The sequence below is a fragment of the Neopsephotus bourkii genome, unplaced genomic scaffold (assembly GCF_033783945.1).
Source record: "Neopsephotus bourkii isolate Nb327-2 ecotype Australia unplaced genomic scaffold, CSIRO-AGI_Nbou_v1 NB_1707, whole genome shotgun sequence".
In the NCBI taxonomy this organism is placed as follows: Eukaryota; Metazoa; Chordata; class Aves; order Psittaciformes; family Psittacidae; genus Neopsephotus; species Neopsephotus bourkii.
The window spans coordinates 4,180,252-4,246,234 of NW_026902181.1; the positions used below are offsets into that span (position 1 = coordinate 4,180,252).

At 41.4% G+C, this 65,983-nt stretch overlaps 3 protein-coding genes and 1 long non-coding RNA gene across 11 annotated transcripts in view; 3 read left to right on the forward strand and 1 right to left on the reverse strand.

Annotated features, from left to right (window-relative positions):
- Nucleotides 1-5,956, forward strand: part of CDCA4 (cell division cycle associated 4) — an 8,943-nt gene extending 2,987 nt beyond the window's left edge. Inside the window, exons 2-4 of one of the 3 annotated variants that reach the window (XM_061376480.1) lie at nucleotides 1,578-1,658; nucleotides 3,547-3,816; nucleotides 3,962-5,956. In XM_061376480.1, coding sequence (XP_061232464.1) covers nucleotides 1,620-1,658; nucleotides 3,547-3,816; nucleotides 3,962-4,717 — 1,065 coding nt within the window. In that variant the 5' untranslated portion in view covers nucleotides 1,578-1,619 and the 3' untranslated portion in view covers nucleotides 4,718-5,956. The remainder of the gene's footprint in view (nucleotides 1-1,577; nucleotides 1,659-3,546; nucleotides 3,817-3,961) is intronic. The other 2 variants (XM_061376481.1, XM_061376479.1) reach the window with 2 other exon arrangements.
- A 9,176-nt stretch (nucleotides 5,957-15,132) lies between these two features.
- Nucleotides 15,133-29,622, forward strand: LOC133224696 (SERTA domain-containing protein 2-like). Of its 6 annotated transcripts, XM_061376465.1 has the most exons (5): nucleotides 15,139-15,280; nucleotides 17,138-17,236; nucleotides 17,850-18,004; nucleotides 18,217-18,335; nucleotides 25,954-29,622. In XM_061376465.1, the coding sequence occupies exon 5, from the start codon at nucleotides 25,958-25,960 to the stop codon at nucleotides 26,807-26,809; it is 852 nt and encodes a 283-aa protein (XP_061232449.1). In that variant the 5' UTR covers nucleotides 15,139-15,280; nucleotides 17,138-17,236; nucleotides 17,850-18,004; nucleotides 18,217-18,335; nucleotides 25,954-25,957; the 3' UTR covers nucleotides 26,810-29,622. The 6 variants fall into 6 exon arrangements, with proteins under 6 accessions (XP_061232448.1, XP_061232446.1, XP_061232449.1 ...); XM_061376464.1 differs by lacking the exon at nucleotides 17,138-17,236 and having other exon boundaries at nucleotides 15,133-15,280; XM_061376467.1 differs by lacking the exons at nucleotides 15,139-15,280; nucleotides 17,138-17,236 and adding an exon at nucleotides 15,749-16,297.
- A 5,532-nt stretch (nucleotides 29,623-35,154) lies between these two features.
- CLBA1 (clathrin binding box of aftiphilin containing 1) lies at nucleotides 35,155-45,202 on the reverse strand. Its single transcript, XM_061376496.1, has 5 exons — nucleotides 43,748-45,202; nucleotides 40,124-40,272; nucleotides 38,160-38,289; nucleotides 36,793-36,903; nucleotides 35,155-35,359 (listed from the first exon to the last, which is right to left on the reverse strand). The coding sequence occupies exons 1-5, from the start codon at nucleotides 44,204-44,206 to the stop codon at nucleotides 35,204-35,206; spliced, it is 1,005 nt and encodes a 334-aa protein (XP_061232480.1). The 5' UTR covers nucleotides 44,207-45,202; the 3' UTR covers nucleotides 35,155-35,203.
- A 1,365-nt stretch (nucleotides 45,203-46,567) lies between these two features.
- On the forward strand, nucleotides 46,568-47,861 carry LOC133224595 (uncharacterized). The gene is made up of 2 exons (XR_009728896.1): nucleotides 46,568-46,929; nucleotides 47,045-47,861. It is a non-coding gene; the product is annotated as an uncharacterized LOC133224595 (long non-coding RNA).
- Nucleotides 47,862-65,983: the final 18,122 nt, after the last annotated feature.

Here is a 65,983-nt window from a genome sequence, read left to right on the forward strand (position 1 = left end):
GCCTTACCTACACCTGGGTTGGGGCAATCCCAGGCACAGCTACAGTTGGGCACAGAAAAGACTCAAAGCAGCCCTGCAGAGAAGGACTTGGTCGATGAGAAACTTAACATGAGTCAGCAGTATATGCTCGCAGCCCAGAAAGCCAACCGTATCCTGGGCTGCATCAAAAGGAGTGTAACCAGCAGGTCAAAGGAGGTGATCCTGCCCCTCTACTCTGCTCTTGTGAGACCTCACTTGGAGTATTGTGTGCAGTTCTGGTGTCCTCAACATAAAAAGGACATGGAACTGTTGGAACAAGTCCAGAGGAGGGCCACGAGGATGATCAGGGGACTGGAGCACCTCCTGTATGAAGATAGGCTGAGAAAGTTGGGGCTGTTCAGCCTGGAGAAGAGAAGGCTGCGTGGAGACCTCATAGCAGCCTTTCAGTATCTGAAGGGGGGCTATAGGGATGCTGGGGAGGGACTCTTCATTAGGGACTGTAGTGATAGGACACGGGTAATGGGTTCAAACTTGAACAGGCTAAGTTTAGATTGTATATAAGGAAGAAGTTCTTTACTGTAAGGGTAGTGAGGCACTGGAGTGGGTTGCCCAAGGAAGTTGTGAATGCTCCATCCCTGGCAGTGTTCAAGGCAGGCTGGACAGAGCCTTGGGTGACATGGTTTAGTGTGAGGTGTCCCTGCCCATGGCAGCAGGGTTGGAACTTGATGATCTTAAGGTCGTTTCCAACCCTAAGTGTTCTATGATTCCATGTGTATATGCATCCTCTTGTTTCTTTTCTAGGTAGGTATTTCAGTTGCAGACGCTGAACTGTCTTGTACTGTACAGACACATCTAGAAAAGTATCTCAGTTGTTGTCATATTTTATCGTATAAGCTTTTGTAGCCTGTTGAAACAGCTTTTTGTTTCAGTATTTAAAGGAATTGTTGCATGTGTTTGGTAGTTGTAGTTGGTATATCAAATCTTATTTCATCTTAAATGTATTTTAAAAACTCAGCCTTCATAGCTACAGTATTTTAATTACTGTCATTACTTTCATTATTGTCATCTTTCAAAGTAAATCTTAGTCATAAAGTGTCTGTGCTGGTAAAGGAAAATTCTCCCTGGTTTTATTATGTTTCGACTTTGTGTGTGCTTGCTCTTTTTCTGTAGATGCTACAGAGAGACATGTTTTTGTACAACAGAGGTGAATCCTGCATAGTTTTGTGACGAAAGTAATGAGGACTTGCTTTCAGTATGCTTTTGAGCATGTTTAAATTTTTCAGATGATCTCTAAAGATTTTGTTTGCTCTTTAAATAGCAAAGGTGTAGGGGCAAGGGAGAGGCTAGTCGGAAGGTCAGGGTAATAACCTGGGACTAGACAAGCAGTTTCCTTCTCCTATTGCAAATTTTTGGGATATTGTTGGGCGAACCACCTCTGTGCTCTAGCTGTAAATTTGGTTTAATATACTATTCAAGTTTGTAGGAGTGTTGTGAAAATAGAGCAGTTGAAGGGAAGTGTGTAAGATCTGGAAATGGGAAACTATTTTGTCTTGCATCTCCTGTACTTGCCTGACTTCTTTCTTCCCGGTACTTGGTAGGTGGTGCTCTAACTTTTACTGTATGGACTCTTGCTCAGTAGCATGGGAGAAGAGGAAGGACTACATCAAACGCAATTACTGGTATGTAATACTATGCTTCTTAAATGAAGCTGTAATATTTTGTGTGGTCTCAGGAACAGGGTGACAACTGTTTTTATGATGCAAGTTACTGATTGCAAGTGTTACAGCAAAAAAATCCAGTGAGTCCTGTGGCAGGAGTATCTTTAAGTATCCATAAACATTTTTTCCCCTGCTTGTACACACCCAAGTGTGTGTGATGTATTAGGTTTTCATCTTTTCTGCTGTGTTCTGTTCTTCTGTTGGTGTGTCTTAGAAGGCATTTAAATGCCGAATAGTAGATGTATCAGAACCAGCTTAACATTCAAAATGCTAATTATTCTTCACAAAAATATAAGTTATAATAAAAGAAGATTCAAACTCTGCACAAAGTGTTTAATTTTTGATTATATAATCATACACAGTCAATTAGTAGTGCCAAAAGATGTCTCTAGAGGTAAAGTTTTACATGGTGGGAGGTCTGTGTGTTTAGAAATTACTGTATGTAGGACTTTAGGAAAATTAAATGGGATGTCCTCCAGTAGGAGATTAGCTGGAAAAGGCATTATCAAGTAAAAATTTGGGTTGTATTTAATGGGAGTAATGCAAATATGTTAGATTACAGAATTAAAAATGAAAAGAAACTTCCAAAGCATTTAATATATTGGTAAATCAGGGATAGGTTTTGAAAAGTTTATGAAAAATGACCATAAGACCAAGTCTATATTGTAGTCTCTGCATATTACAGTGTCTACATATTATGATTTCTAAGGAGTTTTGTACCTTTAGTAGAAAGAATCTTCAAGAGTCAGGAAATCAAAAAAAGGTTTATCCATGGATATATACAGCAATGTAAGAAGCATTGTACAGAGTCAAACCAAATGTTTATATAGCTGCTGTGCTGTCACCAGGTTTTCAGAGTAGATAAGTATGTAATGTATTTTGAAAGGAACGATGTTGCACTTTGGATTTTTAGTGACTGAAAAAGCTGAAAGAGCTCTCTGAAAATATGTGGAACATACCATAGCAACCAGAAAAGCAAGGCAGAGATTAGGGCTTACCGAGGGAAATGGAAAACTATACCGAAAGACACTGCAATAGTATTTTGGGTTTATCAGCTTTTAGTTGAAAAACGTTGTTTTGTTTGGGTCACTGCATTTAAAAAAAAATAAAAAATAAAAAATCCCCAAATACTGGCCAAAGAGGAATTCTAAGCAGGGAACGCTTAGAAGGGACATAACAAAAGTGAAGAAATGTAAAAATCAACTCCTAGCTTCATTTTCCACCTAGGTTTTAGAAGACTAAAAGAAATGAGGTCTACTACATTAAAAAAAAAAAAAAGAAAAAAGAGAAAAGAGAGAGAGAGCTTACTCTTATTTCAAGAGATCATCTGCTGTATGTGCATGGGGCAGTGTTCTCAAAATGAGTGCAAATCAGAACAAGACCTGGAGGCTAGTGCTTCACAGTCATACCTTGGGCAATTCAGCAAGTGATTTTTAGATGAGGTGTAAATAACGAGAAGCCTGCATGCATCCCACTTTCTAGCTGGGGAACTTAAAACCAGGAATACAGGATTTTTGCTTTATTATAGTCGACTGTGAAAGTACAGAAGCCCATAGAGAGGGTGGCTGTGCCTATCCCTACGCACTTGCACAATTCATGTTGGAATTACACAGTTAATTTACTCACCTGAGTAAGGGAACCAGAAGGACTGCTTTAGGCACCTCAGTTGAATGTCTCAAGTTCTAAGGAACAAATCTAGATCTTACTCTCTCTGTAGAGAAAATAACCTTTTCAAGTATACTGCACATGCTGTTTTTTTCATGTTCCTCTGTTAGGCATGTTGATGTTCTGGAGAGGTCAAATCTTTTGAAGATGGTGTGCCAGGCTGTATTTTTATTTCCAAAATTAGAGGTTAAGCATGCCAGTAGAAACTCAGGAGGAGGAAGGAGAAGCTGCCTCTCCAGTAAGTGAAATACAGCCGTTGAGATGTTTGCTTCTGTGCGAAGCAGTGGCTCCTGACTTCCATCAAGTGTGGAGCTTAATGGGAGCCAGGAGCCTGGGAGCCCTTGCCACTCTCCGATGCCATGACTTGTGGACCTGCTCACCCCTGGTTCCCGAGTGCCGTCTTTGGGACCCAGTCTTGACCCCTGTTGTACCACACTGGCCATTCTGTAACCTGGTATGACAATTCTGACGTTTCTATCTTAAAAAAATTTGCTGTTTAAGATAAGATTGTTATGTTTTGGTTTTCAGTCCTTCCTTACCCCCTCTTGAGCTGTTGGCTTTGTACAATAATTTTTTATTTTTTATTTTTTTTTTAACAGGACACAATGTTTGTGCGAGGATTAAAGAGAAAATGTTTTGATGGTGAAGAAGACATTGAAGGAACTCTGGCTGGTATTAAGGCTATTCCTTCATATAATCTTCAACGGCAGTCACTTTTAGATATGTCCTTGGTTAAACTTCAGCTGTGTCACATGCTGGTTGAACCTAACCTTTGCCGTTCGGTACTTATAGCCAACACGGTACGGCAGATCCAAGAGGAAATGACCCAAGATGGGACTTGGCAGATGATAAACACACAGAGTACAGGGCAGGCATCCCTGGATCGTCTTGTTTCAACAGATATCCTTTGTCGTTCATCTAGGGAACAAGCTGAGGGAAAGCATGTTCCAGGCTATAGTACTTTCAATAAGGACTTTGGGGGTGATCAGGCACAAGATAATTCAGAAACTATGTCAACAGTCTCTTCAGTTCAAGCTCCGAGAAACCTGCAGAGCAATGTGTGGGAAATGGAGAACCCACAAGAAAATAAAGGAAACTTTCAAAAATCATTAGATCAAATATTTGAGACACTGGAAAATAAAAGTCCTAATTCTGTTGAAGATCTGTTTTCAGAAGTTGACAACTCTTACTATGATCTTGATACTATGTTAACAGGCATGATGAGCAACACAAAAATGGGACACTGTGATGGGCTGGAAACATTTTCTTCTCCAACAACTACGGCTTCTAACACTAATTGTAAATCTGATCTTAATGAGCTTGATCATATTGTGGAAATCCTTGTTGAATCCTGAAACTCCTTACCTAGGAGATAAAGGTCTGTTAATGGGAAAAAAAGACTGGAAAGCTGTTTCCACAGTTCTATCAAATCTGCACGTGTATTTTACAAATATCTATATATTATATAGATACATATATTAAAAAGCACTTCATATTGCAAAGTAGTGTTAACTCTTAAAGTTAACTTGCAACTTGTAGTGTAATAAGCCAATCTGTTGTCCATTGAACTGTAAGTACATACAGTAAATGTGGTTTTAAGTTTTTGGTCCGAGGCTCTTGAAATTGGGATCCTTCTACCTATTTGTTTTAGCCTTTGATGGAGGATATGCTCAGTGAGAGGGATTCTCTCATCTTTTTCTTACACTTCGTCCAGTAAAAATGGTAATAAATGGAGACAAGTTGGATAACTGGTTTCCTATTTTCTGCCAGTTTCCACTTTGTTATATCACAGAACTCCTGCCATATCTGCTGCTTCTGTTCTAAGTCGCTACATGGCTCTTAAAGAGCAGTATGCAATAGTTCCTGTTATCCTAGCTAGCTTATTCTGGTTTTTTTGCTACAATTTTTACTTCAAAAATAGTTTTAAAGTGTTTATTGGTGTTTAGATTTTTTCAGGTATTTTCCTAAAATATATTTTTACTACAGATGTTATGTCAGCTGCTAACTTAGTAACTTTTGATCATACCTGCAGTTGATGTATTTTTTGAAAGGTTTTCAAAAAGGGATGTTTTTTTTTACTGTGAGCTACCCAATGTAGTTCAGTAAAGTGTATATAACTGTAAATACATGATTTTATACTTTACATTAAAATGTAAGAGCTGTTTTCATTATTCTGTTTTATAGAGTAGTACTTTACTAATTTGAGAATTGTACAATTATGCTTTTCAAGCCCCATATACGTCAGTATCATTAGAAGAGCTTTGATCCAGCTAGATAGTTAATTCACTTCAGACCATACTTTTTGTTAACTATAAACCTAAATTACATAGGTTTTTATTTATGTATATTTATATGTAAATGTCATCAAGTGAGTTGTTTTATCACTGAGGTATACCATCAAATATTTGCTCATATGGGTTAGCTCTCTTGCACTACTTACTATAAAAAGTATTACTAATGGCCTTTAGATCTCAACTGATATGTCATGATGTCTCGTCATAATTAATATGCTTCACTCTTACCAAGGGTTTCCTCTTGCCTTATTTTAATAACAAAGATAATACAACATGGGCCGGTGTTCTTCTCTTCAAGTACGTACATTCATTGTAAAGTGTATATAATTAAGCTAAAGTTTATGGGACATTTTCAGGGGAAAGGGATAGGTGTACGGTTTTGTTCTAGAATGACAAATGTTTACCTTTGCAAATTGGTACTGGGGAAGAGCCCCAAAATAAAGTGGGGTAGACAAGAAGGGGGGGAAAGATTCTTTTTTTCTGGAATGCGTTAGCGTTCACTGTGCTAACACAGGGGAAGACAACTGCTAGTAATTTAGTTGTTTTCTGTAGTCTTGAACCAAGCAAGTTGCAGAACATGGAGGGTACCTTTCTGCATCTGACAGGCCTTTCCTTCTCACAAGTGATCTTACCTCCTACACATGATCCTCTTCCGATTCTCAAACCCCTAAAAAGGGGAGGGTGGGGACAAGGGGGCATTAAGGTCATTTGGAGCCCCCAGCATAAGAAGGATGTAGGCCTGTTGGAGCATCTCCAAAGGATGGTCATAAAAATGTGATATATATATATACAGTATACTGGGCTGCATCAAAGTGTGACTCACCAGTCCGAGGAGGTGATCCTGCCCCTCTACTCTGCTCTTGTGAGACCCCCACTTGGAGTACTGTGTACAGGTCTACACAGTACTCGACCTAAGAGGGACATGGAGCTGTTGGAGCAAGTCCAGAGGAGGGCCACAAGCATGATCGGGGACTGGAGCACCTCCCATATGAAGACAGGCTGAGAAAGTTGGGGCTGATCAGCCTGGAGAAGATAAGGCCACGTGGAGACCTCATAGCAGCCTTCAAGTATCTGAAGGGGGGCTTTAGAGATGCTGGGGAGGGACTCATCATTAGGGACTGTAGTGACAGGACAAGGGGTAACGGATTCAAACTTAAACGGGAAGATTAGCTTGGATATAAGGAAAAATATTGTGAGGGTGATGACGTACTGGGATGTGTTGCTCAAAGAAGTAAATGCTCCATCCCTGGCAGTGTTCAAGGCCAAGGCTGAACAGGGCTTTGAGCAGCCTGGTGGGTTGGAACTAATGATCTAAAGGTCCCTTCCAACTCAGACCATTCTATGATTCTGACATTTCACTGTCGCCTCCACAAAAGGAGACTGCTGAACTTAAAAGAGTTTCAACAAGAACTTTAGAAGCATCTGGTTTGGGAAAAAACGGTATCTGCTAAATGTTTCAAACTTGCTAGTTGAATGCATATTGACTCAGTCGAATGACACCACGCAATTGGTGTGTCTTCAGTGAATTTGAACATGTTTCTTGCAATACATCAGATTATCCATAGTTGCTGTAGTAGTTGAATGTTGCTTCCTCAATTAAAGCTTGATTAATAACTTCATATTAACAGATGAAATACCATATAGACACTTGCCAGTTCAGTCCATATGATGTGGCTGGGACCAAAGAAACAAGACTGTATTACATGTTTTAATTAATAGAGATACCACATAACTGAAAGGTGCTGCAATCGTGCATCCTGTTTCAGTAGGACACAAATATTAATATGAACTGTCATATCTCACAGGGAAATAACAGTCTTTTATTTGGCAGTGTTTGTGGCAGCAACAGATATTCCTTCAAAATATTTTTTCTTGATGCTTCTCTGTGTGTGAATAGGTCCTTTGAATTGGGCAGCAGATGCTTTAAGGTAAAGCAGAAAGCCAGGCAATTTCAAGATTTATAAAGGGAACGTAAGTGTTGAGTTGAATAACTGAATATCTCGTCCCTCTGGGAAAGTTCCCCAAATCTGCTCTGAAATGTGGTTGAAAACGCACAGGTCTGAACAGCTGTGGGTGTTGCTCTCTGCCCCTCCTCACCCTCCATTCATTCAATGAGCAATTGCATGTTAAGGTATTTAAAAAGATGCTCTCCCCTGCTCTCTTAGCATGCATTAATCTCATGTTACAGGTAGGAATTTGTTTAATTTACTTATAACTTTTAAATTATGTGGGAAATGCATGTGGGGGTGTGTGTATAAGTACATATCTTGTATCTTGCATCTTGCTGTATGAAGCATCTAGCCAGATGCATTTCTTTGCTGAGGAAGCTGTGCCTAGTTAGGGCAATTTGTAGAGACTACTTGGCTTAACGGGAAAAGGATTAAGTAAGTATGCATTTATGTAGTTAAGCATTTAAACAGAAATATATATCCTGTTTTATTATGTTCTTAAAACTTATGCCAAACCTTATGTGCTTTCACATGCCTGGTATCTTGGCTCAGGCCTTCAGCAGGTATAATAATTTGTATTGCTGAAACTTGCACTGTCACTGTTCAGAACTGATGTGTGCCTGGAACTGATCTGACTTTGCAAGGACTGGTCAGGGTAAAATCGGCTAGTCTCCCTGCAGCTTTCTTGGCATGCTTCAGTCTAATTCAGCTGCTCATGCTGGGTAACTGCAATTCTGTGTTGGTTTGGGGTTTTGTGTGTGCTTTGTGTGGGTTGTTTTTGTTGGGTTGTTTTTTTTTTTCGGGGAGGGGGAAGAGGGAGTAGGATGTTTATTTAAAAAAACCCACCAACCTTTATTTTTCTGCCTTGCATTGTCATTTTTTTGCTAGTCCAAAGAGGTTTTAGTTACACATGCATCACTTAAAGGTTAATATAGTACACCTCCCATCTATGTATTCTTCTAAGATGCTGAGAGCCATCAGAAATAATAGGATGTCTCTGAGATGGTGAATTTTAAATTACTTGTTTTGTGAACTGTTACTACAAATGGTGAGAGAAGATACTTGCTGGTGGTGATATAATTAATTTCTACATATAAATGGGCAATAATCTAACCTCTGCTAAATTAGGAAAGGCTTCTGTCAGATTTTCCTACCACTTCTAGTATCCTTTTTTCTTTTATGTGCTCCTAGAGAAAAGAATCATGAAACTTGCGGTGTACTTGGCACTGTGTCTGAAACAAGGCTGTTGGTCTGAATGACGTAACTCAGCTGCAGACTTGCACAAAAGAAAGTACTTTCAAGCAAATAGCTAACATCAACTCTGCTTCCTTTTCAGGTAACCTTGAATATTTGTCCCTTCTGCCTCTGTGCCTGTAGGTTTATTTCTCCTTCTCCTTTTCCAGAATATGCAGAAGATATCAAGCTTCTAAAGCTTGGGCTTTCTGCAAATGCAAAAACCGTGAGAACCAGGCTGCATTAACGCTTGTGCACATGAAGGCTTGTCTGCTTATTGCTTCCCTGTTTCTTTGGTGTTTACTGGTTGGCTTTTTTTAATCCCCACTCTCTTCCATAGCTCTGTGAGTTGATCTAGCAGATGTTGCCTGTGTCTGTGAATGTAGCCTTATTTGCTTAAAGGACAGATTTGGTAAACAAGAAGAGGGAGTTTTTTCTCTGATGAAAAGCTCCATTCCAGACTGCCTCAGAGGTACAGCAGTGAGGGGGTTCAGCCTTGAGCATGTTAGGGATTCATGTGTGAGCCTTTACCCAAGCCAGGAATTACCTGTTCTCGAAGCTGTACTTAGACTGTTTCTGAAGTCTCAGGTATGTCTGGACTTCTTTAGTAAGCATTTTCAAAAACACTATTCCAAATTGACTGATAGTATAGTTTTATATTGTAATTATCCAACTACTGTAGTTGTCTTTTGCGTCAGATTATTGATTTGAGTGTATGACTGCTTTACAGTTATGCAACTTATTACATGTTCCCATCTAACTAACTAAACTTGTGTAAAAAGCTAGGATGAAAAAAAGAATCTATTTATTTACTGACATATAGGACAAGACAAATAAAAATGCTTTCAAAAGTGACTTCTGTTCAAAGTCAAAGTATGATTATGTCTCAGGCCTACAGTGTATAGTCCCTAATGCAAAAATCATGACTGATCATGACAAAGTTTGATTGCTCATCAACTCAAATGAGTGTGATTTCACACTATGTGACTAATACTAAAAGTACAAAAACACCGAGTTCCAAAGAAATGAAATACACATTTTAGGAACATATGTATTTTTGTTAATTTGGCTTATTCAGCTATAAGCTTTCACAAGGACTGTCTAAACTCCTTTGGTTTCTCTTGCAAAGTTGACAGTTAAGATAAATTTTCTTGTTTTTTCAAGGAACTTAACACAAAGAGATGAAATCTCGCTGAATTATTTAAATTGTCAGAAAAGAGATTTACTTCAGATGCAGTGATTTGAGGGTATTTTTAAGCCAGTGAAAAGTACTAAAAAATTCATTATCTGACATGGTTTTCATAATTTTGTATGGTAGATTTAAAAAAAAAACAAAACAATTACTCCTTTGCTTAACCAAGATTCCCCCAAAATTAGTGGTTTATGACCTGAAGAGTTACTGTGTTGATGCACAACCAGTGTTGTTGGCAGGAAAATCTAAAGGTAGAGGCAACTTTGCATTGCAGGGAGAACATTCAGTAATTTCAGTGGTTATCTTTTTAGGGAAGAACAATTAAAGATCCAGGTAATTACATGACTTCTTGCAAAAATAGAAATAAAAAGAAATGGTATCCACATGCATGCTGTGTTTCGAAGTCCCGTAAGAGTATGTGGGAAGTGGCAAGTACATACTGCAACAGTAAAATCCTACAACAAAGCAGCAGTATATTGTATTTTTCTTGTGCCAACTACAGATAAGTTTTGGAGATCAAGACAGTGTAATGTAACTCTAAGCTTAGGTTGTGAAAGTTTCCAAAGCAGGACTACTGAAGGGAAAAGCAGGTATGTTGAAAAAAAAAAAAAACAAAACAAAACCCCACTAAAACAAAACCCCAAAAGAGTTTTAATACTCAGAGGAGAAAAACAGTACTAACAACAAAGTTGCTTTTCAGTGTCAGAGATCATCACCGAGAGATGTGCTGCATATAAAAAGTACTGGATGTTGGGATTTTTTTTGTTGACCTGTGAGCTCACTGAAGTTTAAGATAAAATGGCTGAATGGTTATTTGTTTTAATTGAAGCCTAGTAACATCTGGTTTGCTTGAAGGGTATAGGGAGAAAGTTCTTTTTCTTGTAAATTGTGATTCTTTTGACAAAATAGAATAATGGCTTGTTTAGTCTCCTGACAAATATCCAGTAACATGGGCTTGGTTTTTTTCAAATTACCATCTTGAGTTATAGCTTTTTTTAAACTTGAGTAAATGTAGGATTAGTTAGTAGTTCACAAAAGCTTCACCACCAGAAAGAGGTGGAAAAGCTAACTGGCTTTAGTGCAGCAGGTGCTACCCTTTCTGACTCTGCTGTTAAGAGTATGACACACATGATCGTTCTGTAATCCAGCTTCAGAGTAGCTAATTTCAACCAAATTTGGCAGATCTCACAGCAACTACATTTTTAGATTTATTTTTTTTGTTTAAGTGCGGAGACAGAAGAAAACTGCATTCTGTACTGATATCCAGTAATCCAGATAAGAGAGAGACATCTCTTTAAGTTTCCAGGCATGAGACCAGCTTCAATTAGAGCTCGTACCTTAGACACAGAGGCAATTAATCACAGGCATAAATCCATAGGAAAGCAGTCTTCATTAGTTCCTGGAACTGTGTTTTTGAATAGATGCCTGCTATGAAGGTAAGTGGGAGACCTCCAGTAACCCTTTCGATGAGTTATATAGAGACCCTGATTGGTTTGGGGGTTCATTTTTTTCTGGTTCATGTGAAATTTGCTGCAAAAGCAAAAAATGCTGCTCATGAGAATGGTATGCTGGCCTGCTGTGGCAAGTATTGTCATACTGAAAGACCATGTTTAAATTATAAAAATCATATTGTCAAGTCTGCTGTTTGCCTCCAGGTTAGTTTCAGACAAAATGAGAAAGCATGAAAGACTCCTGGAACATGACTGCATTTGAGAAAGTAAGGGCCTTTTAAAGCAAGTTTTTTGTCAGGGAAGATCTTATATGCGAGCTCAAACCTCTGAATTAAGCCTGTGAGACAAAATGTGGCTCCTCTAGCTTAAGATGCAAGTTGCATGGGACTTAAACATTGCTAAACAGAACTAGATTCCAGTTCTCTTCACAGAGGGTGATCAGGCATTGGAACAGCTTTCCAAAGGAAGTGGTAGAATCTGGAAGTCTTCAGAAACCATGTAGAATCATAGAATCACAGAATAGTTAGGGTTGGAAACGACCTTAAGATCATCAAGTTCCAACCCCCCTGCCATGGGCAGGGACACCTCACACTAAACCATATCACCCAAGGCCTCGTCCAACCTGGCCTTGAACACTGCCAGGGATGGAGCATTCACAACCTCCCTGGGCAACCTATTCCAGTGCCTCACCACCCTAACAGGAAAGAATTTCCTCCTTATATCCAATCTAAACTTCCCCTGTTTAAGTTTTAACCCATTACCCCTTGTCCTATCACTACAGTCCCTAATGAAGAGTCCATCCCCAGCACTCCTATACGCCCCCTTCAGATACTGGAAGGCTGCTATGAGATCTCCACGCAGCCTTCTCTTCTCCAGGCTGAACAGCCCCAACTTTCTCAGCCTATCTTCATACGGGAGGTGCTCCAGTTCCCTGATCATCCTCGTGGCCCTCCTCCGGACATGTTCCAACAGTTTCATGTCGTTCTTATGTTGACACCAGAACTGCACACAATACTCCAAGTGAGGTCTCACAAGAGCAGAGTAGAGGGGCAGGATCACCTCCTTTGACCTGCTGGTCATGCTCCTTTTGATGCTGCCCAGGATACAGTTGGCTTTCTGGGCTGCGAGCATATACTGCTGACTCATGTTCATTTTCTCAACGACCAACACCCCCAAGTCCTCCTCCACAAGGCTGCTCAGAATCTCTTCTCTGCCCAACCTGTAGCTGTGCCTGAGATTGCTCCAACCCAGGTGTAGGACCTTGCACTTAGCGTGGTTTAACTTCATAAGGTTGGCATCAGCCCACCTCACATGCATGTCAAGGTCCCTCTGGGTGGCATTCCTTCCCTCCAGCATGTAGATGAGGACCTCAGCAATATGGTTTAGTGGTGGTCTTGGCAGTGCTGGGGTAATAGTTGGACTTGATCATCTTTAAGTTCTTTTCCAACTTAGTCAATTATGTAATTGTATTCTATGATTCTATGAATCCCACCATTGACACGAGCAAAAAAAGTGACAAAAACCATTCCAAATAACCTTCTATTAACTTCTCAAAATGTTAGGCCATAAATCAAAAGTTCTGATGCATGTATTTTTTCCATACATCTTATCAGAGCATCTATGAAATAGAACCAACATTTCTAGAAGTGCCTGCTGTAGAAGGCAAAAGCCCGATTTCTACTACACAAACAAAATATTGGTTACAGAACAGCTGACCACATTAGGCTAATAACTTAAGGAAGAGCAGGGAAAGCAGGGTGATTGGTGTTGGTGTCTTTCTGTGAGGTCAGCTGAACAGGGGGAGAACTGCACAGTGGCTCTGGTACTGGATTAACCCACTGAGTCTGTACAGAGGAACTAACTGTCCCCTGTACCAGCACTATGGGGTTGATTGGAAATAGTGTGCTTTTGTCCAGTGGGGATCAACTCTAGAAAACCTAATTTTTGCTCAAGTTATTGAAATACTTTATTGGTGCTGCTGGTTGAATTACCCCTTTATATACTGCATTAGACATAACCATTCCAGGTCTCTCCCTTCAACACCAGCTCCCTTTGTATGCCTCTCTTGTCTATTCCTTGGAGATAATCCCTAGCATATGGCAGGGGTCGGTCCTATTGCATTCCTCCTGTTTGGCCCTGCTTGGCTTGAGCAGAGAGAATCCTGAACGTCTTGGAGTTACTCTTCCACTTGCACCACAGTACATGGTGGGAAGGGAAGGGGTACAAGGGCAGGGATATTCGATTCACGCTTCCCCCACAGTACTGCCACCGGTCCCCTGCTCACATTTGCTGAGCAGAGGGACCCTGGGGATAGGGGTGTCACCCTTCAGCCGTGCCGGGAGGCAACCTTCCCGCCGGCACAGCCGCGGCAGCGCATCAAAAAGGATTCATTAAGGTTTTTCATGGCAGTACTCACTCCCCTCCTGCGCCTTGTGACCCCTGCAGCGCGGTCGGAGCACAGCTGTAGCCAGGAACCGGCGACGGGCGGCACACAGCAGCAGAAAGGAGGCCGCACAGGGACGGTCCCTCTCCTCCAGCTAAGGATCCTGTGGGCTCGGTTGCGGGTTTCTGCGGCTCTGCATTTCGCCCCTTCCCGTGGGCCGAGCACGCTCCTACCCCTTCACAAGCCTCTCCTACCAGTACACAACGGTTAAAATCCGTTGAACCTGAAGAGTTTCAAAGTGGTATTTCATCGAAGTCGCAGTTTCTCTCCAGCAGACAACTGAAGTGCTCCTGTGGTACTTACAAGAACAGCGTGCAATCTGTGTGTGGGTTTGGCCTGTGCTCACATCAGGAGTAGTAAGGACGTGCCCGCACAAATGTGCCCCCGTTTTGTTTTCACTATTTTACCGGTTAATCTAAGCTCGTCACAGGGAGCCACGCAGGGTTCTGAGGACCCACCAGGCTGCCCGCGGCAGGCTCTGGCAAAGGCTCTGAATCGATCTTTACAAACGGTTCGTGTCAGATTTTGAAATCCGTTTGCACAAGCACTTGTGCCGATGTAACTCGCTTACGCAAATAACCGTGGAAAACAAACACAGGAGGTTTGAACGTGGCCCAAACTGCCTCATCTTTAAAGGAAAAGGCGCTCTGGTGAGCGTGGAGAATTGTGCAATGTTTGAGGTGGGCCAGCGCCGGCTGACAGGCGTGTACGTGCGCCGTTTCCCGAACGCCCTGCACACGGCAGCAGCACGGATGGCTCTTCACGGGCCACCCTGTTTGAAATCCGGCAGTTTCGGTCAGAAACCGACCCTGAGTTTAACCCAAAACGAGGAAACGGGGTGGCCGGGAACGACCACCTCAGTTCACAGCAGCCCCATCCCGGTTAACACCGTCTCCCATCCCCCGCCGCACAGGCGGGGCCCCCTCCCGGAGCGTGAGCGCCTCCACAGCGGTACCCGTCTTCCGATTGGGGGAAGTCGGCGCGCGGCCCCGCCTACCCTAGCTCTCCCGGCTTTCTCATTGGGCGGTGCTGCGGGGCCGGTCGGACTTCAACCCCCCTTCCCCGTCTGGCCTGCCAGTGAGAAAATGGTTGCTGGGCAGGTTGAAAGGGCCGCTGGCCAATGGGAAGGCGGCCAGCTGGCGGGCGCGGCGCACGCAGCGCCCCCTGCCCCCCGCCGGCGCTGTGGGTGCCGCGGGCGGAGGGAAGGGCGGAGCGGACGTGGCCGGGGCCCGGCGGGGGTGGTGCTGCCTCCGCCTTCTCCCGGTCGGAGTGCCAGCCCCGCCGACGGGAGCTTGGCCGGTTGGCTAAGGAAGGCACGGCGGGCTGCGGAGGAACGGGGGGCTCCACCGCTCTCAGGTGGGGGTGCCGGGCAGGGTCGGGTCTGGCCGGGCCGGGCGGTGGTTCCGGGGGAGGCGCCGTGAGGGTCAGGAGGCGGGAGGGAAGCCCCGACCCTCCGCGGCCGTGGAGCCGGCGAGCCTGAATGCGGGGAGACGGCACGGTGTGCGGGGGAGGGCGGCAGCTGCCGCGGAGGGACCGCTGGGCCGGGCGCGCGGGAGGGGCGGGGGGCGTCGGGAACCCCCTGAGGGAGTAGGGGGCCCTCTCCGGGGTGGGGGCAGGGCGCGGGCGGGGGCCCGGCGGAGCGAGGGGACGTGGAGCGGAGACAGGTGGGGAGGGACGGCGGGAGGGGGAGTGTGGCACGGCGGGCCCGGAGGAGGAGGGAGGGCGGGGTGAGAAGTGTAGGGGGAGCGCGGCCGGGACTGGGGAGCAGGGTGTTGGGAGCGGGGACTGCCGTAGAAGTTGTTAGCGCCGTTATAATTAGCTTGGCCGGGGTCTTTGGTAAGCTGGGGAGGAGGAAAGGGGAGGAGTGTAACTTTTCGCAGCTAGGGAAACCCAAGGTTGTCTCTGGTTACTGCTGCCCGCTGCTGCGGGGGGGGTGGGGGGGGAGGCGCGGGCGGCCGCTGCAGGAAGTATCAACTAAGTCTCCTTCCACAAAGGCCAAATGGTGGCAGGCTCCCTTGGGCTTCATTAGTACGTGTGCACTCGCAGGAGTGGCTGCAGGAAGGGTGGCAGGAAGGAGGCTTTCCCTGAATCGCAGCTTTTTAATTTTGGCACTTGTGACCGCTGCCTCTGTGGTAGCTACGATTTGTGTATTCGCTGCAGTTAGGTTTTTAATAGCTGGTTTTGTTCGACTCGATAAAGGTATATGTTAGTCTGGTCTTCAAGTAGGTGCGTAAAACTGAAAGTGCATAAGCTTGGCCTCTTCTGTCCATGTCGTAAATTCATCTCACTAATAGATGCAGTTACTAATGTCTGCCCTAGATAGGCCTGGAATTTTTCAAACTGTGTTGGAACAGTTCATTTCCAGAAACAGAGGTAAGAGCCCTGAGCAGTAGTTTTCTGTTTTGTTTTTGATTCAGGTAATATTCTTCAGTCAGTGAACTGCAATGTGGAAAATAGTGTTAACATTGAAATAAATGGTGTAATATCAGATTTCTGAAGTGACCCATAAAGAGGTCATAGGAAACTGGGGGGAGATAGTCAAAGAAAAAGACAGAAAAAAGAATCTACTGAACATACAATTTATAGTGACTTGCAGCTACTATGTGTCTTGTGTAGTTTGGATTTGCTTGGGGTTTTTTAATCAGATTGTAAAAACTTGTAACTTTATGTCTGTAGCTCTTCCTGACGCTCGTCCTAATGTCAGGACGAGTGAAAGTATAGTGGAAAAATCATAACCTCAACAGTTAATTTTGCAAGAGTCCTTTAAAGTATGTAATAAAGGAATTAAATTTGGTAACTTCTTGAACTTCTAGCAAAAGGTTGGACTTCTAACACAACACAATTAGAATGCTTGTTAGCTTCTCCAGGATTCTTTAGTACTAAAGAGAATTAACATTCTAAAACATTTGATGTTTTACGTTCATTGCTTAGAAAATGCAGTGAATGTGAACCTCCCCCCTGACCTAACAAGTACACTTTAATAAACCTCAGTAGTGACCTTCTGAAATCCTGCTGTTTCAAAGCAGATAGGTTATGAATCTTCATTTGTGTATTCGGTTTTATTTTTTCATTCACAAATAGCATGGATCTCCTTATGATGGGAAAAAGGTTAGCTTCTAGAAGGAGGGGGGAGTACTGTTTTTGTTGCTGTGGGTTAGATTTGGCGTTCTTAGGCCATGGGCCTTTTACTGCTGTTTTACTGCATCTTTACAGTTCCAAGATTCTGTAAGCGGACAAACCCTTTGCTAGCATCAGGCTATGAGTTGCTATGTAAGATGAACTGTGTTCGTTTACTTGTCCATCAGTTCAAACGTAAGACCGCCTTTAACTGTGTATTAAGATCTGTAGAATAACTTAGGAGCTCCTAATCCTTGATTGCGAAGGACTGTATTTATCTGGATAAGTAATGATCCTTGCTCTTGTGGTAAATTGGTGAAGTAATTCATTTGTGGTAGTTGAGGGGCAGGGTTCTCTGTGTGTGTGTGTATTGTACATAAACCTTACATACAGTCCAGACAGTAGGCTCTTAGTTTATATAAGGGTTTTAATTCTTTGAATTAAAAAACTTTGCTTCTTTAGGTGGAGTTGAGACCTCAAGAGCATGGATCATGCAATTCCCTCCACATCTCATAGTCGAGTCCATAGTTCACTGTCACTTCAGCCTTTTCACATTTTCTAGCATTTCCAGTGCCTTGATCTAATCCATGCAGTTTCTACCCAAACTGCAGATGCTGCTTTATCAGGGTTTTGGTGAAGATTATGTGACACTGAATATTATATGCAACCATAGCATATCCTGCCAGCTATCTTCTTGTATTAGCTTTGTGTGTGCTGAAACTAGAAAAATCAGGGAATTTAAGAAAAATCAAACTCCTTTTGCAGCTTGTAAATGTTAGGGGTGATTCTAAGATGTAATTCTTTACAGTTCATGATATTGTCTCTACTGGTATGTGATTACTGAGACGACTCCAACAGTAAATGGGTGTTCAGTAACCTGAAGAAGTATCAATGCAAGTTCTTATCCTAAAGCCTAACACTTAGAGGATCAGCGTTCTATTCTGTAGTATTCATTTATGAAAGGTAATTTCCATGGTTTATGTGTTCATAGGTGAAACTGTTAGGTCCTCTTATTTCTGTGTATTCATGAACTTCAGTTTTTCTTACACAGTTTAACTGTTTTAATAGGATTTAGCACAAATTGCTTAAAAAGTTTGCTTAATAGTTCTGATAAAAAAAAATCACATGGTAATGAAATACTGTTTTGGTTTTTTTTTGTTCTTTTCCCCCTTAAGTCACATTATCCTGCCTCAGTAGGTGGCTTGGCCTCGTGAATAGTTCAAGACTATTGAATGACTACACTTTATGCAAAACCTGGAATCTTCCTGCCTGGACTCCTTTCTGTTTTCTAAGGGTAATTACTTGTATGTTCTTATGAAACAATACCTTATGTGCATAATGCAAGTTCTGATAATCAGCTATAGATGTTATTTTTGTAGGTTAGGATGGTAAACTGAAAAATAAAAATGGGGTATGTAATATAAAGTGAAGTGCTTTAGGCTTACTGAATAGGATAAGCCCTTTGATTTGTGTATTCTGAATTTACATTCCCCCTCTTTATTATAAAGTATTATTATGTCACAAAGAGTGTGACATTGCCATCAGATCATATCTGTTGGAAATTTGGTATCCAAGGCCCCAGTCTTACAGTGAGGTCCACTGCTCAGTTGCTGAAACTGAGTTTACAGTCCTGTCTTGCAAGGAGAAAGCACTTTGGATACTGAAGAAAAGTGGTGTGCTACTTTGTTAGATGAAATTATTTACCTAAATATCCCATACAGAGAGCTAGAGTAAATGCACAATCCTTAATTAGTGGTCTGATTTTTCTGTTACAGTATGGGCGTACTGATCTGATGTAGTTAATAAGTTAAAAGTTATATCATGAATGGATCTTTATTCAGATCACTGTAACCCTAAAATACATGTCACTGTTATGTAGGTGAATACATCTAGTATCTCTGTATTTGAAGTAAATAGATACTGTTAAGAAAAAGGGTTGAGAACTGTTCAGTTGAGTAGAACAAGCTTTGAAGAGGTGTTATCATCACGTTTGTAGTTCTAATGATAATTTCTCTCTCCAGTGAGATACTTCGGTTGAACTGTGGTGGTTTGGTTCTTGTTGTTTGGGTTCCTTCATGTTCTCATTTAATTACAGTTTATTTTTACTGTGGGAGTTCCTAGATTTAGCAACGCTTCGTCATGTGTTAGCTTTTGCTAACTATTGTTGAACCTTGATTTAAATTATTCTGGTCCCTTCTTCCACTAAAAAAAAAAAAAAAAAGAATCTTCTAAACAAACTCACATTAAAAATATATACCTTTTTATTTGTAAATGTTTTATTTGTTTTATTTGTAAATGTGGAACTAAATTTGTAAATGTGGAACTAAATACACAAGCATAGAGGGGGAGAGGAAGGAGAAGAGTGATAGTGATTTTGTTTGTTTTCTTTCAAGGATGAAATTTTTTTTCTATGTAAGTAGAGAAGAAACTAAGACTGGTGCTGCTTGAGTAGTGGTCTATATTAGCTGCTAATGATAGATACTAGTGCTGAGAATACGGTTCATTTACTGTTGTAAAGAGCCCACATCCACTTGTTTTAGTGTGTGGAAGTTCCACATCCTAAAAGAGGAGTTTCTTCTCCAGATTGAGATGTTGTGGTCTGAAATCTAGCTGCATTAGTGTGTAAAGCAAAACTCTTACTACCAGTGCTTTATGAAGTAAAATGGGAGTAAGGAATTTAGGAAGATGTCCTTTAAGTGCAGGAATTTTACAGATCCCAGTAGACATAACATAAACAGGTTGGGAAGGGGGGGGGTTCAAACTAGCTTTGAAATCAAGGTAAAACTTAAACTGCAAATGCTTTGTAAACATAATTTCAGCTCCTAAAATACCGGGGTGTATGATACTTATTCTCTGCTTCCACAAACAGTGAAGTGACAGTGGGAAGGTTATGAATTCCAGACTAATTCTGTGCTAGACTCAGTCTTCCTCTCATTCCACTTCTCTAATTAACAAATACTATTTAGTCTACATGTTGAGTACACATCCATAGGTGTGGGGATTTTTTCTGTGTGGTTTTGGGGTTTGCTTTCTGTGAGCATATGTGGGTTATTCTGTTATGAAGTCTGAACAGTGTCGTATCTTGATTCTGTCCCAGTTGCTTTATTAGTAACAGACTTATATGTATTATAGGTTAGGGTTTGGTGATCAAAAAATTAACATTAATTCTCCCTTCTTTGAGCAGCTGTTTTCTGGTCATTTGTGACTCCTGTAAAGAAGTTGTTACATAGGAGTTTAGGTATGGGAGTAAGCTGGTAGGACTGCACTCCTCCCTGTATGCACACTTCTAGTCACTCATGCCTTCAGCAGTTACTCATCTTGGCTAAACTGGGGCAGGGCTGAAGGGGGGTGGGGAGGCAGTGGACTTAAAACATTTTTGGTGTGTTTTAAAGTGCTTTCAGGCCCGAATTCCTTTTTTTTTTTTTTTTTCCTCATGTGGTGTTTTCTAAGGTGTTTAATCCTCCTTCCTTCACTTCCTCTTAATACTTGCTAACAGTCAAGATGTGATGTTATATGGGGATCCCCAGCACTTGCTGAGGACACCAGATCAGATGCACTGTTCTGTACAGTCTGGCAGCTTACTGTGTTATGTAACTCATATCTAAGTGATCAGTGCTAAGTCTGGATGGGAGGAAGGGATTTATACTGTGTCTGCTAACCATACCTTCAGCTGTACCCTTTTCTTGTGCAGCTGCTTACACATGGAAAATGTATACATTATACTAGCCTAGAGCCAGTCCACAACTTAATAAAAACCACTAAAGAAGTTGTGCTGCCTAAACCAAAATCTGTGTCAGGTAGGGGAAAGATTATCATTAAAAATAGTATATGACATACATCAGGTAATTTTGAGAAATAACGATAAGGACATTTGTCTTCCTTTGCACTTCCCACAGATAGATGCATGCTTGTGAAATGTATGTCCATGGAGAAGAGGAGAGCAGTAAATCAGGTTTTCAGCAGGCTTTGGTCAGTCACTAACACAAGTGTATAATCCGAAGAGACTCCTGTTTGGTTTTACTGTTACGTGGCTTCTACAGTTAGGAGCCAAAGGAAACTTTGAAAGGGAATTACCCAAATTACAATAGCAAGGACTCTTTAATACAGAAGTTGCATTACTGAAAACTAGACAGGCAGCTTTCACTCATGAAGTGCTTACTTACACCTGTTCAAATCCAGTATTTCTGTTGTACAGGGAAAGTGTTTTCACTTTGAGACAGTCTTAGCTGGAAAATGCAACAGTGTGACTGTATGGAAAGGATCAAGCAAGTCTGAATTTAATAACATCTTAAACAGAAAAGTCAGAATGGACTACTATCAGTAAAATTATTTTGACCTGTGTAGTGCAGGCCAAGTACCTTACTGATGATCTTGCTATTTAAACATATTCTGTAATGGTAAATGAATCACTCTTGTGTAGTTGACTAGCTTGTTATGTGCACGAAAAGTTCGCATTCAGACAATGCTGTGCTAGTTAAATTTTTTATACTCATTACTTTTGAAGTTTTTCTCTACTGGAAGTTAAAGCTCGGTGTGGTTCAGAGTTCTAAACATTGTTTAACTTGCTCTTAAAACCTTTTTTGGAAGGTGAGGAAGAGGAAATTAAGTAGTAGTTTGCCCAAATAGAAGTGAGGGGTTTCACGTGCTGCATTCTTTTTTTGTGACTGTTTCCAGATGTACTTCCTAGCCATGTGTCAGTAGCAGCTGCACTGGACTTTCAGGCCCTATGACAGATGGAGCTGTGTTTTTTCCCTCTGAAATGGTGGCACGAGTCCTGTATTGTCCATAACGCACTTCTTGATAGCATGGAACGTTTCTTCTGAGTAACTGCATGCTTTGACCAGGCCTGTTTGTTTGATATTGTGTGTGGATTTGCCAACCCAGACACATGCCTCTTCCCTCCAAGTTTTTTCAAGCCCTGGTATGGTGTAGGATTACAGTGCATGGTGCTTCTTCCGTCTTAGCAGGGAGGAGTTTCTGTGAAATGTCCTCCATAGAACTGGAAGGAACTGAGTAACATGGTGTCGCAGAATTTCTGAGCGCAGACTGCTTTGTAGTTCAGTAACATGAACTACATGAATTTGGTGCTCCTAAATGCTGAGTTCACTTTGCTTCCTTTTCTCTGTATCTGCAACGTAATTGTAATTAAAAAAGCATTCTGCCATAAATGGTTTGTGGCTCAGTTTGCATTACTATAATGAGAGAATACGAGAAAATGACAAAAAATTACGGATATGTGGTGTTCCTCATTGTTCTTGGGTTTTTAATGACAAAAGATTCTAAAATAGAGCATCTGAACTCAAAAAAAATTGGTTGTTGAACTTTAAGAAAGAGTTCAGGAGAAGGGTGGCTTACAGCTTATTATTGGACAGTTGTGTATAGACCTCACATTTGAAGTTGGCGTAAACTTTTGATTTTTATTGAGTTTATTTACTTACAAATTGCAGTTATCAGATTGGCATGTTCTGAAATCCTGTTACTTGATCCAGTTTTTTCATGATCTGAGTAGGTTCCTGGAATTAGGCTGGAGTAAGGAGATTGCAGTTTCTAGACGCTCTTTGTGTTTTATTATGCCCAGTTTATGCTTCCTTGAACTCGCTGTGCTGTTCTCTCAGCTGATTGGAAGGACTGACAACTGTGCAGCAGTCATTTTGTCTGGGCATGCTACCATGGATTTTTGTGTGGACTTGCGTTTGTTTTCCTTGGTACCAAAAATTGAAGTGGAGAAGCACTTCATAATAATGTGACCAACATCCTATGTTGCAGAGTAACACTATCAGAAGAGTGCATTTGACTGCTGTGTGAATTTTGGATTTGGGATGTGTGTTAATACATAATGCTACAAAATGACATGTTACTTAAAAAATACAGAACTGTTAAGGATATGACCCTGTCAGAGATTCTCATGTTAGAAAATAAAGCAAAAGGCCTAATAAAATGTAGATTAGCTGGCAACAAAGGGGCTTTGTATGTTTTGTAGGTCAGCAGCCGAGTGTTTGACAAGAACAGAAATTTAATGTCTCCTGTAGCAACCATGACACTAGTAATTTTTAAATGCACTGTACCAGTGGTACTCTGGCTTTCATTAGCCTGTTCCAAATTTTTATGTAACTTCTGAAGTCATCTTGCTTCTGGAGGGAGACTTAGGGATCCTTGCAATTAGGCAGAAATCATACTAAATAGGCAGAATTGTTACAACATAAGCTAGGACTGTGTGTATTTAAAACAAAATATATCTTTTGACATCTAGAGAGTGGGAAGTCTGTTAAGTAGAAATATCTGAAGTTGGAGCAAATAATGTTTCTTGTACTTCATTTTTGTAGTTCAAAGTGCTGTCAATGCTCAAGCTTTGTTACATGTTTCTAGAATGCTCTGGGACAAATTTTGTGAAGAAAATTTAAGGAATGGAAAGGAGGGTATCTGCATATGTGAGGATTAAATGTTTAGCTTGATTAGACTGCTGTATGAATTTAAAAGTTAAGCATTTCATTTTAAGTTGATTTTGTTCAATTATATATCCTTGCATATCATAGTTGCTTTGTAAGCTTGCTTTAAAGAGTTTAAATACTAGCACATTTTTGGGATGTTAGAAATTAACAGTATTTATATAATTAACATAGATAAGTCTGTTATTTCACGTGTCTAATGAAGTGTAAATATGTATTTTAAAATATATTAAAAGCAGTTAATTGTCAAAACCAGGCATTCTGAATGTATAACATGTCAGAATTGCTTTTTGCTGTACGATGTTAATTTTGTTCCCTTATGAGTCTGAATTTTGGTCTGCTTAAAGTAGTGGAGGAAAACCAAAAAAGCTAAAATAGAAAAAGCCAAATGTGCTGTATGTAGGAGCAGTGATGCTTAGTGACCAAATAGCCATTGTGATGTGTATGTTTCTGTTCATTACAGTAACGGCATGGGGTGGTGCCTTGGGTAGTGCACGTTTAAATGCTACTGAAAATGGAGAGTTGTTGATTTTATTGTGAGTTTTCTGTGATTTACAGACACTAATTGTCTTCATGAGATGAGTTGGTATATTTAGCAACAGTTTTACTGTAAAATCCTGCATAATTGTGATTTTCCATAGTTTGTGTCTGAAATTACCTGTTGCTGACAGTGTTGTCAATAGTTTGACTGAGATGCCTGACATGCACTGCCTGCCAAAATACTTCCTGTTATTATATTTGGTGTCTGAACTTTGTGTTCAGCTTTCTGATTTTGTTTGAGTGCTCGGTACTGTCTGGTTCTGTTTGCTCTGAACGGGGTGCTGGAATGGGGGAGTAGTGCGTGATAGGTGTAAGATCATCCAGGTAAATAGGCACATCCAGACACCTTATGATGTTTAAAAATGCAGCACTGGTAAAATTACAGTGAAAGCTTTTTTATTTTAATAGTGAACCTCTAGTAAACTGAACTATAGGCCAGACTGCTACTACCTGTTACACATAAATGCATTTTTATGACAAATTTAATTTTATCCAGCTATGTCTGCTTTCTTTCCCTCCCCTTTTCTCCCCCCCCCCCCCCCCCCCCTTAAAGTGGGTATGCTCAAGAAGTCTTAAGCTTCTCTAGCAAGTGTATATTTTTCCTTGTATACTCTATGGAGCAGTATGCACTTTCCTCCAGAGGAGCTGAGTTCTCCAACAGTCTTGTCTAGGCAGATGGATGTAGCCATGGAGCCCTGCTGTGCTTCCTGCAAACCTGGAGAAATCCCAAAAGCAAAAGAGGCTTTATCCTGCTGCCTCCTCCTTGTCCCCAAAAGTGTAGCAACAGGCTAGCAGCTGGCAGCTGCAGCAATCAGCTGAGCTATTGCTGGCAGTATCCAGTGCTCACATGAAAAGGAAGTTGGGAGGCCCTCTGCAGCATGCAGGGTCTGGATCATAGTGTGTGAAGGATCTGCCCTTAATCTGCCATTGGGTGTTTGAGTTACGACTGCTTCATTTTTTTTTCATGTATTTTAGGTGTGTGTGCATGTAGTTTTTTTTGTACCACAGTGTTCTAGACTTACCATATTTCAATGCAAAAGCACACAAAGCAGACTGAAAGCAGCTGCATTCTATTTCTTTTCTTTTAGCTATTTACCAGAATTGGTCACTTGTAAAATCCCATTTGATATTCTGCTGCTGGATATCCTTAGCATTAAGTCAGGAGCAGGTTGTGAACCAGCAGCCGTGAGCACTGATCATCATTCTGTGAGCTCTGTGGCCCAGACAAATTTCCTCCCCCATTTAGATAAACTACCAAGCTATGGAATGGATATAAGGATCCCATGGGAGGCCCTCTTGCTGGCCTGGCTGTGTAGTTCAAGTGTAGTAAAACAAGTTAACAGCAAGGGAGAGAGATTAGTTTTGTAGAGGTTTCTCAGAGACACACTGGGCAAGACCCTCAGAGAGATAAAAATGGGTGTTGAAACTAGCTGTAAAGTCTTACCTACTGGACCTAGGAATGAATGTTAAAATGAAAATGTTGAAATAGTCTGTACAGTTACTATAATCCTTAGTATAAGCATTTGTTTATTTCATGTGGACATTCAGATGTTTCTCATTAATGAATTTGTTTGCTGTATAATTTAAAGAAGAGGCTAAAAAGCTCACCTATTAGAGATTTTGAATAATTAATTTTCTCATAGTACAGTTAAAATTAAACCTGCAGCCTAAAACATGAAAGTAGATAGCTTTTTTTTACAAAACGGCTACTATATTTATTTTCATGTTTTCTTACAAAAAATAAATTGCTCCAAAACAATGGAGCTGGAAAGTGCATCTTCTCAATTAAATTCTTTCAGTATTCTGTGGCATTAGACTCTAAGTTAACCTGTACATTGTGCACCACAGACTTTTCAGAAGTATCTGTTGAGATCTTGCAGAAGCGATAGTCTTGCTCAAGTTTAATTCATAATTTATGTCTTTCAGGTTCATGTTGGGGAGAGGTCTAAAACGCAAGCTGAGTGACTATGAGGAGAACATGGCTGGCCTCTCGAGTGCCTTTGATTCCAGTCGAAATCTGCCATACCCGCTTAAGAGGCAGTTGGTGCTTAATATGTGCCTCACCAAGTTACAGACATACAAAATGCTGGTGGAACCAAACTTGCACCGCTCTGTCCTCATAGCCAACACAGTACGGCAAATTCAAGAGGAAATGAGACAGGAGAGTAATCAGCAGCCAGTTAATGTCTGCCCTGGCATTACTCCTAGCTCTCACAGCTACACAGGGATGGAATCATCTGGGATTTCTCTCCAGTTGCCTTCAGGTATTAGCCAGCAAGAGTCTAACTGTTGCGACTTGCGGTCTGTAGAAGACCCAATTGAAAATAGCCTGCTGATAGTTTCAGATGATGATATGTCATCTGCTATTTCATCTATTCTGAAAGATTTAGACTTTGTAGAAGATATAAGCCCACCTACTTGTCTGGTTCCTACTGGAGATGACCAGCCAAAGTTTCCAGAAAATACTGGTCTAAAACTAGAAGATGATAGACAGGATTTGAAGGGAGCTGAATGTGTGTTTGGTTCCTTTGAGATTTCAAATTCAACTAGTTACTTGAAGGATTTGGCGATAGATGACATTTTTGAAGATATTGACACTTCAATGTATGACTCAGACTTTTGTTGCCCTCCACTAATGCCGCCCAGACCACCATCTCTTGCTACAGAAGAACCGTTGAAAACTTTTCCATCTTGTAATTCTTCTTCACCAAGCAACATTCAGATATGTAGAGCAGATCTGAGTGAGTTGGACCACATCATGGAAATTCTCGTTGGATCCTGATACTTGTTTTACCCAAAGATACTTTTTAGCTGCCACTTTTCCTTTGGTTTCAGGATAAAAGCCACTGGAAAAGTTGTAAAGAATTCTTTAAAACACAAACTGAAATAATTTGTCCATAGTGGGATTTTCTAAGTAATTCCAAAACTTCAAAACCAAAAGAGTGGCAGATTTTTTTTTTTTTTTTTAAGAAATATTTATTTATCAGAACTGTGCAATCATCATTTTCCTTCCAGGGCGTATGTGGAACAATAGGCACATACCCTTATCACCCCTCATGCCTCTTTCAATAAACTTTTTTATGTGCAATTTTTAATTTGTCAGAAGAAATTTACATGCAAAACGAATTTCATATGAGATGATCTTTTACAAAGCCTCCACTTTATTTTTAATATCAGAGTCTATGCCAAGTTGGCATCCATCGAGTTGCGTAGCTGGATTGTGTGGATTGCAGATGCGTTACTAGAGATGGTATATTTTAAAAATGAGACACGCTGCTTTCTTCTGGTCAGAAAAGCAGATCAAGACACTTATCAACGAAGTCTCTTGCATTTTCTAAAGCATTCAGAACTATTTATTTTTGTAAATTTTATAGTCTTTCTACATTTTACTACGTTATTTCATCATAGTTCAAATATAATGGACTTCTAGTTGGATGTGTTTAGCACTACCTCTGAGCTGAAATGCTTTAACTCTTTCCAGTGCTTCATCTAAGACTGCAGATCTTTTTGTTTCTGTATTTTTCTGGGGGAAAGTACTTCTAACTCATTAAGCTGATCTTTTGGCAGTGACCTAGCTGATTTGTGAAATCAAGGGTATTCAATGTTTAAAAACTTTTAAGTATTTGCAAATGTAATTTATATGTAGATTGTGCAATTTAACATTTTTCTGTCAGTATTATGTGCTTAGATTTTGAATAATCTTGGCGTTCTTTAAATTAAAACTTACTATGTACAGGTAGCTTTTTAATCTATTTTGGAAAACACTGTCCTTCAACCTGCTTTCACTACAAAGTTCAAGATGATTTTTGTGTGCAATATTATTTAAAAAGATACACATTTGTAAACCTGGCATTGTGGAAAGAAACGCTTCAGACTTAAAACTTCTAGCACCTTTGGAGGATACTGAAGAGAGTCAACATTGCTGTATCCTTTAAGAAACGAAGTTGAGAAACACTTCTTACTACGCCAGTGCTTACTACTTTGAATACTCCTGAAATACTCATGGATGCATGGTGAGTCAGTGCTGATGACTAAGTACCATTGTGCCGCTGTGTCGGTACCATGGAGCTCAGGGTCTGACCGCTCAGGCATAGTGCCGGGGCTGGGGCCTGCATGGGCTTTTGAGCATCATAGTAGCAGCTGCTGCTGCTGCTGCTGCTGCAGCCTGGCCCGGGGAAGGAGGGTGCATTTGATGGCAGGCGTGTATATAAGTATATATAAGCGCACTCATTAACTGAAGATGAGATTTGCAGTGAGAACTATTTTTTCGTGAGGCAGTGTGGATACTGTGTTTCAGCTTGAACTGAGGTCTGTACTGATCCTTACTATTGTCTTCTGAATTACACACTTGCACATTAGTTTTTGGGTTTGTTTCTTAATTTTATTTTATTTTTTAATTCTAAACCCTTTACTTCGTTCTTGAAAGCTGCAGCACCTGTCTTGTAAAAAATTCTGCAGTTGTAAAAGCTTTGCTTTGGTTTGTTGTTTGGGGTTTGTTTTTCTGTTGTTCTGCTGAGACTTTTCATGAATGGGGCATGTGCAGAGATAAAAACTGTTGCCTGTGTGTTGCATCTCACAGAAGTTGAAATCCTAGCCCTGCTGAAGGGACCAGGGTGTCACAGAGTTATTTCTAGTCTTAATTGATGCTGTGGCACACCTACCCTGTGCAAAGATCTCTATTTTTTACTGTGACTATTTTGATTAACAGCTGCCATTACAGCTTGGTATCCCAAACCAATGGAGAAGCAGTTCGGGTCACATCCTCGCAGCCATCTGGGTTGTTTAGCAACCGAAGGGTATAAATGTATTTATATGCATATAATGTATTGATTCTAATATAAAACTTCTGATCTAAAGTATTTTGAATTGCTGGATAAAGGGATTTGTTTGAAGAGTGTATAAATAGTTCTTGAAGAGGTACAGCTTCAGAATGTACACAGATTATGCATTGTGTATAGACTACTCTGGCTTTTCCTCAGCCTCTACTTTTATATTAAAGATATGACTGAATAAATCCTTGAAATATTAAGGGCCTTCTGCACTGTGATGAAACAGTTGTGGTTAAAAATGTCTTTAAATTTAGTGATGAGTGATAAAAAGACAGCATCCAATTTCTTTTTACATTTGAAAATAGGGAATGTTACTATGCAGTAAAGATATTTTGGTATGAAAATTGTATCATGTAGCAAATAGTGAACACTTGCTAAAAATCCACAGACTCACCTTGCAGCCCCTACAGAAGCGTGAGAGGAGACAGCTCATTCTTCAGCATTCACATGCTGAAGGTTTTTGTATACTTTGGAAAAAGAATAAATTGTTGGTAAATGTTTTATCAACGATGCAGAATGCATTTGTTGTTGAAGTGCTTGTTACAGAGCTCTGTTTCTAATTGGTTGCTTGCATCACAGTGCCAAGACCATAAATTGGTGTGTAATGCAGTTCAGCTATGTACAGAATTATGTGCAAAGGGAAGTTTAATTTTTAAATATGCACAAATTAATTTTAAAATCCTTTCATGTAAAATGAAGTTAGAGGCTAGTTGTGGTGGACCTATTTATTGTATGTTTGGAAATAAAAGCCACAGTTTTGCAGTTTCACCATTTATATTCTGAAGCCTTCCGTATTTTAAAACCAAACCAGAAAAACATGGTACCTTTCCACACTTCATTTAGTCTTTCACTCATGAAGATGTAATGTGTTCCGTAGGTTGTTACTCTTGTACACACTTGTACACACTCCCACACCCCCCTTCATTTCTCACCAGAAAGAGTAAATACCTTGCACAGCTTCTCTGTTATGGAAATTGGGCATGCCAGCCACCATGTCTTCCACCTAAGACAAAAGATAGATTCCTTTATGAAAGTACTTTATATTAATAGTGCTTCAGCTTGAGCTCGGTGCCTCTGAAGAGGAACACTGAACGAAGAAATCCCTGGGCAATTGCACCCTTAAGTCAAAGTTCCCCACCCTTCATGTACTACTTCAGGCAAATAGTAATATTACAGCCTGCGGCCTTCTTGCTTTTTATTAGTTTGATTTGTTTGCTGTCTCATTACTAAGCAGCTGCCAAGTTGTCATCTTCTTACACATTGTCATCATCCTCCTGGGTTGGTTTTGGCCAATTCTGTATTTTACCATTTGGCATGTCGTAAAAGGGTTGCTGCAGTTCACATACCATAATCTATAGGCTTTGCCTACTTTACCTGTTAATATTTAAGCTGCTTCTGTGTCTACTCTAGCTGTTACTAATGTTAGTGCTGTTAGCTCTAAGTTTCTACTAACTTTTTCTACAACATTGCATTCCTTTTGTCCTGTCCCTGTAGAACAAGGGGTGGGTGGTGGGGTTGGGGATTCCTGCTATGAGCATGTGACATTTGCTAGCACTTACCTGTTGCTGCAACCTCCAGTTGCTGTCTTGTCTGCCCTGCATAGTCTTCCCAGCCCATGCCATTCATGGTGTTGCTTCAGGAGTTGCTGTGCTTGAAACCAAATAGTGAATGCAAGTATGTTTGCTGCACGTAACAGTGATGCTTCAGACCCATGTTATTGTCTGGAACAAAAATACTGCTGCTTGGTTCTAGTGGAAGGTTGTTTGTTGCTGCTACACCATCAGATTACACCAGCACCTTCAGGTTTAAAGGTTTCCACCCTGTTGCAGACCTCTAAAATGAGGTCCTGACTCTTGTGCAATGAACTTAATTTTGTTGACAAGGCTCCATTGGCTGCTGCTTACTGACTGGGAATTCTTACCTTTGTCCTGAAGCCTGGTGACTGCAGCATGAAACGCCTAGGTCTAGAAGTAACTTCACACACACCAGGTTTTGCCTGTGAGGTGGTTACCATCATGATGACAGCCCTGTCACTGCATTACTGGAGTGGGACACTGAGATACAGACCAGCGCTTGTACTGGTGGATCTTGAAGTTGAGCAAGAGAAAATGCTGTCTTGCAAAGGTATGCTGCAGTTTAGTCTTCTAAGAAAGCTTTTTTAAGTATCACTTTCAGGTTATGTTAAGACACTTTAAAGATGGTGTACAACTTCATAGATTTTTATCAGTTTTAGCTACACTGAAAGATCTGAACTCAAAACCCTGCTGAGCAGCACAGCCCGGTGCAGTGCTGGTTTAAAACGTGGCTGGCTAGGGAGATGCAGGTGCTGCCTGAAGTGCTGCATCAGCTGTTCAGTATACTGGAAGGGACACTTAAAAAGGTTCACTTTCCAGCTCAAGCAAGAGTAAAATACACAAAAGAAAATAACCTACTCACTAGTTCTGTGAGGAAGATGAGTTATACTTAGTTGCAAAAGTGATTTTATTAATAAACAACATTAGAAGTGAATAATTAAGCTATTAAGATGCATAACTGTCTATAAATAATGAGTTATTAAAGCAGATGTTAGGGGAGGATGGAAGATTTTTTGTGTTTAAGTATTTGCCAGGCATTCACAGGTATCTTGCCTTGCTGGAAGAAGAAAAAAATGCTGCACATGCATTCCATGTGTTTTTCCCTGGTTAGGACCCATTCATGCCAGCAGAGCACTAGGCTGGGTTAGTTGAGCTTTGGCTGTCTTGTGGGTTGAAAGTTCTGGAGGTTCTTGCCCCTATTTCTGCAAAAGGTGCTCTGTGTGGCTGAAGTGAGTCTGTTGCATCTGCTGCTGGAGTGCATTGTGTGTGAGCCCTTCAGAGTGGAGGTTAAACTCGATCCACAGAGAAGTTTGAGGTTTAAGAATTAACTTTAATTCAACTCATTTTTAGCCAAACTCCTGTTGCCATCCTAACTGGAGTAGGAGTGCTACAGAGAGTCCTCCCATTTTTTAATGGGATGACTATTACAACAGATCTTCACTATTAAAAAGATCAGAGTGCTTTTAAAACCTGTAAGAGCTCAGAACTTTGAAAAGAATATTTAAGCTTTAACAAGGTGTTTGTTTTTCACTGAGTCTTCTGCTTATCTCAAACCAATGGTGGGCTTATGGTCCACTTAGAAATCATCCTAGGCTCTGGAATGCCCTCTCCTTGTTTCTTTTGTTAATAAAATTCTATATATTACTTGGACTTTCTACTAGTAAGTCTACAAACACTGGCAATATGCTGTTTCTTAAACTTCTTTGTTATATGTTTGGACATAATATGCATTGAGGTATTTTCAGTCTTTCACAGAGTAGTCCTTCTTTTGCATTACAGTATTATTTCTACAAAGGAAACGTGAGTAATTACACTGCTGATTTGAACTTGATAAAACTTTATTCTGTGGGTATATTTTGCCCCTAATCTCGGTGGAAGAAAAAGGCATTTCTGTTTAGCTGTGCTGTCTGAAACTCTCACCTTGCTTTCGTTTTCACCTTTTTGCAATCCCAAGCAAATGTCAGAAGTCTGTGGTATTTGCTTTCGGCAAACACGGAGTACAGTAACAAGTTTAGTTCATCAAAACTCAGCGTTCTGCAGTGAAGAGCTCACAACTAAGATGAGAAATAATGAAATTTGTACCTTAAAAGTACAAAGTTTGATTTCCTCCCTGCACTGCTTTCACGGGATAAGCACCTGCTTCTCTGCAGCCATGTGGCAGGAGCGCGGGCGTGCTGCAGTTGCTGGTGTGCTTGGCTGGGTGCCGGGGAGGGCAGGAACAAGGAAGTGACTAAAGGAAATTAATAGCCAGCATTTGTGCAACAAGCTCCGCAGGGGTTTCCGGCACCCCTTGTTTCCCAGGATAACCACGGAAGGCTAGGCTACTTCATGCTATGCAGCATGCCTGAAAACGGGCAGCTACGATTTGTTTTGTCCCCCAGAGCATGCTCTCTTGTCCGTTAAACTGCGGTTCTTCCTTTGTGAGTACCCCCAAATACACAGATTGTGCCCAAATTCAGGTGAGGGCTGCCAGGGTACTGCAGCCATTAAAACGAATTGAATTCCTTTGTAATTTAGTTCTCCTAGTCAGTTTCTTTGAAGAGCTGAACTACTTTACCTCAGACTGAGGTCTCTCCTAGCACAGCCAGTGCTCACAGACAGGAAGGGCTCAGGTGGCCCAAAGCATCGGTCCAAAACAGAAGGACCTGAACTGTGGACCCTGTCACCTCTGTAACCCCAGTTGTTTTTTTCCTACTGAATCATAAAGGGCTGAAACCCTTGTTTCCCCCCAATCTGCACCTTGGTCAGGGCTGAAAAGCCTGCTGCTACAATGGAAAGCTGATGTATTTGCAAAATTTGATGTATTGTTGCAAAACACTCTTCAATAGCTTCATCTGCTGTTTGCAAAAGCAAACTTGAACACCCAGAAGAAAGGAGGACCTCCGTGCCCCAATGCATCAGCTGGTGCCATATGTGCCACAAACAATTCCCTTGGGCCCTTCCATAGGCCCCTGCTTGTCTGAAAGCAGAAATGTGGGATTTTCTTCTTATAATTGATTTCAGTAATGTTTGTTACCAACCTCAACTACCCCTTCATCAGTTGGCCATTTACTATTTTGTAAGTTCATGACTACAGCCTATTTAATGCATGTTTAACTGCTCTGAAAAACCTTAGTGGGGCCTACAAGTAAGTTGAAGAGCAGCTTTTTACAAGGGCATGTAATGACAGGACATGGGAAATGGCTTTAAACTGAAAGAGGGGAGATCAGATATTAAGAAGTTCTTTACTGTGAGACACTGGCACAGGTTGTCCAGAGAAGCTACGGCTGCCCCATCCCTGGGAGCGTTCAGATTGGCCAGGCTGGACGGGGCTTTGGTCAACCTGGTCTAGTGGAAGGTGCCCCTGCCCATGGCAGGGGAGTTGGAACTGAATAATCTTAAGGTCCTTTCCAACCCAAACCATTCTGTGATTCTGTGAATTGAAAATGAACTCAAATCCAGCATTAAGTGAAAAAGCTGACTCTGCTCTTGCAACCACACTGAATTTTCAGTCTGGCACTGCAGAACTCCCCCTAGGGCCAGAAAAGCTGCTCAGACACTTTCAAACAGTGCCTTCCCAAATGGTTTGTTGCAGTTTACTGAGTAACTAATACACCGTCCTCTGCGAATTGCACTGAGCCATCACAAACATTACTGAAGTCATAAATTATTACAGCAACTGTAATTTCACTGCTGAACAGTTTACTAGATTAAGGGTGGAGTCTACCAGTGCTTTATAGTATTTTTAATTCTAAGAACAGAATAAGCACATCATTAAATAATTAACTGACATAGTTTCATAGTATCCAGGTTTATTCCCTGCTTTTAACAAATAAAATACCATTTAAAATCTCTTCAAAAGCAGTATAAAACTCTCACATTCAGAATGGTCAAAGGAGTAAATAGGTAGTAACCTGGGTAAAAGTTATTACCAGTGAATAAATAAAGGTGGTGCAGTTGCCAAGGAAGCAGCACGCATTACATGAATGAAGGTGAAGTGCATCCCCTCTGGCACCCAAGCATGCAGGAAGATGGGCAATGTAGTTGATAGTTACTATAAAATTTTAAAAGGGCAGCAATTTGCAGCCTTGTGCAGTGCAAGTTCTGAGCTACACCCCTGCTAGGCTTTACCAAGTGTAGCTGTGCGGGGTGGAGGTGTTTGGTACCTGAATGAATCCAAGAAGTACTGTTAATGTCAGTTTCAGAGGCAATTTATATCAGTTAGAAACCTATGCCAGAGCAAAACGTTTCAGACTACCCAAATCACCACAGCAGGCTTTATCAGAAATTTAAACAGTTTTGTTCTAAAGCTCAGTGAAAGCCACCATATACAGATGGCTCCTCTTATTGTGTTACGCAGTGGAGAAGTAACAGATCCCCACTGATCCAAACTGGACCAAATAGAAGGAGTGATGGTGACAAGGCACACCTTACAATGCACCTGAGCTGCTTTTAGATTTTGGAAGGAAAAGGAGGTTTTTGATCAGAGGCATTAAGGCCTGAAAGATCAGTAGTTCAGTTCCACTGCAGTACCCTTAAAGCGTGACTGCAGTGGGATTTACTCTTAATAGACATGACTGCAGCAAAACTTAGTAGGGCATAATTACACCTCTGACGTCACAACTAAATATCTTCTAGTAACATGGCTTTAGGAACCTCATATACAGTAAAATGTCAGTTTCCTAAAGGGCACATGTAGTCTACAGTACCATGCCAGTAACAAAATGAAGGTAAATTGCATTCAGTTCAAAAAGAAAACAAAATAATTAAAAAGTGCATTTGGTTCAAACATCACTACTGAAAAAATTTCATTTTTAGGTTGCATGCAGCAAAAATATGCCTTTTCCTTGGGGTTGTGATATACTGCATGTTTCCATTTGATGATGTGGTTTTCAAGAAGAGGTCACAGGTGAAAAGATGACCGTGTCTGGAATCTGGTGATACAGAAAGCTGAGTGAAAAAGAAAAACTAAGTTAATTGTTTCCAACCTACAGTAAATTAATCACTTTTTATATTTCAATCTATTTTTATAAAGTTTTCATAAAAATAAAATTAGCATTTAAAAAAGGACATAACTAGGAAGATAAATAGAAATTGTTCTAATGATTTCACTTACTTAGAAGTAGAAACGGAAACATATGCTTCCTGATGAGCTTTACTTTGAGACACCAAGCTGCAGAGATTGTTCTTCCCCTTCAGAGGCTACTCTAGAAAAATACTGTCCATTTACCTCAACTTTGTATCATGTATCTTTTTACTCTTTCTCCTTCTTGATCTACTTTGAACCACTTCTCCTTTGCCTAAACCCTGCCTCTGTATTTTACACATTTCAAGTATGTCAGCTACTGGAATCCCATCCCCATGTACTCACTGAAAAAACAGACCTGAATTATGAAGGAATAAGCTAGACAGTCTCTTTCAGTTTTCTTTCTAAGTCTCCAGACTAACATCTCTAATGTACAAGGTTCCCGGAATGGTTACATATCTTCATTGTCTGATGCAGTAAACAGGGTAAAACAGAGCAATGAAAGTGCACCTCAAACTATGCATCTCCACAGCAACACGAGTAGCTTTAGGTTATTTTCCTTAACTGAAGAAGGGACCTTGACTTAAGAATATTCATCAAAAATACTCTGTTAAAAAGAGAATGTAACTGATTTTATCTTTTTTTTACCACAACAGGGAATGATAATATTCCTTCTAACTTGCATTGCTTTAGCAAGAAAGAAATGAAGCTTATTACATCCTGTTTGACCGACAATATAAATGCACTAACGACAAAGCATTTCATTTCTCTGTTTTGTGACACAACTTCAAAACAGTAATGTTCTCAAATCCTTATAGTTACAACATCAATTTTGCCTTCCTCTTGAAGTAACTCCTGCTTTCTCCCTGAGTGAACCAACTGAATCTGAATCATTCCGAATATCTGAATTGCAAGTCTGAATGTGATTTCTCCCTTACCATGTATTTTAGGAGTAGGTTACAACCATCATTCTCAGTGACCAATGTGTTGGTACTTCCATGTACATGCTGATCTTCCTTTGTCATCAGAGCATCCCGACTACTTTTTATATATTGCTGCTGTCTCTCAACCAACAAATAATTTGTCCTGAAGCCCAGCTCATGAAACAAATAATCTTATATTTCAGCATCCCCCATATTATGTTGCTCTGCATTTGGTACATTATATTGTACCTCTTCTGAAGCTATCAGACACATTTCAAAGAGCAAAAAGCAACTCCACATCCAAACAAAATTATATTGGGACCAAACAATTACATTAGGACACTTGCTAGAACAGCGGGCAAGAACAGCAGAGAGGAACACATGAAATACACTCTGTGGTTCTTTGAAGCACTTACTTTCAGAGCAATACTTACCTTGGTCTGGATCAGTGCTTTGCAGTCATTAATACTGAATCCATCAAATCTGAAGTCCTCAGTATCTTTAACATTTGATTCCTCAAAAATATCCTGGCTCTCTGAAAAGTCCTAATAAAACATAATTTGCATTTTCTTTATGAATTCCCATCTAATCTCAAAGCACATAACCTAAAGAGAAGTTCCCCTCAAAGTAAGAATAACCACTAAATTTTACCTTTTGAAGCTATGTTTTGATTTATCATGTGCCCTTCTTGCATTAAAACAATTTTGTGCCAGAATAAGTTCTACACATATGAAATTAATTGACTTAAGTTAATAAAAAAATTCCCAAATAAAATTAGCCTTAAACTACTCCAGAAAATAGCTGAGAAATAAATCTTCATCAGTATTGTTCAAAGCAATACAATTTTCCTGTACCAGAAAAGAAGTAATGGCCTCAGTTTAAGCTGCCTGGGCATTAATTTAATGCCCAGTGTATCTATGGGAAAGAAACAGAAGGGGAGTTTAACTACGTTGGAGAAATGTCTCCCATTCTCTCCTGCTAAGCAACAGTTCCAAAAAAGTGGCTTTCAAGTGCAAAATAGATTCTACACCTTCAGCACTGTCATTCTGTTTACATATAACTTGCATGAAAGACCACGTATGTCCATAAAATCAGAATTTAATGCAGGACTTCTGACCCATGCTTCAGCAATCAAATTATCAATTGAGACAGTTACTTCCATATATGACTTATTCATCCCAACTAAATAACCAGGTTGAATACCAAACCATGTATGATACCTTGATCTTCTCAAAAAAAGGAGATTAAACAGAAACATTTGAGATATTTTCAGTACTGTTAGTTTGGTCTTGATTCAATTTAAAACAGACCCTTCCCTCAAGCCTTGCAAAACCAGACAGAATAATCTGAGGAAAAGGGAAGTGGAACACACTTTCAGTTCATATACAGTAAAAACATCCAGTAATTACTTTAACACCCTCTCTGATTCAAATCTGATTTTCACTTACTGGAAAGATATTAGAAGCTAACAATTTTCTCATCCTCTGAGCAAAAATAACATCACACATATATCTGAAAGCTAATTCTACATCTATACTAAAGCAGAACATACCACCCAGCAACAGGGTACTAAATAGTGGAGACTTCAATGAAAAGATGATCAAAATTTGATCTGGCACAACTTCATAGTTCCTTAGACATAATGATGGACACTAGACTATCACTTTAAAAGGTTCTCTCTAAAAAAACTTGCAACCCAGATCTAGTTTCTTATGCATTTATCCCCATGCATAGCTTACAGAAAATAAGATTCATAACAAAGTGTTTATGCTGGCATCCTAGAAAACCATTGTTAAATTACCTTTTGATTTGCATCTATTCCAAGAACACTCAAGAGGTTTTCTTGGCAATGAGATTTACTCCAAGGATGTCTTAAACTGGGAGCATTATAATAGTCTCTAAGTGTTCTCCATATGTTTCCAGAATCAGTGCTAGGAAAGAAAACACCATTTGAGGTTGTAAGGTGTACAAAGTTTCCAGTGAACATATACAACTTCATTATTTTCACCAAATACAGCCATACTAGCTTACCTTGATCTAAAAAGCAACTTTTCTTAAAACTCACTCTACATCCATTCAAATTATCTACCCAATGCACTAATAAGCTTTTGTGACAATTAACGGAAACAGCAAGTCAACATAACCATACATTTGCACTTCTCAGATAAGAAGTTCACTAGAAGCATATTTAAGAGATTGTTACATGCCAACAGCTTGCATTATGCAGTTTCTTCTGTGACATGTGGGTAGGGTTCAGCCCTATTATTTCTGCACTTTGCATCTTCTGTCTCTCAAAGCTTCCTTCTTCCTATCAGTCATGTCTCTTCACTGCAGCAGCCCAGTGCTCTGGTGGGTGACCTGCTTCTGCCCTGGACATGCAGGTACTACAAAACAAGCCAAAGGCACATGCTACTGAAACAGGAAGAATTAGAGTTCTCACTACACAGTACTTTGGATTCTTATATTGCATTCATCTCATATAAATCCACTTACTTTTTTACTTAGGACAGGATGCAATTATGACTAATCTTCATTATTCACCACAGTAGACCAAGGCTTTTATATCTGTAGCTGGTACTCTGCTATAATACTGCAGTCGTTTTTCATAGGAACATAGACTGGTTTGGGTTGGAAGGACCTTAAAGCTCATCCAGTTCCAACCCCCTGCCATGGGCAGGGACACCTTCCACTAGACCAGGTTGCTCAAGGCCCCATGAAACCTGGCCATGAACACTGCAGGGATGGAGCATCCACAGCTTCTCTGGGCAACCTGTGCCACCACCTCACCACCCTCACAGGGAAGAATGTCTTTGTAATATCTAAACTAAATCTACCCTCTTTCAGCTTAAAGCCATTCCCTCTTCTGCTATCACTACATGCCCTTGTAAAAAGTTCAGTTTTTTCTGTAGCCCTGCTTTTGGTACTGAAAGGCTGCTCCAAGGCCTCCCCAGAGACCTTTTACATATATATATTTCTCCACAAGTCTGAACCTAATTAAAAAATAACATACATATAAGAAACTTGCCAAAAGGATGCCCACATTAAATGTTTTAATTACATGTCTTGTGATTCTTATGACATTTCTGAAGCATAGTTTGACCCAGCTTTCTAGATACAAAACCTCATATGTATACAGACATAACTATAATACTGTTCAGCAATTATAATACTGCTCAGAAGCTACTGATCCTCCAAAATGATATAACAAATCTAAAAGGATTCCAGCAGTCTTAAGAGAAATGGTACTAACATAACCCAAGGAAAGAAGCCAGATGCACCACAGACTCTGGTTAAATACAAGAAGCTACCACCAGGGAAAATTGGGCAGGGTCTAGAAAAAACCAAGCAAGTGGGTTTTCAGTAGAAGCAGCAGCAATTCTTCTGCCTCAGATGATGGAGAAGTAAGTCAGGTGTGTGGTAAAGAAAGGACAAGCAAACAGGAAGAACAGGTTGCCTGTTGGGTGTTCTGGCATTCCAGAGGCTTAGTCATAAGAAGGCACATCACAAGCAGGAAAAACACTAAGCAGAAATTGTTAATTTCTGATATATTCCCTTCCCTGTTTTCTCATGGCTAACCCACAACCCTTTCCCTTTAAAAATACAATACAAAACTGGCAAGATCTATCTGCTGAAGAGCATAGTGATTAAAAAGATTTTTAAGTTCACCTGCAAGTCCCACTGAGTTTTGAAGTATGAAATAAACAGTGTAACTGCTGAGGAACTTTTGAAGTAATATTTTTTTAACTGTTGATCTAAGCTCATTACCAAAGTAGATTCTTTGTAAGTTCAGGAATCCCAACATCTCCATTATCTGTATCAAGTACTTGATCTAAGCTTCTTATGCTCTCGCTGGACTGTGATACAAAGACTTCTGGAAAGCTCAACTTAAACATATCCTCATAGCTCTGGCTTGCCTAGAAGAAACAGAATTTTATTAGATATGTTACACAGGCCATCTGCACAGCTCCTGAAGGACTTAGTCCAAAGGCTACAATGTTTCTAGAGATTGTATTATTGTTTTTAAATTTTGTTATTAATGGCACAAAAAGAATTAGCCCGTAGTTCATTGTTTTGAGTATTCACCTCTAATTAGAATTAGAGGAGGAGAAGCAAGAGTCCAAGAGTTTCTAATGAACCCTGGTCTCCAGCTTCCCAGCTCCTAAGTTGTACATTGGTTTGCCTGTTGGCACTCAAGACTCCTTCTTCTGCTCAGCTAATTCAGTCCAGGTCAAAACTGATGCGTACATAAATTCAAAAGTTTGTTTTGCTAACATAGTATTCAAACACACCTAATTCAGTCAAATGTAACATATTACTATATGCTATAGTTACCAATGTGTAAATCTGCATAGAGGCTGGGGTGAATATGTCTCTGCACACTTGCATTTGCACCAAACTTTTTCTAGCCTATGCTAAAAATCAGAGACAGAGTTATATATTTTTTCCTCCTCCAGCAGTCATGAGGAGTAGTTTGGAGGACTGAACATGGTCACATGAGTGATCCAAAAAAACCTATGTTAAGTAACAGGGTTATCTGAAGTGTAAGAATTACATACACTAGGAAAAACATGCACAATCTACACCCTATCCTAAAGAAATGTTATCATGCCATCTGGTCCAGAATGGCACATTTGTCCTTCTATTCCTTCAAAAAAGAAATTAGTGCCATTTTCTGAATTGAATTAATTGGCTTCAACATCCTGCAGAGCGACTGCAGCAGTGTTGTGTGAAAACTAGAGAATAAAACCAGTCAGTTTGTTTTCTTTATCTAGCAATCAACAATTAAAACTGAAAAACATAAGTATGGATGCTCCATATTTTGACAATTTCATTTAATTGTAACTTGAACAGCTGAAATAAGTGGAGGTATTATCACAAGTTCATTATACTGGACTCAAACAAGTGCAGTAAATACTGAGAGGGTATTGATTTAATCTAATGATAAGGGATCAAAATCAACAGAGCTGGTAGACGGCTTCTGTACTTCTGAGCATGCTTCTAGAAATAAAATTGGTGCCCCACACTGCTTCCTCCTCAGTAAGGCCTGGCTAAACTGCCTACCCTGATGGGCAACTGCTGGGTCATTCAAAGATTCTTGGGTAAAATCCTCTAAATCTTGCCCAAAATGTCACAATACTTTAAACTGATTTATAAATTATTTCAGTAGACTTAACTTGCATCAGGGGTACTATATGGCAGAGAAAGATAGCTTGACAAGCAGAATTCTGTGAAGCACACTTACTAAAGCATACATGGAGAGTCATGGTCAAGAAAAACAAAAACAGCTTCCAAGTAGGTACCAAAACCTGAATGGGATTGGAGCTAAGGACAAATCAGGCAGCTGCTCTTGCTTTGGTGCGTGTGAAATCACAGCCATGGAAGTGTGAACTGAGGGAAGCACAGGTCTGCCTTATTTGTAATGTCTTCTTAGAGCCTTTAATGCTACTCTGACATGCATACAAGTCACTGGCTTACAGTTTAACCAAGCCAGATAAAATACCCAAGTTTCTTATGACCTTATTACTTTCTACTTCAGCAGGTGTTTCTAAAACAAAATTTGGGTATATTTCCATCTACCTTGTAGCTTTAATTATAAAAACAGGAATGCACAAATTTCACAATGGTGCTTTTTGACTAAATCATCTATATCCTATTATATCAGAATACTCCAGTGCTTAAGGAAGTGTGCTCTCACAAAGGCCAGTATTTAAAGAACACATGAAAAATCCTTAAAGTTATTTGCCCATGTGGGCAAAATATGTAGCTACTGCCAGGAAATTAGTGGTTATTTTCATCTTAAAACACATGATTCTGGGCCACACTGACAATTAACTAAAGCATTACATATTGAAGGTCAGATCTCTGACCTCAAATTATCTCTAGAGGTCTCTTCCAACCTATCTGGAGTTTTTTCTATTGGTCATACAGAAAACAGAGCCTTAACCCTAAGAGTTTACGGCCTCAAATAAACAATACAGAAAGCACAGGAATGAAGGACAAGCTACACTTATATCCTACACCCAAAGAAATCTCCAACAGCTCTGCAGATATTTTTCCACCCTGAGACAGGAAAAGCCAGCTTGAAACTCTAGGCACTATTAACTTACATAGCTTATACTGGACATTTCCTTTTGCCTTTAATAAATGCAAAAATAAACGAAAGGCTTCTGGAAAGAAAGCAATTCTATTTCATCTCTAGTTGTTACATACTCTCTCTTTTCAACATAAGACTTCTTGTCACCAGTTTCCAGCATTACAAATAATTTAAATTCTCTGTTTGTGACCTTGTGATCTCCACTCTGCCAGGGCTGGACAGCTTATCCCATGTGCGTCTTTGTGCTTTCCCTATTAACACCTCTGCCACAGATAAAGTTCACAAGCAGGACCAAGACAGCCTTCCCCAGAAAACTCTCAGTTCCATATACATACTAGAACTCAGCTTGCATGCTACAGGTAGTAAGCTATTATTGCTCCTCATGAACCCCATGGAAGCCTTAAGTCATTGCTCTTTTTCAAATGCTTTAGTTTAGGATAAAAGTAGAAGGAGGGTGTTTTATATATTTGTATTTTCCTTTTGTTATTTTGTTTCGCTTTGGTGATGCATGTTTGGCAAACATGGAAACACATCAATTGCAACAAGGTACAACCCTTAACCTTAACCTTTTAACCCTTAACCTGAACCTTTTTTTCTTGTGATAAGGACACATTATAGTATTTATTCAGATTATTAGTTCTAACATTGTATAAGAGAATGTAACATCCTATCCTAAAAAAAAAAAAAAAAATAAAATTATACTAAATAACTTCTGTTCACCTTTTTGTCATTAACTCCCATTCACCTTTTTGCCATTAACTTCCACCTGCAATCAGTCTAAAATTCCACTAGATTATTCTGGCAGTATATTAAGTAACAGAAGTTATTGGTTTAGCCAATTTCTAACTCAGTGTTATGTTGCTTTACTTCAATCAGCTTGCAAGCAAGTCATACACTTTTTGACCTTCCTTTTTTGTCACATTCTTTTTTTTCCTATGCTCATTCTAATCTAGCTTTTAAATTGTGTGAGCTTCAGGGAAAAGTTCATTGTTTCTGTATTCTTACTTATTCCTAGCGCCTAGAAGCAACATAGTACATTACATTCTTCAAAGCTCTCCAGCAGGATAACTTAAGTATTTGTCAAACACTATAAAGAAGTTGCATTTCTTTCACCCAAGTTAGCTGCAAAGTACTTTTTACAGTACAAAGTACTGTACAGTACAGTACAAAGTACAGACAGTTTCTCTCCCTGTGCAACATTATTCTGTACAGAGGAGACATTCAGATACAAATCTTGAGATGCAGGAAGCAGTAACACAAACATTTCTGTTCTTTGGTTTACTGTTAACACATACCTCATTTAGAGAGCTTGAAGCCTCCTGTATCACACTGTGTAGAGATGGCTCACAATAAAAGTGATCAGCATCAGTGCTACAGTGTCCACTGCTTAAGTCTCTATCAACTCCAGAAGTTTCTGTTGACTTCACCAAAACTTCAAGATTTTGACTGAATCTCTCTGACTCACCCAAGGACTCCTCAAAGCCTTCAAAATCACCCCAGGAACCACTGGGTTCTGTGGTACTGTAACTGCTTTCAGAAAATCCCTCACAACTTCTCTCTTTGCTATTCACTACAAGGAGGCTTTGCTGCATGACTTCAAGATTAGTACTTTCTTTGTTAATTGTCCTTCCATTCGAGTTATAGTCACTTTCATCCAGAGATGTACCACCTACTTCAACTGTCAGGTCTTTTAGAGACATTTGGTACGATGTGTCTGTATCAGTAAGACTTTGTCCTAGTGATAGGTTCTGCATCTTTAAGAAAAAATTGTTGAAATCTGCACTGCAAAAAAAGGCTACTGAAGTGCAGTTGCATTAGATACATGAATATTTCCAAAACAGAATCAAATTCTCCATTTAACCCCAAAGAACAGTAACACTGCTAAATCAAAACAGGATGTCCTTCAGCCTCTCCTCCAGTAATCAGCATGTGCATGTTATTCAGTCTCATTTTCTATGTAGGTTATTAGCCTGCAAAGAAAGAATTATAAATAAATACTTCTGTGATAAGTGTCGGAATAAAGAAAGATACGTGATAAGGAAGGAGAACGAACGCTCAGGTTAAAATAAACACATTCCAGTATTACACAACTGAAAATTGCCATAGGCAAAATGATTTAAAATTCACACCGAGCTATCCGCCCACACCACAAGCAAGCCGCGGAACTGGTGAACAGTATTCAGCAAACACTTAACAGAAGTTGTTGGATACTGATGGAGTACTGATTGAGTATACAGGAAACAAACAAGAATAATTATAGGCAGTATCTGACACTTACTAAATATTTTCTGTAACTATTACTTTTTACTGTAACTATTTCACCCTCATCATGCACACTCGAGCAGCGCTCTTTTTGCCTGCCAGGGCTTTTCCTGTCCGAGCGATTACTAAAGAGGTGAACGAGACTTGCAGCGACACGGTCACTGGCCATTTAATCCTGTGAAAAACATAGTGCTGCAACTACTTTAGCAATTCAGATACAGTTAAAAAGTTCAGTTTGACATCTGTAAATTATGCAAGCAATACTGCATTTATCATACGAGACTAATCACGTCTCCTCAACTACTTTACGGACTGAGAAGCTGTTCTGGGGGAGAGTTTGTAGCTTCACTAAAACGACTTCGGAAAGACCGTCTGCTATTAGGTGTCCTCCGTGTTTAACAGACCGAGTTAATCTGGGCGGTTTCTCCCCAAAGTTCACCTCGAAGGTGGCTCAGGGCCGGCCGGGCACACCGCGGGGTCCGGATGGACCCGAGTCCACCCTGCCGCGACGCGCAGGGCTTTGGAGGGGTCCGGGGTCGGAGCGAACAGCCAGGGCACGGGGCCACGGCGGTCGAGAGCCCGTCCCCAACCCGGCCGAGTCTGCACCCGAGGGAAGAGGCTCCTCCACCCGGGTTTCCCACCTCCCGGCCTGAGCGCTGGCACCTGCGTCCCGCACAGCGGCACGGCGGGCCCCTCGCCCCACGGCGCCCGGGCAGCGAAGAACCCGAGCAGGGTGAGGGGGAATTTGAGCCGCCGCCGGGACACCCGCGGAGCCTGAGGTACTCCGGCCGTTGGGCCGCCCCGCCGCCTCTGAGGAAGCCGCCTTACCGCCGATCCCGATCCCGGGCCCGGCCCGCGCAGTGCCGCGTTGCGCAGGCAGGTCGCCAGGGGCGGGGCCTAGGTGTGCCGGGCAGGGCGGTGTGGCCGCTACCGGCCGGGGCGGAGCAGCGCCCCCAGGCCCTGCTGCCGGGTGGAGAGGACAGCTCCTCCTGTGGCAGCGGATCCCCGACCGCAATCTCGGCCTCCGCCCTGCCCGGGGAGCAGCCAGGGGCCGCGGGGCCGCAGCCCCTCCTCGTCTGGCTGCGGCCCCGGCGGTAGCCCCGTTATCCCCCCCCGCTCTCTGTTTTGACAAGTACTTCCCCGGCTCTCCGGCCTTGTCCTTGAAGTTCGGTCATTGCTGTTGTCACCCGCATCTCCCGTGGGTTAAAACTGCCCTGTTGCATCCAGCCAGAAGTCATCTGCCACCCTGCAGGGAAAGGCTAATTTTAAAACCCTGATGTGAACAGTATTCACGTTTTTCCAGCTTCTTCTTTCCAGCCTCGGGTGACATAGGGTGAAGCGTCCCTGCCTATGGCAGGGGGGGTGGAACTGGATGAATTGAAGGACCTTTCCTACCTAAACCATTCTATGATTCTGTTATTACAAAATTCCAGGGTACGGACTTAAAAAGAGTAACAATCAATCCACCAGTAGCATAACCTCATGGTAAAATGGTAGGAACACGCCACCAACAGCTGCTCAGGATTTCCTCTTCCTCCTTTTGCTCCCCAAGGTGTTGGCTGCTCCTCTTCCCTCTCTGCTGAGGCACTTGTAGCAGGTAGATGCAGAAGCTGTGTGTTCGGTCGCTGTGTTGGGGTCACCCTGCAGCTGGGGGTGAGCATAGCTTCTTGTTCGCCTCTTGAGGAGCACAGGTGTGGGCTAGAGGAGGCTTCCCCGAGGCTGGCTGCTTCTGCACCTGGGGGCAGAGCGAAGAAGGCAGTCAAAGAAATGTCCTCAGCCTCCTTGTCCTCAGGGCTCGGTTAAACATCCAGATAGCCCCTGGCAACAGGGACAGTTGTAAAAGCAAGGGAAAAGGTTTTCTGGCGCAAGGCCAAAGTAAAAAAGTTTTTTCTATTAGTTACAGGACATATGTTTTCCAGCCCAGGCACAGATACAAGAACTCCCACACATCTGACTCATTTCAGGCTGTAGTGCTTTATCTGAGGGCGAGAGGTTGAATTTGGGAACAATACCCAGGGGCAGAGCCAAAGAAACTTCACTGGCAAGTTTCTGACAGATTTTTGCAACTCGTTTTCATTCTCTTTGGAGCAGTTTCTTACCCTCCAAGGCCATCCTGTGGCAGCCTGCAGCTCTGAGGATGCCTGACCACCTCAGCGGGACTGTGATTCAGCCCCAAAGCATCTGACACTTGTTGAGGTAGCGCCATCACCCTACGGTAAGTTTGCGCTGCGGGGACCTCAGGGGTTTCAGCTCTTTTCAGTTGTGAAGGGAGCTCAGCATTGTTTCAGCTACCGACATTGTTTTACATTTTCACCTTTGTATTCTCAAAGGAAAAGGCTACAGACTGCGCAAAGGCTGAGATGCAGCTCTCCAGACCATGCTTTATATCCTGAGAGGAAAGGCTGTGCAGGTTTTGCAAACCTGTCTCTGTCCTGCCAAGTTCAAACGGGCTTTGCAGTAGCGCAAGCAGAGTGATGGGAAAGCAGAGAGCATCAGAAACTGCCACAGGCTTTAGAAACCACAGTGCAGGAAAACGAAACTGTAGTGCATTCTTCCCAGGGTAACATCAGTAACTTGCCACATAATGGTGTTTATTTCTCTCTCCAGCACACCCTATAACCCACGTTGGGAAAAACAAGTTGCTAACCCCGAGTCCATGCTGAGGAGGCAATGGGCTGCACTATCTGTGAGATGTACCTACTGCTGCTTCCACTCTAAGGCAAACGTCGCTGAAACCCCACAGAACCAGCTCCAGAAGAATCTGCACTGGTGTGTTTTGTGCAGGTTTTCAAATCAGAAGGAGTCAGCATGAGGTACAGCCCTCCCCTGTAAACTGGATCTCATCTGCCCTCCTCTGAATTCACTTCTTGTGACTCAGACCAGGTGCGTGTAAGTGTGACAGCTACTGCTGGGATCCCTAATTCCTGTTTTAAATTACACCCTGCCATAGACCGAGTAGTTAAAGTGAAATGCGTGATCACAGCTGGATTAAGGATTTTTGCCTCTGAAATATATTCGGGGGGAAAAAAAAACCCAGATGTTATCTGTTTGGGGCTATCCCCAATGTTTTTACAATTTTGTTTGATACATACCAGGCCTTAGGATTTACCCCATAATTACAGCATTAAAACAATATTTTTTTATGAATTATGACTTTTCTTTTTTCTAAAATAACCCAGTCTTTATTTCTAAGGTAAATATGCTAAAAGCTTCAAATATGGCCTATAAATGTACGCATCTACTAGAACACAACCTCGCTAGTCAAAAATTTACCAACACAAGCAACTGAATTGACTGAACACTCATCTGCAGCTGCTATTACTCCTGCCACCATTCCTACTGGAAAGTTACTTGAGTTGAGTGCACATAATCTAGATTTACTCTTTTTTTTTTTTTTTTTTTAATATCCTTTGGAAGAATTCCAATTTGTAATTAAAATATTCAACAGGATAACTGAAAAGTATTTACTCTCAGAGCAAATCACCACCACACTGCTGTAATATGAATTATATGTTTGTGAAAGATCTGGTCCTCAGTTACGGAATTCTGTGGTTCCCCTGTAAATAATATGGATGGCTTTTTATTTCCTTCAATTGCTCTCTTGGAAAAACATTATAAACAAGCAGTACCTTTCTATACAAAATTTTTAGGTTGTTTTTCAACTGAAACATTAAGCAAGATTAACTTCCTATTTAAATAAAACATTTTCTTTGATGCACATTAAATATTTGGGTGCCTTTTCTTGTAAAAATAATGAATTACATTTAGCTAAACTGGCTTAAGATGCTACTTAGAAAGTGAGAGTAAACATGTTTTCAGAGTTGATATATGATTTTGATTGACTCAAAGTGACTTTTCATTTGATGAGCTGCCTGCTAAGTGGATGATTAATAATTTTTTCTCACCATGAGTATCCAGATTTTAGAAGTGCAGGACATCAGAAATATTTTCATTTCCACAGTAATAATGCTCAGCTTTTTAAAAAAAAAAAAAAACGAACACCCCAGTGCAGATATCGGGTTTAGCTCTGATTTAAGTGACTACCTATGGCTGAAATTTGAAAATGTCATTGATTATTCCATTAAACTCCCTCCTGGAGACACACTGGTTTTCACCATACCTCCCAGCTTTCCTTCGCTGTTGGTGTGGATGGTTTGAAAGAAAGGTCAGTAAAATCAATCATCTTTTCCCTGAGTTAGGTACGAGAATAGCAGCACTTCAGGGCAAACTTTCGTTTCCCCCGGTAAGTGGCAGCTGTGGATTTCCAGGACTCCCTGTGAAATATTGCTCTGCGTGCTAACTGGCGTTAATGAGTCACTCACTTGAGGCAGCTGGCAGTGTCTGGGATGAAAGACGAACCAGAATCTTCCCAACAGCAGATGGCAGCTCTCCCTTGTCTCTTCCATGCACACAATATTGTCAGTTCTCTTGAGCAGGGGAGTGATTCAACCCTTCTACACACTACATTAAAAAGGTATTGAACCACCTGCTCTATGACCTGACCACAGAAAAGACATTTCCCATGACCCCTATATTGATGGGCTGTCAGTGTAGAAAGACCTACCCATAAAAAGGCAATAACCTTTGCCAGGAGGCATAAGGTATACTTTAGGTGCCTTTCTTTCTTCTCTCAGGTGTGGAATTTAAGGAAGCTGTAATCCACCTCTCAGAAAAGCTAATGTGCAAGAGGTGTGTGTGCCCTTGGCTCAGTTGAGGTTGAGGTTGTTCAGAGAGTTGGGGTTGTTCAAGCTGGAGAAGAGAACACTCTTGGAGAAATCTTACAGCAGCTTCCAGCACCCAAAGGGGCCTACAATAAATCTGGAGAGGGACTTTCCACAAGGGCATGTAGTGACAGGACAAGGGGGAATGGCTTTAAACTGACAGAGGGGAGATTTAGTTTAGACATTAGGAAGAAATCCTTCGCTATTAGGGTGGTGAGGCACTGGCACAGGCTGCCCAGAAAAGCTGTGGCTGCCCCATCCCTCTCAGTGTTCAAGGCAATGGCTGGATGGGGCTTTGAGAAACCTGGTCTAGTGGAACATGGTGGGGTTGGAACTAGGTGACCTTTGAGGTCCCTTCCAACCCAGACTGTTCTATGATTCTGTGATTCAGTGGCTACCTTTAGCAGTAGCCCAGTAGTGTGGTTTTGAAGCAAATCTCATATTTGCTTCTATGACTAGCCTGGCTCTCAGAGTGATTTAGAAGAGCACAAACAAGGTGACTTCTGGGGAAAGGCAGTGAAATGCCATTCCGCTCTAGCACTTCATGGAAATGTCATTTTCCAAATCCCTATATGGGCTGCACTACTTTTCAGATCCTCCAGCATGTTACATAGCACATGAGCTTAAAAAAGACTCTCAAACCACTCAGAGCTTCCACAAGATCCTGAAATTGTTCTTGTGCTAAATGCAAAGGGCCAAGCGCCGTAAGCACCTTCCTATTTGCCAGGTTCTGCGAGCATTCAACTCTTCACCATCCACAGACACTTTTAGTTTGAAATAATTTCCTGTCTTTAGCTGCTCTCTCTTCTGTTATACTCTCACTTGCTGAACACCTCATTTCCATTATCAGATCTTTTTCTTACTATCCATTTGCCAACTGTTTTTTCCTCTGCATTTAGCCTCCCCAAAACTGAGAGAGTTGTAACCTGAGCCCCTTGTGGAAGTGATAGTGTTTGCTACTCCGCGACAAGAACATGAGAGGCAGAAGGGAAGGACAAAGGTTTCCTGGGTAGCAAGAGTAATTTGCTGGCAGAAGCAGGAGGTTGCTAATGTCACAACTGCTCTTGGTATGAGAGCACTGGCAAGCAGTGGTCCACAGATTTCAGGAGAAAAAAGGTCATCCTCTTGAAGTCCCATTACACTTCCCCAAGAGCATGGCAGACAGGTACCTCTTATGTGAGTACAATATAGCAGTAGCTGCTCACATGGGCTCTCTCATCATGGTAGAGAGCCTGGAGAAATGACAGTGCTTTGACATGGCTCCAGGGTTCCTATTCTTGTATCCCCCAAAAGATCCCTTCAAGGTATCATAAGGTGCCTTTTTTACCTGCTCCACACCATAGCTGGCATCAACACCCCCTATGCATGCTCTTGTTTCCAGGACAGTACTGCTTTTCTGTAAGTGGAATTACAGCTTTGTGCTCAGGTCTGCAGGGAAGTGATAGATACCACCAGGCTGCATAGAAGAGCTGGCATACCTCTAAAAGCAAACACAGGGTCTATGAGCTGCAGGAGAAATCATTCACACAGCAGCTACCTGAAACTATAAACAATGATAGGAAACTGCCTGCCCAGTCCTGACTCAGTATGAATGACTTTGCCTCAAAGCTGTGCAACTACCACAGTAATGTATGTGTAAAAAAATGGAAGAACAGCTCCTTCATTCATTCAGCAGGGCTGACAGCTATTCCAGATGGCAGACTTCTACTTGGAAACACAGGCTCTGGAGGGGTGTCATGGCCCCACAACATTGTCTCCCTCCAGAGCCACCCAGTTGCTGCGCACATATCCTGCAGGTGGGCCTGTGGCAGGAGTTGGAGAAGGAGGGAGTTCAGCACCTTCCAGTAATTGATATGAAAGTCCAGACCTTGGAGACACTGTCTTGCACCAAATTATTTGCTACTGTAGGCATAATCAATGGCCATATGAAGATTTTGCTTCTCACGCTCCATCTGGCCAAGGAAAGGATCCTTAGGGGAGACAAATACGCATCTGTTGATCTCTGAAACCTCCAACTCCTGATTCTCTTGCTGCTGTTTTCTTCTCCTACCTAGATCTCTCCTTGCCCTGAGTGTAGTCAGAGCAGGTCTCCCCTAAGGTACCCCTTCTGAACACAGGTGAAAGTGGGCCCTGAGCTCCCTGGACCTTCTAAAGCTTGTAGAAGGATGCAACATATCCTACAACTTGAAAAAGGCAGTTGTTTGGCAGTTGTGTGTGGTACCACAGCTGAATTGTATTAGTTGCTTCACAGTCATCTACTTATACAGGCTCCTTGCTCTATTATAATTTCCCATTAAGCTACTGTTCTGTGTTGCTTTTTCTGGCAATCATTCAAAATCCTCATTTACATGTATTGAATATAAGTCCAACAGTTCCTGCTGCCCACATGGGTTTTTCAGATACATAGACTTTAATTTACTGAAACCATGCCTTGTAATTTTTGCCAGTCCCCTGCATGCACTGTAAACTGAGTCATGATAGCTGCAGTTTGCAGCTCACTAATCCTCTAGTTTAATGCTGATTAGGTCCTAAATCCATCATTGCTAGTGAGATGTGGGTGTGCGGAGGACAGGAAGATTTTGTTCTCTTGGCTGAGAGCTAAGCTGCTAGGGGTATACCTGACTGGTGCTGTGTAAGTCTATTAATTAGCTTGCCTGGAAATTTTGCCAGTGCTGTTCAGTGAGAGGTCAGACACTCCACTAGAAGTGTTGTGCTTCTTTTTTAAGTCACAGCACTTGAGACTTTACAAGCCTCTAGAAAAAAAAAAATCATCAAATAAATCATTAGCATAAAAATATTTTTAAAACCTCAAGTCCCCTCTTCAAGCAGCATTTGAAAGAACACTGAATCATAATAATTAGCACTTTTGTAGTTCCTGAATTACAAGGATCTTGCTTCTTCATTCTCCAAGTGAGTTTCACAAGGGCTTCAGTGTAGGTAGAGCAGTGGTCACCACTGCATTTTGCAAGGGGGAATCATCACCACTCCATCTTGCACTGTGGGAACAGAATTAAAGTTATCTGCCCCCAAAAGAAGATACCAAGGCCCTTTTGGATGTCTTCATCTCCCAAGCCCCCTGAAATGAAATCAGTGATCAGTAAAGATGTAATTCTACTGCAGTATTGATGAAAAATACATGCCATTCTTGCAAGAAAATAAAAACTTAATTAAAAGGCAAAAAGGCAGAATTCGTGTGTTTTGAGTATGTGTGCAAGGGACTTACCCACCTTTCCTGCTGGACAGTGCCATGGCAGAGCATTATGACTGTGTTACAGACAACAGGCAAGGGCTCAGCTATCGAATAAAATAGGTGACAGTTTCTGAAGCTGAAGTAAACAGCAAACTGAACTTCAAACCCTTGCCGTGCCCAAAGTGGCAGGGCAGGCTCTCAGCGCAAGGGTCTGAGGGAACAAGCCCTTCTCTCACACCTACACTGCAAACATCCGACATGCGCTCTCAGCTTGTTCCTTCCCATCACAGTTAAAAATACAGCGTGTACCACACTGACAAATGTTTCAGAAGTGTACATATGGCATGTGGATTGCATTTAAGCCTTATTCAACCACCTCCTTAAACCATATTTCCAGATGCTCTTCGCAGCATGCAGTTAATAAGAAGACAGGCCTTAACCTCAATTTCCATTCTAGCAGAAGCTGTCCCTGCCCCTGGCAGGGGAGTTGAAAGTAGATGACCTCTAAGGTCCCTTCCAATACAAGCCATTCTATGATTCTATGATTCTAGGATTTTGCCTGCATTGCAAGTGGCAAACTAAATGGATCACAACATAGCCATTTTTTTCAAATGAGAAAACTGCTTAAACCCACAAGTTAGAGCTAACAATCAGGAGCCGGATGGCAAAGGAAGCTGCTCTCCAGCTCCATGGAACACCATAAATCTAAGGCTGGACAATTTACAGAAAAGATCAAAAGAGGGCAGGCGAGAGCACGCAACCAAGTCCTCCTTTGCTAACGACGCTGAAGGGGAAAGAGGGCAGCATGTGTTTTATTTAATGGTTTATATTGCTCCATTGCTAAGGTTGCATTTCTGAGAGCAAAACAAATCAGCTGTAAAAGCAGCGAACCTCTGCTGTGGCAGCTGGGTCTGGCTTGGAAATTCAAATTTTGGATCTAGATCCAAACTCTCCTACAAATGCCCAAGGACTTGCATTTGTAAGATTTAGACTTTATTCATTTCTATTTATGGTAAAAGCCAAACCAAAACAGAAAAAGCTTAGCATGCATCTATTAGCAGCTGGCCTAGGCTTCCTAAGCTATTGTAAATGACGTTAGCAGGGCTCTGCAGAGTAATATCATAAGGTCGCAATTAGTGATACGAATGATGCCACACACATTTTACATTAAAGGAAACAGTTGCAGTAAAAGGCTTTTCAATGGAGGCCACATCAAAGCATGGAGTTTGTGTAAATTAATAATACAGCAAAATAGAAACTTCAGATGCACAGACACACTGATGGTTAACTTTTCTAAAAGGTCTTGTTGAGAAGTACAGCCACACCTTATATTAATTTTCCATTTTAAATATTATATAAAAGAGCACTACTTTATTATTAGCTTGAATACAGACATGATTTATAGAGGCATGAATGTGTTAGGGAAAAACAAGTTATACGGATACAAACATGTCAAAGAAAGGCATCTTGTTAACCAAATTCCTCTTTAAAAGTAAATTTATTGAGATATTAGATTTTGTAAAATACCCATTTACTAGTCTTTTTATTCACTGGTTGCTCTCCACTTACAAGCTACTGAAGCTTTATAGGATGTTTAGGAGTAAAACCTTGCAGAATAAGGTGACTTGAAAACTTCAGAGTTTTGAGCTTATAGCTAACACATGGACGTTGTTCTCCCTGCAGTCAGTAAGACAGCTTCATTAACTGTAATTAAAGATTACCCATCAGAAGATTGGATCCTCTCTTTTGAAATAATGACACCAAGGTTTCTAGATTTAAATCAGTTCATATGTCAAAAATATTCTGAATACAAAGAGGACAAAACTGAATATATTGGGGTAAATTTACTATATTAGGTCTTTGCCTTGTTTAACTTTTAATGTATTAATTTTGCATTTCTATACTGCATCTTTCAACATAGAATAACTGAGCTAAATTTTGTTCCATTTAATGCAAGCCCCACCAAGTAAGTAAGAGCCATGAATACATTTGACAGCATATTCATGAAGGGCTGTAACAGCACAAAGCACTTTCTTTCAGTGAGTCCTGAAAGGTGGCTTGGAAGTCATAGAATCATAGAATAGTTAGGGTTGGAACGGACCTTAAGATCATCTAGTTCCAACCCCCCTGCCTTGGACAGGGACACCTCGCTCTAAACCATCTCACCCAAGGCTCTGTCCAACCTGGCCTTGAACACTCCCAGGGATGGAGCATTCACAACCTCCCTGGGCAACCTATTCCAGTGCCTCATCACCCTAACAGGAAAGTATTTCCTCCTTATATCCAATCTAAACTTCCCCTGTTTAATTTTAAATCCGTTACCCCTTGTCCTGTTGCTACAGTCCCTAATGAAGAGTCCATCCCCAGCATCCCTATAGGCTCCCTTCAGGTACTGGAAGGCTGCTATGAGGTCTCCACGCAGTCTTCTTCTTCTCCAGTCTGAACAGCCCCAACTTTCTCAGCCTATCTTCATACAGGAGGTGCTCCAGTTCCCTGATCATTCTCGTGGCCCTCCTCTGGACTTGTTCCAACAGATCCATGTCCTTTTTATGTTGAGGACGCCAGAACTGCACACAATACTCTAAGTGAGGTCTCACGAGAGCAGAATGAAGGGGCAGGATCACCTCCTTCGACCTGCTGGTCACGCTCCTTTTGATGCTGCCCAGGATACGGTTGGCTTTCTGGGCTGCAAGCACACACTGAGGCCGGCTCATGTTCATTTTCTCATCGACCAGCACCCCCAAGTCCTTCTCTGCAGGGCTGCTCTGAATCTCTTCCCTGCCCAGCCTGTAGCTGTGTCTGGGATTGCTCCGACCCAGGTGTAGGACCTTGCACTTGGCATGGTTAAACTTCATGAGGTTGGCATCAGCCCACCTCACAAGATTGTCAAGGTCCCTCTGGATGGCATTCCTTCCCTCCAGCGTATCAACCGAACCACACAGCTTGGTGTCATCGGCAAACTTGCTGAGGGCGCACTCAATCCCACTGTCCATGTCACCGACGATGATGTCGAACAAGACCGCTCCCAACACCGGTCCCTGAGTGAGACCACTTGTTACTGATCTCCAGCTGGACATTGAGCCATTGACCACAACTCTTTGTGTGCGGCCATCCAGCCAGTTCTTTATCCACCGAATGGTCCACCTATCAAATTGATGTCTCTCCAATTTAGAGACAAGAATGTCATGTAGGACAGTGTCGAACGCTTTGCACAAGTCCAGGCAGATGACATCAACTGCTCTACCCCTGTCCCTCAGTTCCATAGCCCCATCATAGAAGGCCACCAAACTGGTCAGGCAGGATTTCCCCTTGGTGAAGCCATGCTGGCTGTCACCAAGCACCTTGCTTTTCATGTGCCTTATCATGCCTTCCAGGAGAATCTGCTCCAAGATTTTTGCCAAGTCAATGACTTCAGGTCTCAAAAGCATGCAGTCAACACATCTGGATCAGCACATCATGACAGCATTTGCTGAAGGGGTTCTTTGGAGCCACAGTCAGGTTCAACCTGCTGTTTTCCAGGCAGAAGCCTCATGGAGGACAGCAATATAATCTTCCTAAGCTACTCCTCAGCTGAGGCTGCTGGTGTATTGTGTGTGTGTCACAGTATCCCTCTTACCCTGCTCCCCCAAAGGGGTAAATTGTGCCTAGAAAGTCTCACTGCAGGACTGCTGAGTATTTGAAAGGCCATTAGTGAAGTGGGAAGAGAAAAGCACCAAAGCAGAGGCTATGATAATAGGAAAAAGCAGCCAAGGTGGTTCCACAGGTTGAAAATGATCTTCAGACACAGTGCTGACAAGGGAAACACCAGCTTAGCCAGAGAGCCACTGCAGTGGCAGCTCTCTGACTGGCAGTGGCTGCAGCTGAGCCATTGCCAAGTTCCAGCAGCTCTTGCGCTGCACTATACCTTCACTGTGAACTTTTGTGTCATGGCCATGGAAGCAGATAGCCAGGATGAGTGCTGCTCCTCTTGCAGCAGGCATGCGGAACAGGTCCTCTCGACACCACACTGTGCACCCAAATGATTGGTTGGGCCCCTGTCCACTCTCTGCTCTGCAAGTCTCAGGATGTTTGCTGGCAAAGATGACATTCATGTTGTCCACTCTTGGTAGTGATCAGGCACGATGAGAAGTTCAGGCTCAGATCTGTTTTCAGTTAGCAATGCAGGTGAGAGAGGCTAACCTGCTTGTCCTATAAGCCACATTCCTAGATTTGCCAGCCTCATTGCACAGGCATCCAAAGTGCTGGGAGAACTCCTGCAGCCATCCCTCCATCCTACTGACAAACTGAACAAGGCTTCAGCTGGTACTGGGCAGCTTGATTACTTCAATTTGAACATGCATATTCAATCTGTCCCCCAGGCCTTGCCCTGTGTCCCTCATGTATTGGTGTACAATCAGGTGGGCTGATAGAGTTCTTTCCTTTCTCACATGTGGGCATGAGGATAAAAATATGATTACCCATCACTTGCTGCCCTTCTCAACCTCAAGGGAGAATTACTCATGAGAGTAATTCAGCCAAAGGTTTAAATTGATGATTTCTACCTCATTCCCCAGACAGCAGTCCGAAATTCAGAGCAGTCCATTAAGAAAGTTATCTGCTCTATCATGGTTTTACTATTATTTTTACACTTTTCTTTAGCTATATCTCACCCCCCTCACCCCCCTCCCCGCAGTCTTAGCTAATTTGGCTTCTTTTACTCCAAAGATTTCAGTATTCAGAGAACCAGACCAAATCACTGATTTCAAATGTCTGATCTGCAGCACAGTCTTGAATCAATTCCAACTAGCAGAAATGTGTGTGTGCAGAAGTGCTGACTGGTTGTAGCACCATACCCCTTTCCATCTCTATGCTTTTCCCATGATTTAAGGAGACTTCTTCAACAAAATACAGAGTCTGTGATTTTACAACACTGCTTCCTAGAGATCAGTTTGCTCGCTCTGCCCTGAAGTCTCTAAGAAGCAAAGCTCAGCCAGAAACCTGAGAACAGTGTGTCTGACTGGAACACACTTGTTCTATGAGGAGGAACCTGGGGATAAAATTTCCCTAGATTTTCTTCATGAATGGGCAGTTACCTTCCCAGCTGTTGGCTTCACTAGAAGCACTATGAATAAACCCACACAAAGTGTAACAGGCCACTGCTATTGCAATTTAAAGCAATTTCAGCCATCAGTGGATCATACTGCAAAGCACTGGTTTTTCTTAGAGCTCTTCCCTGAGCAAGGGGATCATGATGGCTGAAGGAGCTACCTCCATGGCTGAAGGAGTTACCTCTGCTCAGCACAGCCTGGGATCTGACCCTATAAGCATTTCCTATGAAGTTAACACGTGTTTTGTTCGTTGCGTGAAGCAGATGGGAAGCACACAAGAGACTGTTATCAGGGTTGTGGCACCTTAATAGCTTTTTATGTTTGTGCACAACTTCCCCATAACAACGAGTTGCCAAGGTTCACCTGCTGATCCCATTCACAAGCCCTGTGTTTATAACAAATATGTTTGTGGTTATGGAGCTCTTCCTTGGGGTCTCAGCTGCTGGTACAGAGGGAGAAGCCTGTCTGTGTGTTTCAGTAACAACTGTTCCTTCATTTGCTCAGATTATCTACCAACTTTATCACAATTTTGAAATAACTAAAATCAAGAAGTAGATTTAAAAAGTTCATACTAAATGATTCTTCCCTTTTTTTAAATAGCAAGTTACCCTAATATCATATATGAAATCATTGAATATGATAAACTCACCCAGCTTTGGTTGTTCCAATTGATTCAACAGTTTTCCCCAATTAATGACAACAATTTTTATGTAATATAAAAAAATTAATCAGATGATTTGATAGATTTGCAAGGCGAACTTTTAAATTAATTAATCCAGAATTTTACATTGCTGAGATGGATCCACAGTGCTAGAAGAGTAGATATATATGCAGCATTTTAAATAATCAGGCTAAGTGATTCACAGTGTATATTTAAAGTTGCAAAACAGTCATCGTAAGGAAAACATGTTTGAAGAATACTTAATGTTTATTTTCCTATTATTTGAGTAATTTTGAAAAGCTTTTTTCAAGGCTATAGAGTGTTAAGTAAGAAATATGACAGTATTTTCCCTGAGGGGGATTGTGTTCTTATCTGCTAACTTGCAAGAGGCATGGGTGAAACGTCCTAGCTGTTCTAGCTGTCATAGCTACATAATACCACTTTGAAGTATGTTAATATTCTTTCTGAGCTGTTCCACTGCTCTCCATTTAAACCCTCCTATGACAAGTTGTCTTCAAATAACAGAAAGAGCTCGAAGAACCCTTAGTCTGCAGGGCTGTGCAATGCTGCTTTAGAAATGTTGCAAAAGGGGACAAGAAAATACAAGAAATTAACTGATGTGGTTAAACTGTGGAAATTCATACCTCTTGAATTCCATAGACTTGATTTAATCAGCCCTGCAATCTGTCTAGTGAAGCTGTTGTAAATCCTAGTATATGCAGTATGAGGGATATTTAGTAAGGCTAAAACTAGAAACACTTGTTTCCCTAGACTCTTTCCACAGTTGCAGAAGAGAGATAAAAGACTTCCAAGAGAACAACTGGATCTGCAGATCCACTGAACTAATGAAAAGATAGTGAAGAGTGATGTTCCTTGCTCCAGTCTGTCTGCTCCCTCCAGTTATCTTTTGTATTCACTGGGCTTTCCCATCAGCCAGATCAGCTTTCTAACACAGAAGAAAACGACGCTGTATTTTTCTGACGGGTACCTCTGCTGCCAGCCTGGTAGCTGAACTGGTACATGGGGTGACCTGGCCTTGCCTAGGTAGGGACTGCATTCACAGGGTGATGAGCAGTACCTTGACTCATTGAATATCTTCAAAGAACTCCATGCCTTATAGGGCATCACCATGATTCTGCATTACATATATATACATATACATATGTATACATACACAGATACATGTCAATATGTATATATACCTGTTTAAATACTAACTATAGAGACATACATACACCTATGTTTGCCTAAGAAGGTGTTGCATAAATGTATTAAAATCATGCTGAGGCAGTTTGTTTAAAAACCTGTTGCTATGGCTGCAGTGGCTTTTGTGTATGTTATTTAAAAATAGGTTTGTGCCAAATGAAGTGACAGAAGGATGTGTATCTTTGTGTGGTCAAATTGCCACTGGCTGTTGGTTCAGTTTTGCTTGCTATGACAAAGGACAGGATCTCTTTGGTATCCTGGGTGACCAAGTCTGGAGCTCACTACTCATAGCCATCTTCAGGAAGTTGTGACTCAACGTGCCAATCTGAAACTGTTTGCTTGAGAAAGGAAGTGGATGTGTGTCATTTCCTTTCATAGACACATAAGCATCATTTTCCTTTCTCATGGTGTTTTTTTTTCAGTTGTTTTTTAATGAGATGGCAAATCACTTGGGACCTACAATGCACTGCAAACTGCATAGGAAGGCCAAGGCTTCTGAGCATGAAAAGAGTGAAGGATCTGAATTTTTTAATGGTCTTCATTTGAACTCCGAAAAAATCCAAGAGGCACCTGAAATGACAAGGCACTTAACAATGATGTTCTTGGATTACACAGAGAGAAAACAGTCAGTGAGCCTATCAAACAAGTCACAAAACTTGACTTGAAGGGCATGGGAAAGAAAAGTGACATGGGTTCTGGAGCTGAAGGGACAGCAGGAGAAGTGACTTTAAGTAAGAGCAAGTGCTTGGCAGACATTAAAGGAATACTTGTTTATCTCTATGAGATAGTTCAGCTTCCCAGAAATAAATATTATAATGGTCTGATATTAGATATTATTTTTGCTCTTCTTGTTTTTTGTCTTCTGGGAAATCAACCCACTTAGTGGCATAATCACACATTTGAACAGTATGATCTGTATCTGATGGGCCATAACAGTATTTCCAGTGCTCTGTTCGTTGCTTTGTTGCTCTCCAATTCATTTACTTTCTTACATAAGCACATGAAAGTAAAAGGAAAAAAATGTAGCAATGAGAGAGGGAAAGGAGAGCAGACACTCAGACTTCAGAGATCCTAACACAACTGAAGAAGCCCTGAGTACAAATCCTGAAACAAGTATCATTCCTTTCTTCCCCCAGTCTTGAAAACATTTTTGAATATGCTGTTTTTCACTTGCTTGCAAAGTCCACATCCAAGAACTGTCCTGTTAGTGAGGTGCACAGTGCAGAAGTCTGCATGCTTGCTCATTTGTAGATTGAAATCTGGGTTTTGCCCATAGAAAGGGAAGGTGAAGTTTTGAGGCTCATGCTCTGCTTAGTGTAACAAAGGGTTTAACCCCTTTGGAGGAGGAAGACTAAATAAGAGGTCCATCCCAAGCCACCCATCTTTGTGGGTCATTATTGATCTGGTGCTCTGTACAGACCCTCGGCTTCCCTAGGAGACAATGGGTAAATGTTGTGTGCAGCAAACAGATCCCAGTCCCATGAGACCCTCTCCACTATTTTGGACCAACTCTGTCACGAATCTGCCAAAAAACAATTTGCAAATGTTTCCATAGCTGTGTCTTTATAACGGGGCCACTAATTATCCCCCATGTTATTTTCAAAAGAGTTCTAGTGATTTTCAGAGTTGGCCTTTCCATGATGACATATGTGCTACAGAGACCAGGGCCCTGATGCCCACGAGCTCCATCTGGGCAGACTCTTGCTCAGGTGACCTCTCTGGAGAGGCAGACCCTCCATCAAGCAATCACAATGGATCAGAACCAAAGGTTTTGCTTCCAGGAAATGCAGAAGTAAAACATGCTAGACCTGGGCGGAGAAGAATGCCAGAAATGCTGCTTTATGCCTGTGAAATTAACAGAAATTGAGTGGTCTTGATTTATGGATTAAATTCTTGGATATAACTTGTATGGTGCATCCCTCGTGTGTACTACATAAGTAGGTATGCCACCATATACATGGAATATATTGTGCTATGGTATGTTTAATGGCTGACATTAAAATACTTGTACTAGCTAAAGGTGTTATAAATATTTTTTAGAGTTGCTCATCTTCATAATTACAATAAGTAGTTGTATTTTCTATTCAAAACTTTAAAAGAATGGTGTGTTTTCACTGCCAGTCATGACATTATTTGCTGGCTCATCTGTTTTTTCCTCCCTGAGATGCACCTAAACAGGATTTCAAGTAAAAAGGATTTGTTCAAACCACCCACTTTTTGGCAACAGAGGTATAAGCACAAGTATGAATAAATTTCCTACCAACTCCTAACTTAAGAGACAGGGATAGAGAGAACAGAAAGATAGTATTTAGTTGGTGAGGGTTCAAACTGGTTTGGCTAGAAGGTACCTTTCTATCCACAAGAAAGATGCTATCTGTTATCAGAGACTGATGTACCAAGTACGTTTGTATCGGTGATCATAGCTGCATCAGCATTGGTATACCTGTTAGTTAACATCAGGTGTAAATACTAAAAAGAAATTAAATCTCCTTTATCTGGGAGGAAATGTAACAGAAACAGAACATCTCCTAAGGGATGCTGGTAAAAGGTGGAGGAAACCTAGCATCTCCATAAATAGGTGTTTGGGCCTCCATAGTCTGAGATAAAACTTAATTCTCTTTGAGTAAATCGCACAGGACCTGGGTTTGAGCACTGCATAGGGTCATCTTTATCACTAAGCTGCTAGTTTGCTTCCTGTATTCAGAGATAGCTGGGTCAGCACTGCTCCAACAGGCCTCTTGGTCACAGTCACCATGTCCTGGGCAATAAGAGAGCTGTCTTAAATGCTCTTAATGCCCCTCACAGAAGAATGTGCATACAACAAGTTCCTCAGTATGATGCTGTATTCCATATTTTGAGAGAAAAGAGTGTATTTTATTCCTACGAAAACAAGTGCTGAGGTCCTTCTCTTGGTGGGGTGCAGATTATGGGTCCCAAATGAATGGGGACCCAGGCTGGCAGCTCTAGGACGGAGTCTCATTGCTGCATGTGGATGACGTTTACACAATTCTTTCTGCTCTTCCTGCAGCAACCTGGTGATCCTGGATTACACACTAAGGGCCTACTCCTTGCATAAGGAGCCCAAGTACCCAGAACTGATGGTGGATTTCTCTGTGAGCTATGGGCACACATTGCTGTGATAACGACACTTCCATCAGCTCCTGAGAATGTAGTGCTTCAGGAATGATGAAATCTGTTGGCTGAATGCAGCCAACACAAACCACAGGTCTACATCTCAACCCAAATTGTATTGTGCAACCTTCATATCGAATTACATAATTTATTCCTAAAGCACTGTATGAGCACTAGGAGGAGTTATTAGTCATGGGAATGAGCAAACACACTACTGTTGACTTGTCTTTTTGTCCTATCAGTTCCTCTGTTAGTTACTGAAATCTTAAATGCTCAGTAGAACCAATTGAGGTTCCTGAATATTATCTTTGTTCCCCTGAAGTCAGGGTAGCAAGACAGATGGCTGGACCATAGGCAGCACTTGCTCTGTATAGGTCTGTGTCTGTAGGTATGCATATGTATGTATGCACATGTCTGTATGCACACACGCCTGGACTGACAAGTATGAGCCATGTTCTGGTTTATATTGCAAGTAAACGTTGCAATACTGTAACACTTAGAGTGATATTATAGTATCCCATGCAGACAGCATTTGGCAAGGATCAATAATCATGTTAATTAATAGTGGCGAAAACCTCTATAGACTTGTTTTCCAAGGATATCAAAGTCCTTGGCAAGCATGGGACTAATTCATGCTGCTATACCATCTTATTGACTTGGCTTGAAATGTTTATGTAGAAAAAGGTATAGGAACATTTGCGTATTTCAACCCAGTGAAAGCAGAAAAGGTGAGTGAATCTTTGTAGTTTATTTTTGGAAAGGACCTGTCATTCCTGGCTTGACAGTATGTAATATTGGCAGTGCATTTCTTTCTTTTCTTCACTCTAACTTCAGTGAGACAAGGTTTCTCCTCAGGTCTTCCTTTCAGTGCTTTTGATATTCTGCTGGATTAGACCACTGGTTTTCCTAAATTAAACCACTGTTCAAGATCCCTATCTTTACACTTGACAGTGCATTGGAATAATCAAAAGTAAAAACTATATCACCATAGAAAGAAGTCACTGTATGAAGGCATAATTAATTAAGCTTCTCCAAGCATCTTCTACTAGTATGTGACACTGTCTCCTTTCTTGTCACCAACCTCCGTAACACCTTTTCTAAGAAATGTTTTTGCTGCTGTAGAATCGAAACAAGTTCATAGAGAGTGGAAAGTCGATGAAAGAAGCAAACTACAATTTATTAATGAGGCATTTGTGAAGGTGAAAGAATGAACAGTTTTCCTGGATTCTAAAATCATCCTCAAATCGATCTTCAGATCTGGGCCAGCCAAAATTGTTTCATATGCAGGTTTCAGAGCAATGACTAGGCACAGCCACGCAAAGCCACTAGAACAGAAGAAAAATTAAAAGAACAATCACACAAGAAATCATAGAAACATTGAAAAATTCAGGTTGGAAGCGACCTCTAGCTGCCACCTAATCCAGCTCTTCACCCAAAGCACTGCCAGCTACATGGGCTGATTTGCACCTCATCTACCTTTTTACTGTCTTCCAGGATAGAGATGTCCCATCCTCTGGGCACCTTGCTTGCCTAGTGCTTGCTTGTCCTTATAGTGTATTTTACACACACCCCCCACCCCCACCCCCACTCTTTGTTGCTGCCAAGGTAGTTCTAAATTTCTGCTCATTGCAGTTATTGATATGGGAACATTGCTGGTGTAACATTTTCTCTTGGAGCCTTTCTAGAGCACCTTCTTCATTCACCGTGTGTGCAGACAAAAGCCATGGCAGATGCTCAGGGAAAGAGCTGAAACCCCACAGCTCACAGGGCTGATGCCCTTTTTCAGAAAAGAGGCCACCCAAGTTTTTCACTTAAGGAGGGAGACAGGAGAAAGTATTTGGAGAAGAAGCAGCTTCCTTAAACTGTGTCAGGAAACCCTTTCCGGAGACAATATTAAAAATGCATGGGTGGGGTGAGAGAGAAAGAATTCTTATTTATGTATAAAGTTACACATGGAGACAATGTCCAAATTACTGAAAAAAAGAGTCTGTGTGTCTCTGTTTTTCTGACTTATGATAGCATGTGTTTAGTATTACAGCTAATCCATTTTAGGAGCCAAAGTTAACATCTTCCAAAACGTCAGTTGTTGGGTTTTTCTTTTAAAGCTCAGTTAAATCCTAGTGCTTCAAACCAACTTAAACACAGGGAAAAAAGCCCCAACACAAGCCAAAACAGAAACCCCCCTAAAAACTATTTAGTTTTCTGTAGTTGAAACAACTATGTAATTGGATAAGCAATCAGGCCAGTTCAAATTGGTGACATTTTGCATGAAGGAGCAGAACAAATTATATTTTAGCCTGGAGTAAAAATTAATGTAAGAAATTGAGTGCTTTTTTTCCATTACAAAATAACAGCCCCATAGATCTCGTCTAAAGGAGCCTTATTGTAGCTTAAGGAAACAAACCTAAAGACTTCACTTGATGACATATCGTGCACCTCCAACAGCACAGAGCTGTCACAGGATAGTTGGATGCAATGAAAAGTGGCTAGAGAGGGTGTCTTTGGAGGCTTTGCTTGGTTCTTATGTCTGAAGTATGACATTCCAGTCACCGAGGCTGTTGTCTGTGGGGTTTATGTGCTCAGTGTGCCGAAGTGAACCGGTGCTGAAAGGAGAGATCGGAGCAGTTCATGCCTCCTCATCCTTGTCTTTTCAAGCAGTGTGGACGACAGACCGACAAGATGGTAAGGCACGTATGTGTTTCCCAAATGGCTTAAGTCATTCATCTTTAACACAAAACTCTTTTTGTTCGTGGAATAAGGGACTTCACTTTTAACAAGATCACTTCAAACAAAACTGCTGGGAGCTGTGAGTGTGTGTATTTTGTTAGAGGGTTTCCGTGGCATTGCTTGTAGGAACAGCATAAAACGGAAGGTTGTAGAAGTGGTGCATTGGGAGGATTTTTTATGTAGGGGAGGACATAAAGCGAAAAGGGATGCTACTTTCCCCCAAATCAGTTCTCCCACATCCTCTCCCCTCCAATGGCCTTCAACTCTCAGCTGGCTTGTAGTGAGTGACCTTGCTGTGGTGCCCTGCTGTCAGGATCTGTATGTGAAACACTATAGAATCATAGAATAGGTAGGGTTGGAAGAGACCTTAAGATTATCCAGTTCCAACTCCCCTGCCATGGGCAGGGACACCTCACACTAAACCCTTTAACCCAAGGCTCTTTCCAACCTGGCCTTGAACACCACCAGGGATGGAGCATTCACAACTTCCCTGGGCAACCTATTCCAGTGCCTCACCACCCTTACAGTAAAGAACTTCCTTCTTA

Coding starts and splice junctions, on each gene's coding strand:
- LOC133224696 (XM_061376464.1), top strand. CDS start 25,958: ATGTTGGGGAGAGGTCTAAAACGCAAGCTGAGTGACTATGAGGAGAAC.
- CLBA1 (XM_061376496.1), bottom strand. CDS start 44,206: ATGCAGAACCTATCACTAGGACAAAGTCTTACTGATACAGACACATCG. Junction 38,290..40,123: donor CTTACAAAGAATCTACTTTG/GTAATGAGCTTA, acceptor TTTCTTTCCTAG/CACTGATTCTGGAAACATAT. Junction 35,360..36,792: donor AAGCACTGATCCAGACCAAG/GTAAGTATTGCT, acceptor TTTTTCACTCAG/CTTTCTGTATCACCAGATTC.